This window comes from Cherax quadricarinatus, chromosome 82 (assembly GCF_038502225.1).
Source record: "Cherax quadricarinatus isolate ZL_2023a chromosome 82, ASM3850222v1, whole genome shotgun sequence".
In the NCBI taxonomy this organism is placed as follows: domain Eukaryota; kingdom Metazoa; phylum Arthropoda; class Malacostraca; order Decapoda; family Parastacidae; genus Cherax; species Cherax quadricarinatus.
The window spans coordinates 1858647-1930735 of record NC_091373.1 but is presented as its reverse complement, the minus strand read 5'-3'; the positions used below and the strand labels follow the sequence as shown (position 1 = coordinate 1930735).

Here is a 72089-nt window from a genome sequence, read left to right as displayed (position 1 = left end):
CAGCCTGTACCTCCAGTTAAAATATCAGACTCCAGTGTTACCTTACGTTATTAACTCAAATGGGGGACAGCCTAAGAATATGTAGTCCACCCGTGGTTCTCTGTCCTGGTTGATTCTGTCAGAAAACAAGAAAAAAATTGAGATTCTGAGGCAATACTTGCCATTTCTAAACCTGCATGGTGTATCATAAAGAATTCCCTGTCTTCCAGTGTGCCACTGGAGTGGGATGAGGAGTCAGGTTGAGAGGGAAAGACGAAAAGGAATAAGATGGAGAGAGTCGTCCGTGTGTAGGTAGAAGAGGATGAAAGGGGGGTGTTGGTTCCAGGAAAAGCTCAATAGCAACATCAGCTACAAGGGCTACAGCAACTTTAATAGCAAGAGAAGCAACAACAGTACTACACAACACGAACAGCACCAACACCATCAGACTCACCACTACTATCTTCAACAACAATAACAAACGTTTTTACCATCAACAACAGTAATACTAACACTGTCACTAACATAATAACATTACTAACCATCATCAACATTAACCACCATTAACAGCAACATCATTAACATCATCATCATCAACAAGAACAACAAGAGTAGCATCACAGGCATCATTAACACAGCCACAATCAACACCATCACCAGCACCATCAACAACACCTCCACCACCAACCCCACCATTACAACCAGCAACACTACCACCAGCACCACCAACAACACCTCCACCACCAACCCCACCATCACCATCAGCAACACCACCACCAGCACCATCAACAACACCTCCACCACCAACCTCACCATCACCACCAGCAACACCAACATCAACACCAACAGTATCACAAACACCACCAACCAGCACCAACAATAATAACACTCATCCATAACCAGCACATCAATAACGTTCACCAATTAGTTGCGTTCCGCCCGCTGACCCAGGAACACTGGGAAGGAGGGAACCACCACTGCTGTGTAGGGGAAAGAGAGAGAGAGAGAAAGAGAGAGAGACGAGACGATGAAGTCTGAGGAGAATAGTACAAAGAAAAGGACAAAGAGGAAGGGAGTGTGAGGAGAGGAGACCTGTATATGAACGCAGTATCACCATGTAAGCAAAAACGTAATATTCTGTGAGGCTCAGAGATGACACGATGAAGTGAAACACACACAAGCACAACAAGCTTATAGCGTGCTAAAGTTTTCCACTATGTAGAGCTTTATCAAAGCTTAATGATTAAGACTTGATGAAGCTTCACACACAAGTATTTCCACACTAGCAACGGCAGTCCCATGTTAACAACAGTGTTCCGACGTCAACAGCAGTATTCTCATGCTAATAGCAGTATTCTCTCATTAATAGCGGCATTCTATCACTACAAGCAGTAGTCCCATAGTAACAGCAGTAGTCCCACACTAACAGCAGTAGTCCCACACTAACAGCAGTAGTCCCACACTAACAGCAGTAGTCCCACACTAACAGCAGTATTCCCACACTAACAGCAGTAGTCCCACACTAACAGCAGTAGTCCCACACTAACAGCAATAGTCCCACACTAACAGCAGTAGTCCCACACTAACAGCAGTAGTCCCACACTAACAGCAGTAGTCCCACACTAACAGCAGTAGTCCCACACTAACAGCAGTAGTCCCACACTAACAGCAGTAGTCCCACACTAACAGCAGTAGTCTCACACTAACAGCAGTAGTCCCACACTAACAGCAGTATTCCCACACTAACAGCAGTAGTCCCACACTAACAGCAGTAGTCCGACACTAACAGCAATAGTCCCACACTAACAGCAGTAGTCCCACACTAACAGCAGTAGTCCCACACTAACAGCAGTAGTCTCACACTAACAGCAGTAGTCCCACACTAACAGCAGTATTCCCACACTAACAGCAGTAGTCCGACACTAACAGCAGTAGTCCCACACTAACAGCAATAGTCCCACACTAACAGCAGTAGTCCCACACTAACAGCAGTAGTCCCACACTAACAGCAGTAGTCCCACACTAACAGCAGTAGTCTCACACTAACAGCAGTAGTCCCACACTAACAGCAGTAGTCCCACACTAACAGCAGTAGTCCCACACTAACAGCAGTAGTCCCACACTAACAGCAGTAGTCCCACACTAACAGCAGTAGTCCCACACTAACAGCAGTAGTCTCACACTAACAGCAGTAGTCCCACACTAACAGCAGTATTCCCACACTAACAGCAGTAGTCCCACACTAACAGCAGTAGTCCCACACTAACAGCAATAGTCCCACACTAACAGCAGTAGTCCCACACTAACAGCAGTAGTCCCACACTAACAGCAGTAGTCTCACACTAACAGCAGTAGTCCCACACTAACAGCAGTATTCCCACACTAACAGCAGTAGTCCCACACTAACAGCAATAGTAGTAGTCCCACACTAACAGCAGTAGTCCCACACTAACAGCAGTAGTCCCACACTAACAGCAGTAGTCCCACACTAACAGCAGTAGTCCCACACTAACAGCAGTAGTCCCACACTAACAGCAGTAGTCCCACACTAACAGCAGTAGTCCCACACTAACAGCAGTAGTCCCACACTAACAGCAGTAGTCCCACACTAACAGCAGTAGTCCCACACTAACAGCAGTAGTCCCACACTAACAGCAGTAGTCTCACACTAACAGCAGTAGTCCCACACTAACAGCAGTATTCCCACACTAACAGCAGTAGTCCCACACTAACAGCAATAGTCCCACACTAACAGCAGTAGTCCCACACTAACAGCAGTAGTCCCACACTAACAGCAGTAGTCTCACACTAACAGCAGTAGTCCCACACTAACAGCAGTATTCCCACACTAACAGCAGTAGTCCCACACTAACAGCAGTAGTCCCACACTAACAGCAATAGTCCCACACTAACAGCAGTAGTCCCACACTAACAGCAGTAGTCCCACACTAACAGCAGTAGTCCCACACTAACAGCAGTAGTCCCTCACTAACAGCAGTAGTCCCACACTAACAGCAGTAGTCCCACACTAACAGCAGTAGTCCCACACTAACAGCAGTAGTCCCACACTAACAGCAGTAGTCCCACACTAACAGCAGTAGTCCCACACTAACAGCAGTAGTCCCACACTAACAGCAGTAGTCTCACACTAACAGCAGTAGTCCCACACTAACAGCAGTAGTCCCACACTAACAGCAATAGTCCCACACTAACAGCAGTAGTCCCACACTAACAGCAGTAGTCCCACACTAACAGCAGTAGTCTCACACTAACAGCAGTAGTCCCACACTAACAGCAGTAGTCCCACACTAACAGCAGTAGTCCCACACTAACAGCAGTAGTCCCACACTAACAGCAGTAGTCCCACACTAACAGCAATAGTCCCACACTAACAGCAGTAGTCTCACACTAACAGCAGTAGTCCCACACTAACAGCAGTATTCCCACACTAACAGCAGTAGTCCCACACTAACAGCAGTAGTCCCACACTAACAGCAGTAGTCCCACACTAACAGCAGTAGTCCCACACTAACAGCAGTAGTCCCACACTAACAGCAGTAGTCCTACACTAACAGCAGTAGTCCCACACTAACAGCAATAGTCCCACACTAACAGCAGTAGTCTCACACTAACAGCAGTAGTCCCACACTAACAGCAGTATTCCCACACTAACAGCAGTAGTCTCACACTAACAGCAGTATTCCCACACTAACAGCAGTAGTCCCACATTAACAGCAGTAGTCTCACACTAACAGCAGTAGTCCCACACTAACAGCAGTAGTCTCACACTAACAGCAGTAGTCCCACACTAACAGCAGTATTCCCACACTAACAGCAGTAGTCCCACACTAACAGCAGTAGTCCCACACTAACAGCAGTAGTCCCACACTAACAGCAGTAGTCTCACACTAACAGCAGTAGTCCCACACTAACAGCAGTAGTCCCACACTAACAGCAGTAGTCTCACACTAACAACAATAGTCCCACACTAACAGCAGTAGTCTCACACTAACAGCAGTAGTCCCACACTAACAGCAGTAGTCCCACACTAACAGCAGTATTCCCACACTAACAGCAGTAGTCTCACACTAACAGCAGTAGTCCCACACTAACAGCAGTAGTCCCACACTAACAGCAGTAGTCTCACACTAACAGCAGTAGTCCCACACTAACAGCAGTAGTCTCACACTAACAGCAGTAGTCCCACACTAACAGCAGTATTCCCACACTAACAGCAGTAGTCCCACACTAACAGCAGTAGTCCCACACTAACAGCAGTAGTCCCACACTAACAGCAGTAGTCTCACACTAACAGCAGTAGTCCCACACTAACAGCAGTAGTCCCACACTAACAGCAGTAGTCCCACACTAACAGCAGTAGTCCCACACTAACAGCAGTAGTCTCACACTAACAGCAGTAGTCCCACACTAACAGCAGTAGTCCCACACTAACAGCAGTAGTCTCACACTAACAGCAGTAGTCCCACACTAACAATAAGTTCATTAACAGTATCATTCAATCCGAGATTTAATTCTCCTGAGCGGAGAAAAAGATTCGTGATAAGATATACTTGAAAAATGCTGGAAGACCTGATTCCAAATCTGCACCAATACCTTAGCAACGTACTGGAGTGAGAGATATAATAATAATAATAATAATAATAATAATAATAATAATAATAATAATAATAATAATAATAATAATAATAATTTCAGCATGATACAATGTACAGAGATGATGACATTTAGTTGTGCGTGCAGAAAGCCTATAGTTATGTAGAGCATTTCGGGAGGGAGCATAAAATAAATTCGGTAAAGAGCATGTTTGCAATAAGAAAACACTATAACAACATCCGCAGATGTTAGAGATATTGAGGGAACACATGTAGAAACCTTCAAGAGGAAAGTGGATCACCACCTACTCCTGATGAACCAGGCTAATGAACCTGATGAACCAGGCTGTGAAGCAGAGGGCTGCTAATAGCCTTCACAGCCTGGTTGAACTGACAGTCAACAAGGAAGACTGACCCCAGGCCGGGCTACAAGGGTAGAACACTCCATACTGGTCACAAGTATCACAATTACAACTTCCTAATTGTAATATCAGTATTTACACGGACCAAAACGAATGATAACTCCACTGATATATCAAGTGCTCTTATAGGCGACGGACTGTAAATAACAAGGGTTGCCTAGTACCACAAACGAGCGACGGACAGCACAGACAATGAGGCAAACAAGGAAATAACGCACACACAAAAATTATAATACGAATCCCAGACAAAAAAAAAAAACGAACACAACAACACAGGATAAAAGATTAAAAAAAACACAAACACTGAGCAGCTAAAATAAATTGACACAAACTAAAAAAAACGTAATAAATACATAATAGAGAATTAAAGTACAAAGTGTAAATAACAAACACACACAAGTAAAAAAAAAATAAGAGACTACAAACACAATGAAAAAACACAAAGGAACCATAAACACAAGACAAAAAAAAAAAAACACCAGGAGCAAAAAATTATATGAAATTCCAAAGATGAACATATTAAAATAAAAACACACAAACATGAAAGACAAACACGAGAAGCGCCACAAACTAGAGTGGTGGACGGAGGCCAGAAAAACAGAGTTAAAAACACCGTGGTTTGTTTGGGGCGGCGAGGCGTTAATATTATGGTCAATCATAGTGCTGACGCAAATCCCTCAACCAACAGTTTTAGTAGCCAGGGGATTACTGCATCCAGGATTTTGCTGACAGTTCAGCACTCGAATATTTAGTCCACTGTTTTTAGTGGGAGTGGGGCAGGTGAGAGGAGGGTAGGATGAGAGAGGGGAGGAGAGGGTTAGGGACGGGAAGGATGGGTGATGGTAGGAAAGGGTGAGGGATGGATGGTGGTAGGATGGGCGAGAGGAGGAAAGGGTGAGAGACGGGAAGGATGGGTGATGGTAGGAAAGGGTGAGGGATGGATGGTGGTAGGATGGGCGAGGGGAGGAAAGGGTGAGGGACGGGAAGGATGGGTGATGGTAGGAAAGGGTGAGGGATGGATGGTGGTAGGATGGGCGAGGGGAGGAAAGGGTGAGGGACGGGAAGGATGGGTGATGGTAGGAAAGGGTGAGGGATGGATGGTGGTAGGATGGGCGAGGGGAGGAGAGGGTGAGAGACGGGAAGGATGGATGAAGATAGGAGATTGTGAAGAGAAGGGTAGGAATAGTGTGTGTGTGTACTCACCTAGTTGTACTCACCTAGTTGAGGTTGCAGGGGTCGAGTCCAAGCTCCTGGCCCCGCCTCTTCACTGGTCGCTACTAGGTCACTCTCCCTGAACCATGAGCTTTATCGTACCTCTGCTTAAAGCTATGTATGGATCCTGACTCCACTACATCGCTTCCCAAACTATTCCACTTCCTGACTACTCTGTGGCTGAAGAAATACTTCCTAACATCCCTTTGATTCATCTGTGTCTTCAACTTCCAACTGTGTCCCCTTGTTACTGTGTCCAGTCTCTGGAACATCCTGTCTTTGTCCACCTTGTCAATTCCTCTCAGTATTTTGTATGTCGTTATCATGTCCCCCCTATCTCTCCTGTCCTCCAGTATCGTCAGGTTGATTTCCCTTAACCTCTCCTCATCGGACATACCTCTTAGCTGTGGAACTAGTCTTGTTGCAAACCATTGCACTTTCTCTAGTTTCTTTACGTGCTTGGCTAGGTGGGGGTTCCAAACTGGTGCCGCATACTCCAATATGAGCCTAACGTACACGTTGTACAGGGTCCTGAACGATTCCTTATTAAGATGTCGGAATGCTGTTCTGAGGTTTGCTAGGCGCCCATATGCTGCAGCAGTTATTTGGTTGATGTGTGCTTCAGGAGATGTGCCTGGTGTTATACTCACCCCAAGATCTTTTTCCTTGAGGGAGGTTTGTAGTATCTGGCCCCCTAGACTGTACTCCGTCTGCGGTCTTCTTTGCCCATCCGCAATCTTCATGACTTTGCACTTGGTGGGGTTGAACTCCAGGAGTCAATTGCTGGACCAGGTCTGAAGCCTGTCCAGATCCCTTTGTAGTTCTGCCTGGTCTTCGATCGAATGAATTCTTCTCATCAACTTCACGTCATCTGCAAACAGGGACACTTTGGAGTCTATTCCTTCTGTCATGTCGTTCACAAATACCAGAAACAGCACTGGTCCTAGGACTGACCTCTGTGAGACCCCGCTGGTCACAGGTGCCCACTCTGACACCTCGCCACGTACCATGACTCGCTACTGTCTTCCTGACAAGTATTCCCTGATCCATTGTAGTGCCTTCCTTGTTATCCCTGCTTGGTCCTCCAGTTTTTGCACTAATCTCTTATGTGGAACTGTGTCAAACGCCTTCTTGCAGTCCAAGAAAATGCAATCCACCCACCCCTCTCTCTCTTGTCTTACTGCTGTCACCATGTCATAGAACTCCAGTAGGTTTGTGACACAGGATTTCCCATCCCTGAAACCATGTTGGCTGCCGTTGATGAGATCATTCCTTTCTTGGTGTTCCACCACTCTTCTCCTGATAATCTTCTCCATGACTTTGCATATTATACATGTCAGTGACACTGGTCTGTAGTTTAGTGCTTCATGTCTGTCTCCTGTTTTGAAGATTGGAACTACATTTGCTGTCTTCCATGCCTCGGGCAATCTCCCTGTTTTGATAGATGTATTGAATATTGTTGTTAGGGGTACACATAGCTCCTCTGCTCCCTCTCTCAGGACCCATGGAGAGATGTTATCCGGCCCCATTGCCTTTGAGGTATCTAGCTCATTCAGAAGCCTCTTCACTTCTTCCTTGGTTGTGCGTACTGTGTCCAGCACTTGGTGGTGTGCCCCACCTCTCCGTCTTTCTGGAGCCCCTCTGTCTCCTCTGTGAACACTTCTTTAAATCTCTTGTTGAGTTCCTCACATACTTCACGGTCATTTCTTGTTGTCTCTCCTCCTTCCTTCCTTAGCCTGATTACCTGGTCCTTGACTGTTGTTTTCCTCTTGATGTGGCTGTATAACAGCTTCGGGTCAGATTTGGCTTTCGCTGCTATGTCGTTTTCATATTGTCGTTGGGCCTCCCTTCTTATCTGTGCATATTCATTTCTGGCTCTACGAATGCTCTCCTTATTCTCCTGGGTCCTTTGTCTTCTGTATTTCTTCCATTCCTTAGCACACTTGGTTTTTGCCTCCCTGCACCTTTGGGTGAACCATGGGCTCATCCTGGCTTTTTCATTAGTCCTGTTACCCTTGGGTACAAACCTCTCCTCAGCCTCCTTGCACATTGTTGTTACATATTCCATCATCTCATTAACTGGCTTCCCTGCCAGTTCTCTGTCCCACTGAACCCCATTCAGGAAGTTCCTGATTCCCGTGTAGTTCCCTTGTAGTTTGGCTTCATTCGTCCTGGCCTTCCTGCTTCCCCCTCCACTTGTAGCTCTACTGTATATTCGAAGCTTAAAACTACATGATCGCTGGCCCCAAGGGGTCTTTCATATGTGATGTCCTCAATATCTGCACTACTCAAGGTGAATACTAGGTCCAGTCTTGCTGGTTCATCCTCTCCTCTCTCTCTTGTAGTGTCCCTTACGTGTTGGTGCATGAAATTTTCCAGTACCACCTCCATCATCTTAGCCCTCCATGTTTCTTGGCCCCCATGTGGCTCCAAGTTCTCCCAATCGATCTCCTTGTGGTTAAAATCGCCCAATGATCAGGAGCTTTGCCCTGCATGCATGAGCCCTTCTGGCCACTGCAGACAGCGTGTCAACCATCGCTCTATTGCTCTCGTCATACTCTTGCCTTGGCCTCCTGCTGTTCTGTGGTGGGTTATACATCACTGCAATTACCACCTTGTGTGTGTGTATGTGTGTGTGTGTGTGTGTGTGTGTGTATGCGTGTGTGTGTGTGTGTGCTCAGGTACTTGGGTACTTCGTGGTACTCGGGAAAGTACAACAGAAAACCCTGCTGTCTGTATCGGTACTATCTTCAGAGAAGGACTAAGTACAGTGTAGATAGTCGAGGTGAGGATAGTAAGGCACACTGACACTTCAAAGCCACTAATTATTGGTGAGCCAGTAGATGATAGTGTCCCGGGGTTTGTCACTTACAACGTGCTCTGGATTTTGACTAGCAATCTTACAGAAATTTTATGACCTTGCTCTCAACGATGCTTTCCATTTGTTTACTCACAACTGGTGTCAGGTTAATGGAGAGGTTAATGGAGCAGCACCTGTCTACCTTCTTGTATATTGCAGTAAAATTTTATAGGTAACAAACTTTTGCCAATAAACTTCCTACAGATTTTATAGACGCGGGTGGGGCAGAGACCCCTCCCCAAGTACGGAATCTCCAATGACCAATACAGGATTAGTGCTTTTCCTAAGTGTTAATAATCTAATTGTTGAATATTGCTGTTGGTATGTGCGCAGTTTGTCTGTATTTAGGATTCTGATTGAGCTCTCCAGATGAGCCTGGCCCATGACCGGGCTCAGAGAGTAGAGATACTCTCAAAACTCTTCAAAGGTATATCAAAGGTAGGTGTTGTATTCAACCTCGTAGAACAAGACACGTGTGTAACATTTTGGTACCTTCATGTTAAAAATATTTCTCCTACACAGTAGGTTTCTACAGTCGAATATACACACGATTAAAATTGGAGACAGAAGCACTGAAGAGATAAAGAGGATGTGATCAATCCATCAGCCTTGAAATAGTAGTTTTGAGGTGGTCAGTCCCTCAGGCTTAAGAAGTATCCAGCTCCAGGTTTCAATTTTGAGTTCCTCTAACGAGAGTACGTGGGGAAGGCTGAGAGGTCTTCAGCCAAGCGATCTTTTGAGGACTAATAACAATCTACTTATAAAAGAAAGCCCGCACTTAGAGAAAACTCTGCGACGTTACGGTCCGTCCTGGACCGAAACGTCGTTATAACTCCTAAGGTTATTTGTAAAGTGTTCCATTCGCGATACTGTGACATTTTTACTTCACTCTAGACTATAGTTCTGTTTACATAGTTGAGATTTGGATAGTATAGGCGAAGGTTCCCCAGACAGAGAGAGAGAGAGAGAGAGAGAGAGAGAGAGGGAGATTAGAGTTTGCCTCCGGTACGGCTTGTTTATTGTGCACCCGATATCCATCTTGTGGACGGTAGAGCAAGAACATACGGATACAGAAAAGGCCTAGGAACTAGGCCCCAAAAGGGTTTACAAGAATACATCTGAATTTATACCTACAATTATCTTAGCTGTTGCAAGCAAAGTTAGGAAATTTGCTTAATATGTCTATCTTATTTTCATTAATAAGATACCTTAACATATCACATATTGTTTGTCACTTTAAGTGGGCAATAAAGTACTTAGTGTTCAAGAGAGTGACCATAAAGCTCACCACACAGTTTTCATTGTGTTTGAGCATCTGTGTGTCTGCCAAGCTGCCAGAATTACTTGTAACCATCCCTAAGCCTACTACAGCATGTCAGTCTGTATGCCAGACTGCCACAATTGTTTGTAACCAAGACTGAGCCTGGCTACTACATCAACTAATCTGTATGTTAAACTGTCAGAAGTACTGGTAAGCAAGCCTGGTTACTACAACATAAGTCAATCTGTTCACAGTGCAGGTTGCTCCATAAACGTACTTATCTACGGTCATGTTATCACAGTTGGTGACAGATCTAGAGAGAGAGGGAGAGAGAGAGAGAGAGAGAGAGAGAAATTACAATAAGAGAGTAAAGACTCGGTTGTAAGCGACCCAGTAGGTGTCCAGCTCACAGCTGGTCGTCCGCCCGCCACACGCAACCGACCAAAACCTATTTATCATTTCATTTCCGCGTTTCCCACGGTGGCAGTGACGTCGAGGCAGCGTTCCCATTCCCATTCCTGCTGCCTTCCCTCCTTTCTTCCCTCCCTTGACTGCTGGGGCTGAACGGAGAGAGGAAGAGAGGGAGGGAGGGTGAGTGCGTGGAGGACCAGTCACTGTCAATGGTGTCCATGAGGCAGCGGGCCGGAACTGATGCTTCTACTGGATGAGAGAGGCAGGCGAGGCTCATGTCTCTCCTCTCTTACCCATCCTTCGTCCTTTCTTGTTTCCACTTCCACTGCCTTTTTCCTTCTTGTTTCCTTTTCTACTGCCCATCCTTCTGTCTTTGTTGCCTCTTTCAGTTCTTCACCTACTCAGTGTTTCATCTTGTCTCTCTCACTTCTTTCCCTCTTTACTCTTATTGTTTCTTTCCTAGATACTTCTTTCTCGTTTCCTTCACCCATCCCTCTCGTACATTCGTTCTTTTCCTCTTTTTGTTCCTTTCCTCGATTCCTTTATTTCATTTCCTTCACCTGTCCCTCTCGTTTTTCTCGGCTTGTCCTTTTCTCCCTTGCTCCCTTGGTTGTTCATTTCCCTCTGATCTGTCCTGCTTGTTTCCTTGCTTTGTTCTCACACCCAGCTTAACCATAACTCCTTTATCGTCTCCCTCCTACACTCTGCCTGTCACTCCTGCCTCCTGTTCTCTTCCGTTCGCTTCCTGATAGGCAGATTTTCTTTTCTATAGCCTTCTCTACCAGTCAATCTCGTGCTCTGTCTTTTAGCTTCCCCTCCCCATTCTCTCTCTCTCTCTCTCTCTCTCTCTCTCTCTCTCTCTCTCTCTCTCTCTCTCTCTCTCTCTCCTCCCTTCATAATCAACCATTGGTGCTTTATGTCTGCTGTTATGGTAACTCTCACTCAGGACTGATGGACCTAAAGCTACCACTATCCTTACACCCCTCTCTCCCCACACCCAGCTCTCCCCACACCCCTCTCCTCCAAAACCCAACTCTCCCCCACACCCCGCTCTCCCCACACCCCGCTCTTCTTACATTTTAATCTTGAAACGATTGCTAAGGAAAACATGATATGCAGGACATAGTTCTAACGTTAGCTAGTTAATGAAGATGATAGAGAGAGCGCACGCACACACACACACACACACACACACACACACACACGCCTACACGGAAATTCACAGCTCGCAGGAATCACAGGTGCAGGGAATCACAGCATACATAAATTGAGCATACATCCGTTACATCTACTAAACAAAAAAATAATCTTTTCCTTAGAAGTGTAGGGGAAAGTTAGCGTAGGCCTAGCTGCTGTGTGAATAATAAAACAATGATCCCAGTATAGCGCAGTGAAAAGTGTATTTTGAAAGAATACAGTGTATATCCTTGAGATAAACAGTGTACAGCACTACATAAAAGGAATTTAAATAATAATAATAATAATAATAATAATAATAATAATAATAATAATAGTAATAAAAATAATAGTGAAGTGTGGCAGTGTGGGTAAGTCCTGCCCGGCTCACACCCACCCAACACCCACCGCCCACCCTACACCCACCACCCACCCTACACAACCACCCACCCTACACCCACCACCCACCCTACACCACCACCCACATACTGCAAACTTGGTTCGTATAAATACATCTTGCATATGACTGGCACCAGCAAGAGAAAGGTAAATTGGAAATCAGTTTTCTTCCGTGGCATACAGAGTGTAGTAGGATACAGACAGGATGTCAGCACAGCATATCTGTGGGACATGTAAAAATATCCTTGGAAGGAAATCCAGAATCACATGCAACCTATGCTCTTCCAAACACCATATCTCTTGTACTAGACTAAATACAGCCTCAAAAAATGACCTCGAACTAGCAAGGTGTTTCTGGTTGTGCAATAAAGATGTAGAACTTTGGGCAGGTATCAGAAAGGTACTAAGGAGAGTAATGATAAAAATAATCAAGAAAACAAGGATGACCTCTTGGATAGTCTACCAAAAATATATAAAACATGGGAGCAAGAGATAGTGTATCAAAAAATGCAGAACGTCCATACCACAACAGATGACTAGAAACTATCTAGTCACCCACATGGTGCTAAGGCAGACCCATCCCCCAGTCACAGCACTAATACCCACAGTGCTGGTGCTGGCCCAGGCTCAGCCCCCAGCTCCAGTACTGACTCAGACCCAGCCCCCAGCCTTACTGCCAGCCCAGACTCTACTAGGGACCCTACCACAACCACCACTAAAACCGTAAATATGCAACCATCATTGCACAAGACCGTGGCCCACAGTATAGATGTTGGAGAGGAGTCTCCTCCTTCTTCCTCTACTGAGGAAAGTAGATGGAATCTAGGATGGGGTGGCCCTGGCTTGGATACTGAGGATTATAGTGCAGTCCCAGAACCTGCAGAAATTGACAACACACCTCCCAACAATTCTCAACCAAAGGTGAATTTGTGCAAATATTATGCTTGGGGCATCTGTAAGCATGGAATAACAGGGAAAAAAATGGGACATGCAACTTTGAGCATCCCAAAAAAATGTAGCGACCTCCTGTCTAAAGGAGTGTGTCGTTCTTCTTCCTGTACTTTCTTTCACCCAAAAATGTGCCACTCCTCGGTCCTCCAGAAGCAGTGTTACAACATCGACTGCCCTGCATACCATCTAAAAGGGACCAGGAGGCACAAACCCCACAAGACAAACAATAGTAGCTACGACAACCCAACTCCAGGTGATTTTTTAGCGGCAGGAAACGAAAAAAGAAAATGGAAGTAAATAACAAAAATAGTCCACCACCTTGGAGCCTTGTTGGACTGGAGGCGCAGCCAGTGGCCACCCATGGCCCTCCAGAATTACAACTACTGATGCCAATAACAAAATCCCCCCAACAAACACAGAATACAACCTCGTTCATATTTGCTAATATACAGGGCCTTAAGCCATCCACCAACAGTGGACTTCTAAAGGAGTCTAATGCAATGTTTGCAGCCTTCACAGAGACTCACATAAAAGATCACTTTGACAGTGAAATATGGATAAGTGGTTACAACCTTTTTAGATGCGACAGAAAAAACAGGCAACAAGGGGGGGTTGGCCTGTATGTCAAAGAGTCCCTCATCTGCACGGAGTTGCTGAACACCACAAATGAGGTAGTTGAAGTTCTATCAATAAAGATCGAGAACCAAAACCTAGTCATTGTGGTTGTATACAAGCCACCAGATGCAACCTCACAACAGTTCAAGGAACAGCTACTGAAAATTGATTACTGTTTGGAAAACCTTCCAGCTCCATCCCCAAACATCTTACTGCTTGGTGATTTCAACCTAAGGCATACAAAATGGAAGAGTGTAGCAAATAATGTTATAGCTGAAACAATCCCTGGAGGTAGCGCAGATGAAAGGTCACACACACATGAGCTACTAAGTCTCTGCGAAAAACACACCTTAAGCCAGCAGATAGTGGAGCCAACAACACTAGAAAACACACTTGACCTTATCTTCACAAATAATGAGGACCTGATAAGAGACATAAGAATATCAAAAACATCTAATTCCGATCACAACCTAATCGAAGTCCAGACGTACATGCATAGTGGTCCTGATCAACAGAATGCATGTACCTGTGAAGGTGTCTTCACAAAATACAACTTCAACAACAAGAACATCAACTGGGACCAGGTAAACCATGTCCTAAACGAAACATGTTGGGAAGATGTCTTAAATGACATGGATCCAAACCAGTGCCTTGAAAGAATCAACTTCCTGGCAGCCAAAGCATGTTCTAGGCATATTCCCCTAAGAAAAAAGAAGAGCAGGAGTAAACTGGAGAGAGAAAGACGCTCCCTCTACAGAAGATGACGAAGAGTCACTGAGCTCCTCAGGAGTGCTAGAATATCTGATACACGAAAGGAGGCGCTGACCAAGGAAGTGGAAACTGTCGACCTTAAGTTAAATGACTTACAGGAACCAGGAGAGGCAGGAGGAGCTTAAAGCTATTAGTGAAATTGAAAGAAATTCAAAATATTTCTTTTCATATGCCAAAAACAAGGCAAATACCACATCTAGTATCGGGCCCTTACTCAGACAGGATGGGACTTACACAGATGACAACAAGGAAATGAGTGAAATATTGAAATCCCAGTACGAATCTGTGTTTAGTGAACCACTAATCGGTCTGAGGATCGACGACCCAAATGATTTCTTCATGAATGAGCCTCAAAACTCCATAAATGTATGCCAGATTTCCGACATTACCCTAACTCCGATAGATTTCGAAAAAGCCATTGACAACATGCCTATGCACTCAGCCACGGGCCCAGACCCGTGGAACTCTGTTTTCATTAAGAACTGCAAGAAACCCCTCTCGCGTGCCCTAAGTACACTATGGAGGAGGACATGGGTGAAATTCCAGTCACTTAAAACAACGGATATAGCCCCACTCCATAAAGGTGGCAGCAAAGTATTTGCTAAGAACTATAGACCAATAGCTCTGACGTCCCACATCATAAAAATCTTTGAAAGAGTGCTAAGAAGCAGGATTGCAAATCACCTGGATTCCCAAAATCTGCACAATCCAGGGCAACATGGGTTCAGGGCAGGTCGCTCCTGCCTCTCACAACTACTGGATCACTATGACATGGCCTTGGATGCACTGGAAGAAAATCAGAATGCAGATGTAATATACACAGACTTTGCAAAAGCATTTGACATGGCGTAATAGCCCATAAAATACGTGCTAAAGGAATAACTGGGAAAGTGGGGAGATGGATCTTCAACTTCCTAACAAATCGAACACAAAGAGTAGTGGTCAACAGAGTTAAATCGGAGGCTGCCATAGTGAAGAGCTCTGTTCCACAAGGCACAGTACTCGCCCCCATCTTATTCCTTATCCTCATATCAGACATAGACAGAGATATACACCACAGCACCGTATCATCCTTTGCGGATGATACTAGGATCTGCATGAGGCTGTCATCTGCTGAGGACGCGGTTAACCTCCAAGAAGATATAAACAAATTTTTCCAGTGGGCAACGGTAAACAATATGATGTTCAATGAGGACAAATTCCAACTACTCCGTTATGGAAAACTGGAGGAGATAATAACTAGAACAGAGTATACTACTGACTCCAGCCATACAATAGAGCGGAAAAATAATGTAAGGGACCTGGGAGTAGTAATGTCTGAGGAACTCACTTTTAAGGATCACAACAGTGCCACGATCGCACGTGCAAAGAAAATGATAGGATGGATAATGAGAACTTTCAAAACGAGAGATGCCAAGCCCTTGATGATTCTTTTCAAATCACTTGTTCTCTCTAGGCTGGAATACTGCTGTACATTAACATCTCCATTCAAAGCAGGTGAAATCGCAGATCAAGAGAGTGTACAGAGATCCTTTACTGCACGTATAAGTTCTGTCAAGCACCTTAACTACTGGGAACGCTTGGAAGCACTTGACTTGTACTCATTGGAACGCAGGAGGGAGAGATATATAATCTACACTTGAAAAATCTTGGAAGGAATGGTCCCAAATCTGCACACAGAAATGACTCTCTACGAAAGTAAAAGACTGGGCAGGCGATGCAAAATGCCCCCAATAAAAAGTAGGGGCGCCATTGGTACACTAAGGGAAAACACCGTAAGTGTCCGGGGCCCAAAACTGTTCAACAGCCTCCCATCAAGCATTAGGGGAATTGCCAATAAACCCCTGGCTGCCTTCAAGAGAGAGCTGGACAGATACCTAAAGTCAGTGCCGGATCAGCCGGGCTGTGGCTCGTACGTCGGACTGCGTGCGGCCAGCAGTAACAGCCTAGTTGATCAGGCCCTGATCCATCGGGAGGCCTGGTCATGGACCGGGCCGCGTGGGCGTTGATCCCCGGAATAACCTCCAGGTAACCAGGTATCCAGGACGTGTGAGTCACACAGCTCCTGAGTGTACACAGTAGAACTCACACAACTTCATTAGAAAAGAAAGAACATTTTTAGATCTCAACAGAGAACCTTGAAACACTTCAGGGATTATGGTATCTCCATGAGAACACGAGAACTCAACAGTTATCCCAGAACAAATCATGAGCTCAAAAATAAGTTTATTCCAAAGAAAATTTGTACAGAAGTTTTAAAATAATAAGCCTTTTGAGTATATCAGGTGACAAGTATGGTAAAAATATTATTGAAAGAATTAGGGATAACACAAGGTAGAATTGGAGAGGAACGAAGTGGATTTACGAATAGTAGAAATTGTGTGTACCAAGTGTTTATATTACCTGGAGTTTACCTGGAGAGTTCCGGGGGTCAACGCCCCCGCGGCCCGGTCTGTGACCAGGCCTCCTGGTGGATCAGAGCCTGATCAACCAGGCTGTTACTGCTGGCTGCACGCAAACCAACGTACGAGCCACAGCCCGGCTGGTCAGGAACCGACTTTAGGTGCTTGTCCAGTGCTTGTCCAGTGCCAGCTTGAAGACTGCCAGGGGTCTGTTGGTAATCCCCCTTATGTATGCTGGGAGGCAGTTGAACAGTCTCGGGCCCCTGACACTTATTGTATGGTCTCTTAACGTGCTAGTGACACCCCTGCTTTTCATGGGGGATGTTGCATCGTCTGCCAAGTCTTTTGCTTTCGTAGTGAGTGATTTTCGTGTGCAAGTTCGGTATTGAAGCATATATGTAAACAATACTTAGATAAGAGTAAGGAACTTCGTATCCTTTATGGATTTATAAAAAAGTTAGCAGAGTCGATAAGAGAACAAGGTAGCAGATGTTGCAAATGAATACTACTACTACTAATACTACTACTACTACTACTGCTACTACCACTACTACTACTACTACTACTACTACTACTACTAATAATAATAATAATAATAATAATAATAATAATAATAATAATAATAATAATAATCTTTATTTCTACACGTACATAATACAACTTATATAGACCATAGCTGATATCAGTGGTATACTATATAGAAAGCCCTTGATGAAACCAGTCCATGGACTGGTTACATCTTCATTTCACTACTACACCTGCTTGCTCTATATTTAACTGAAGAAGCCAGCTGTGTAAGCGAAACGTTTTAACAGCAGATATGCCCAACTGTTGCACATGTGTCTTAATCATCAAGTTGTCGGTATTTTATACAAATTTCAACATAACTTAATTACCTGCCTGGTACGATACCCACTCAGTCTGCGTCACATACAAAATTATTAGCAATTAGATTTAAACCCTAGAGATTTTATGTAAAATCTCTAGAATACTTTATCTCTAAATTATCAGTTAAATACCCTTTTTAGTGTATACACACACACACACACACACACACACACACACACACACACACACACACATATATATATATATATATATATATATATATCGTGCCGAATAGGCAGAACTTGCGATCTTGGCTTAAATAGCAACGTTCATCTTGCCATATAGGACAAGTGAAAATTTGTGTATGCAATAATTTCGCCAAAATCATTCTGAGCCTAACGAAAAAAATATATTTCACTGTGTTTGTTTAGTATTAAATTATTGTAAACAAATCTAAAATATATATATATATATATATATATATATATATATATATATATATATATATATATATATATATATATATATATATATATATATATATATATACTGTATTGTGTGAATATATATTCACACAATACAGTGAAATAAATTCCTCTTCTCTGTGTATACCGTCAGAAAAAATAGCTAATTGCGTAACCCATAGTGTGTAGTACTTCTGGGAACAGGCAAGACGGGAGACTTCTCACAGAACAGAGAAGAGTAGACAGTCAGCAGCGAACACAAAGGTCTCCACTAGACAGGAGAGAATAGGTAACACGGAAGGCCTAGGGAGGCTCCCCGGGGCCAGGCCTTCCAGGCTTTAACGGTTATTGGCCTCCTCACCGTTGTTGCACTAATATATTCTTTTACACACTGCCTCGTTACCTTGTGCTCGGGGGGGCGATGATGACTATTGTGGTGGTGGTGGTGACTGGTGGCTTGTGGGATGTGATGGTGGCTGGTGGCTTGTGGGATGTGGTGGTGGCTTGTGGGATGTGGTGGTGGCTGGTGGCTTGTGGGATGTGGTGGTGGCTGGTGGCTTGTGGGATGTGGTGGTGGCTGGTGGCTTGTGGGATGTGGTGGTGACTGGTGGCTTGTGGGATGTGGTGGTGGCTGGTGGCTTGTGGGATGTGGTGGTGACTGGTGGCTTGTGGGATGTGGTGGTGGCTGGTGGCTTGTGGGATGTGGTGGTGACTGGTGGCTTGTGGGATGTGGTGGTGGCTTGTGGGATGTGGTGGTGACTGGTGGCTTGTGGGATGTGGTGGTGGCTGGTGGCTTGTGGGATGTGGTGGTCGCTTGTGGGATGTGGTGATGGCTGGTGGCTTGTGGGATGTGGTGGTGGCTGGTGGCTTGTTGGATGTGGTGGTGGCTGGTGGCTTGTGGGATGTGGTGGTGACTGGTGGATTGTGGGATGTGGTGGTGGCTGGTGGCTTGTGGGATGTGGTGGTGACTGGTGGCTTGTGGGATGTGGTGGTGGCTGGTGGCTTGTGGGATGTGGTGGTGGCTGGTGGACTGTGGGATGCGGTGGTGGCTTGTGGGATGTGGTGGTGGCTGGTGGCTTGTGGGATGTGGTGGTGGCTGGTGGATTGTGGGATGCGGTGGTGGCTGGTGGCTTATGGGATGTGGTGGTGGCTGGTGGCTTGTGGGATGTGGTGGTGGCTGGTAGCTTGTGGGATGTGGTGGTGGCTGGTAGCTTGTGGGATGTGGTGGTGGCTGGTAGCTTGTGGGATGTGGTGGTGGCTTGTGGGATGTGGTGGTGGCTGGTAGCTTGTGGGATGTGGTGGTGGCTGGTAGCTTTTGGGATGTGGTGGTGGCTGGTAGCTTGTGGGATGTGGTGGTGGCTTGTGGGATGTGGTGGTGGCTGGTAGCTTGTGGGATGTGGTGGTGGCTGGTAGCTTGTGGGATGTGGTGGTGGCTGGTAGCTTGTGGGATGTGGTGGTGGCTGGTAGCTTGTGGGATGTGGTGGTGGCTGGTAGCTTGTGGGATGTGGTGGTTGCTGGTAGCTTGTGGGATGTGGTGGTGGCTTGTGGGATGTGGTGGTGGCTGGTGGCTTGTTGGATGTGGTGGTGGCTGGTGTATTGTGAGATGTGGTGGTGGCTGGCGGGATGTGGTGATGGCTGGTGGATTGTGGGATGTGGTGGTGGCTGGTGGGATGTGGTGGTGGCTGGTGGATTGTGGGATGTGGTGGTGGCTGGTGGGATGTGGTGGTGGCTGGTGGGATGTGGTGGTGGCTGGTGGATTGTGGGATGTGGTGGTGGCTGGTGGGATGTGGTGGTGGCTGGTGGGATGGCGGTTGGTTGTGGTGTTTGAAAAGATAGTCATGGTGGGTGGTGAGATGATGATGATAACGGTGGTTGGTGTGGTAGTGATAGTGGTGATCGTGATATTGAACGTTATGCTACTGGTGATAGTGCTTAATCAGACAGCACATCTCTGGACAAGTAGTCTCTTCATACAGGGTTTCCCCGGCTCTATTCTACTGCAGTCTGCGAACATTGTTGTAAAGTTGAAATCTTGAAATATAGCAGAGCCCCTTATAGCTTAAGATGATGTCACATTTCTGACATCACCCCCCAGAGAGCCTCGACCTTATCATCTCTGAGTCACTCAACACATCCATACAGTTCTCCTCACACTTGATTTTATTGTTTACGAATGAGTTTTACTATTTATTGTATTTTTTGAATAGATTAAACTAATGCAGTACTGTTAGTTTGGAGACATGTATTATACATTTGTTATACATGTTTTTAAATGTAATATTTACATGATTGTTGTCATATAAATTAGTTGTTTCTTCTGTTTGCATACATGAATATAAGAGTTACATCTACGAAAATAAATATGGCATAATAAATGCATTGAAAGATAATCTTTTGTCCCTGGCAACAGCACTTGACAGGTACTGGCTCCCCCAACCATTCCCAGGCGTTAATCTGAACAAACTGTTTTTCAAAATCCTTAAAATATTTGCTTCCCCGACGCTGTTTGACAGTTTATTCCACTAACATGTAACTCTGTTATCAAACTAATGCTTTCCTGTGTTCTTTTTCAATATAAATTTTGCCCAATTTGAATTCAGTGCTGTGAGTTCTGCTTTGTTTTGATATATCAAGTGATTAATGTTCACTGCATGACTTATTACGCTCTAGTTCTGTCACCTCTCAGTCAGCGTCTTCTGAAAGAATGTAAGGTTAAGTTAGGTAAGGTTTGTCAGGAAACAAGACAAGTGTTTCCTGACTCGGGTCATGATATCCCACAGCTGAAGCTTTTGGTCATCTGACCGAGGCCTTCCACTGGCTTACAGGTCCATCCCTTTAAAAATTATAGTTGTGATTATATCCACAGGTTGAATTTTTGAGAATGTAAGCTGAATGCACTTTGTATATCTTCACTGGACAGAGTCCCGTTCCATTGTCTATTCTGTAATAAAGAGACCAGTACGGAACCGCTTAATCTAAATAAGGCCTTGATAGATCAGTTGTAGTGCAGCTTTGGTTAGGTAATTTAGGTTATAAAGTCCATCAACTTTCTCAAAAGGAAGTCTGACAGCGCCATTAATGGGAAGCCTATTAACTTCCTTAATAGGCCTATTAACTTCCTCCATAAGAAACGTATCAGCTTCCTCAATAAGAAACCTATAAGGTTCCTCAATAAGAAGCCTATCAATTTCCTTAAATAGAAGCGATCAGGTGCCTCAATAAGAAGCCTATCAGCCTTTCAACTTCCTCGACAATAAGCCAATCAACTTCCTCAGTGGGAATCAACTGTCTATGAATTTATGACACTAAATTATTTTAATGTAGCTTGACTGTATATACACAGAAACACTGTGTGTGAATGTGAGTGTACACAATGTTTCTGTGTTAGTGTAAAGGTACACAGAGGCAGTATAACCCTAGAAATTCTCTCATACTTACTGATATATAAACAAGCAAACTAATCTTAACACGCACTTGTAATGAGCTGTTGCCTTAACACTAAATTGTCTCCTTAGAATTTAGTGTAAATCTTAACTATTATTATTATTATTATTATTATTATTATTATTATTATTATTATTATTATTATTATTATTATTATGTTCAGAGCCTTCCGTGAGTATATCAACAAATCTGATATTTGACCATCTCTAGTTCCTAATTTTGCTATTTTATGACATTTATAAAAGCTCGTTTTTGTGATGTAGGTCACTGTGTAAAAATTAATGCATTAACGATCTACATTCTCCTCAAAGAGTGATAAACTCACTGTTTATATGATGAGGAAATATTAATGTGGTTCCTTTATGCGGCTCATTTATGTAGACCGAGGATTGTCAAAAAACACAAAACCCAACACTGAGTCCTGTGGAACACCACCTACGACCAGTCCTCGTTCTAAATTTTTACGTGAACTCTTCTGTCTGTTAGTAAAGTACATCTCCAGTCAGTACCGTGTATCGCCACTTTTCGTCGTTAATTATGGGGACAATATCAAAGACCTCCATTAAGTCCAAACAAACATTTTAAATGTTTTATTTTTGCTGCCGTGAATGCTAAAGAATTGAATAGGCTATTTTGTATATTGATGATACTAATTTTCCCTTGTAGTACCAGCTATTCCTCGGTTCATGTGAAGTAAGAACCGTCCTTGTAATGAATAAGAAGACAACGAAGCTTTGACTATGGGTGTCATAAATAGCAGATTAGTCATGTGAGCCTCTGTGCTGACAATAGCTTGTACAATAGGTGGTACAATAGCGTCACTCCCGCCCCTCACAACTCCCAGTCACCCGTCCTCATACTCCTCACAATGCTCTCAACAATACACGCACATAAGCACCCTCCCCTGGCGACCTCCCATAGCCGCCCCACAATAACTAGTCATAATAGCTCCTTGGTAATCAGATGCCATACACATACACGCTGATGCACGCTCGCGCACACACATGGTAACGGCCAGGAGCTATAACCTGACCCCTGCAACCATAACTAATTGAATGTGAGTACGTACGTACGTGAGCGCGAACACACAAACACTCAGGGATGTTAGGAAGTATTTCTTTTGTCACAGAGTGGTCAGGAAGTGGAATAGTCTGGAAAGGGAGGTGGTGGAGGCAGGATCCATACATATCTTTAAGAGGTATGATAAAGCACACGGAGCAGGGAGGGAGTGACCTAGTATCGACCAGCGAAGAGGCGGGGCCAGGAGCTATGAATCGACCCCTCCAACCACAATTAGGTGAGTACACACACAGAGGAGCTGTGAATAGACCCCTGCAACCACAATTGAGTACACACACACACACACACACACACATACACACACACACACTCGATCCCTGCAACTACAAATAGGTGAATACAAACGGAGGTGGTAATAGAGAAAGCGAATAGAAGATTAGAAGTAAAGCATGATAAACGCCATAAATGAAGAGGGAAAACCTGCAGTAAAGAGGTAAAAGATTATTATTATTATTATTATTATTATTATTATTATTATTATTATTATTATTATTATTATTCATGGATAATCATGCAGCGTTTGGGGAATGGGAGGTAGTCAGGTTTGATCTGTGTAAGGAAAGATAGCTTCAGTTCCTTGGATGACGAGCCCCTCGCCAGCATCAACATGCTTCCTTGAAAAGGGTGAGGGAGGGAGAAAATTGAGAGGGAAAGAAAGTGAAAGAGGAAAGGCCAGGGAAAGAGAAGAGTGGGAAAACAGAGCGAGAGAAAGAAAGAAAGCAGCATAATGTCATCAATGAAATAAAGTCAGTTGATCAAATGAAATTTATGACCCACAGATGGCTCCAACCTCATTCTGTTCCCTGTTTAGCCGGTAGGAGACTTGGACCTGCCTCGTATGGGCCAGTAGGCCTGTTGCAGTGTTCCTTCTTTCTTATGTTCTTATGTTCTTATTTGTATGTCTCATAGCAATAAAAAGCCTTTCAAATGAGCTGATGTAGGTAACAGCTCTTAGCTTGTAAATAAAGTTAGGAACTTTAACCTAACCTTGTAAACAATGTATAAAGAGAGAGAAAAAGAGAGAGAGAGAGAGAGAGAGAAAGGGAGGCAGGACTCAGGAGTCAGTGACTCCCTCCCTAGCAGTGTGTTGTCTCATTAGCCTCAGATCATTTTATTGGCCAAAATCGGCAAAGGGGAGGGGGGAATGTAAGGGTGGTAAGTGGGAGTGGGGGGTCATGCTCCCCCTCTCCCATCTCCCTCCTCTCTTTCTTCTCCTCTTCCTTCCCTTTCCTTTCCTCCATCACCATCACTCCATGGAGGTGACGGGGGGAAGGGAGTTTTATGAGCGGAGTGTCGTATCACAGCACCCTGGCCAGAGGTCCTAAGGGAGAGTTTTATTATGGAAGTTCTGCATGGGGTGAGAGCTATGTGCGTATGTGTGTATGTGCGTATGTATATGTTGGGGAGGGTTGAGGGGGCAGAGAGAGTTTTACTGTTTTCACTTTAGTGAAGGCAGGGTATACACATAAAACTTTAGTGAACATAGTGTATACCTGGGGTATGAATAACAAAATGGTATACAATACCGACAGGTTGGTAGGTAAGACACATAGGCAACAGTTAGGCAGCTGGTTACCTAACTGTTGCCTGTGTGTCTTACCTACCAACCTGTCGGTATTGTATACCATTTTGATATTCACTCTGTCAGACACTGCAACATAATGGCATCTTGGTACAGAAAGGAAAACACCTTGGACAACTTATTCAAGTGAGAATTGTTTGATCTGAGAGGGACGTGACCTCTCAGTGGCGACATTATCTCTACTGCTACTTTGCACCTCATCTTCCGGTAGTATATAAGTCTCCACACTTTCGCTTGATTTTCAGATTGTTTCAGAGTATGGAACAGAACTCTTCTCCAGGCTGAAGGACTGACATCTTCAAATCTACGACTTTCAGGGTGGTAAACTGATTACATCGTCTTCACATCTCTATTGCTCCTGCCTACCTCCTGTACTCGACTGTGTAGGCGAAACGTTTCGGAATAAAGTTGCCTATCTGTGTCTTACCTACCATACCTGGGGTATACCTGGAGAGGATTTCAGGGATTAACGTCCTCACGACCCAGTCTGTGACCAGGCTTCGTATACACACAAGACTTAAACATACACAAGGTATACTCGCATACGATTTTTATACTTAGTATTTATTTAACTTCATAAATATTAATTACAAAAGAAAATTATACTACATATTTTCATGAAGTTTTTATCAAAGAATTGAACAAGTCAACATGTAAAACTTGTACTAATATGTAAAAGATATTTTTATTATTGGTTTTCGTGAATATCTATTATAAACGTTATACTTTTGATATAACTCTGATGGGTTTCGAGAGCTTTCGTATGCTGTAGCCGACCCCTGGCCCAGGCTTGTCTAGCGTTTGCCTGGTCAACCAGGCTGTTGCTGCTGGCGGCCCGCTGACCCACATATCTATGGCAGACTGGTTGATTTGGCACTTAGTGGAGATACTTATCTAATTTCTTCCTGAAGTCTTCTACACTTGTCTTGGCAGTGTTTCTGATATGTTCTGACAAGATGTTAAAAAGTCTGGGACTACAGATGTTGATATAGTGCTCTCTTATTGTGCCCGCAGTGTAACTGCTTTTCACTACGTTTATTCTACACTTTTCCCCGCGTCTCTCACTCCAGTATGATTTGACACCAAACACCTTCCACGTATATCTCATCGTATATCCCTCTCTTTCTCTCCAGCGAGTATATATTTTGGATTTTGAGGAGTTTCCAGTAATGCTTTATTATCTCTCTGCTGGTTGTACATGATCTTTGTATGTGTTGCAGCTCTGATATCTCTCCTGCCCTGAACGGAACAGTCACTACTGAACAATACTCTAAGAGACAGCAAAAGAAATTTGAATAATGTTATTATTGGCACTATTTCCTTTGTTTAGAAAATTTTCATTATCTATCCCATCATTTTTCCAGCTGTCGTGACATTTGCCTTATTGTGTTCTTTGAACGAAAGGTCAGCTGACATTATTACATCCAGATCATATGCCTGTTCCATCCCTTCTATTTAGTAATCCTCCTGCATTTTGTATACGTTGTCTCTTCTGAGTTCTTCAATTATTCCATATCTTGTCGCCACTGACCTCCCCACGAAGACTTGTCTTATATATTCCTGTGATTTTTCTGTCATCTACCGAAGTGATTTTCATGCTTATTGTGTTATCATCTGCAAATGATGATACTAAACTGTGTTGGTTTTTTTTTCCATGTCCGCCATGAGGATAGGACACTCGTACATGCATATATACAGAAATATACTCGTAGAAATAGCATCTTCTGAAGATGGTCTCTGGCTAAGACGAAATATACGCGTCTCCCATATCTGGGTCTCATTTTCCTGTCCACGTGGTTTCTCACTTATTGGAAAAAATGTTTAACACTTTTATGCAAGCATACAAACTTGTACATATACTGCAGCGACCATATGTAGGTGAGTAAACACACACACACACACACACACACACACAGGCCTAGTGTCTAACCGACATGTGCCTAGGACAAAATGGTAACTAACACACACACACGCAGACACTAAGACACCACCAAGATCCTACACACTTTTACGACTCTTCATAAATTCGTTATCGGAATAATCGCCCACGAAGGAACTCTCACTAATTATCCACCGATTAATAGTTTTATAGCCTAATAATTCATCGATAATTCAGGGCGTGATGACACCAGCGTGATCCAGAGGACGGGAGGGGCTGAATGTGGAGGGGAAGGGGTAGGGGAGGGGCTGAATGGGGAGGGGAAGGGGTAGGGGAGGGGGGAAGAAAGGAAAGAACCATAACTTGCATTTCACGGCATAATTAGTTCATCAAGGTAAAGGTGAGCCTGTGAAGGGAGGAAGAGATAAAGGGAAGAAGAAGGGTGCAAAGAGAAGTACGGAGGGTGAAAAGGGTAATTGTGAGGATGGAAAGGGGGGTACGAAGAAGGCAATAAAGATTGTGGAGGGGGGGAGAGGGTAATGATAGGAGGACTGCGAAGGAGGGGGCAAAGGGTATTTTGGAGGAACATTGTGGAGGAGACAAGGGGGAGCATATAGAGAGAAAGGGAAGGTATGGATAGAACTGAGGGAAGAATGGAGAGGTCCAAGAGACGCGTGGAGGGCAAGAATAGTTAATGTGGAGGTGATGAGGGAAGGAGCGAAGACGGATGTTTCAGGGGAAAACCAAGAAGAATAGGAGAATGTCTGTGCAGTCACTAAGGAGAGCTTGGGAGATATCAGTGCTTGGGAGAGATATCAAGAAAATAACAAGAAAATCACTCTTAGCCGGAGTAATAGCTTTGTTAAAGTTAACACAAAGCTATTGCTTCGGCCTTATAGCTAAATGTGAATATCTTATATCTCCTTGGCACTGGTGAAGCCACGAACTCTACCACCTCAACACCCTTCTGAAGTCTCCCAGCTCAGTCTGATATGTTTCATTACTTTTAGGACGGCAGGAAATACCTACAGGCAGGATTAAAAACACACCTGGAGCATGACAGTCTTTGTAATAATATGTTTTGCTCTTTGTAGAGTTTTATCAACTTGATGAAGCTCTTATGAGTAAAACGTCGTTTCAGTAAAACCTTGCATCAAGAGTCTTTCCAATATTCAATATTTCGGCTGTGAAATCAAGGTTGGAATACAGCCGGGGGAATGTATACAGCATACCTTTGCTCCATCAGTGTAAACTTTACCATTATAATATGGTAATACACTGCTGAGGTGTCCACTTTCGGGGGATATGGACACGAATATATCCACCTACAACACTTTTATTTCATTAAAGTGTCCTAAGTGAATACAATTACCTTCGTTCTTGCTATGCATCCAATTTCCCTATAAAAAATATCATCATTACAGTAAACCAACATTGGGAAATATTTTAGAGAGAATTAATACCATCAACTGACACTCCTTTTATTAATGTATCACAAGAAAGAAGCAATTACCTGTTTATGCCGCAGTTAGTTTTGCAATTATTAATCAGACTTTCATTCCAGCCGGTCATTCGAAATTTATTGTGCCCCTTTCCCCAAAATAGTCACCATAATCACCCAGACTTAATTATAAGTGAAATCAAGTCTCCCTTTGGCCTGGTTTGGTAAATATCAACACTTTGTTTATATTCTGGGGAATATATATCTTTTGTATCTTGATGTATATGCACTGAGAGCAGCATTCTATATATACTTGGAGTATATTTCTCTTGAATTGTATACACTGAGAGTAGAAGTGTAATATACATTTGGAGACCCATGTCAGGAGAGTGTTGGTTACTGACAAGTGAATCATTAAGAGGTGTATATTTTCTGCATGTATAGACACCTAATTTCCTATATTTCCTATATTAGGGACTAAAATATCATTGAGTATTTTTGTACAGGTAACATACATGTACAGCCTTAATAACCTTAGTGTATTAGATATGCAGCCTAAATAACCACTCATATAATAGATATGCAGCTTTAATAACCCTCATTAGTAGATAAATAGCCTTAATAACCTTCATGTATCAGGTGAGCAGCCTTAATAACCCTCGTGTAGTCGATAGGCTTTAAATTTAATAAACCAACCAATAACCTAATATAGACTGCTCAAAAATAGACAGACTTTCAATATAGCTTCATGCATAATAGTGACCAGATTTTCAGGAATTAAAAGCGGGACATTGAATAATTAAATATTTTAGGAGGGAAGGGTACGTTCATGCTACTGAAGGGTTCTTAATCTAAGTAACTGGAGTTATTCTACCCTTCTGGGATCAAACCTGATTTCCTCCCATTCCTTAGGCGCTGTATGTGTGACCTCTGAGGTCATTCATTCATTCGACTTTTAATTTTCGTATTTTTAACTGAATGATATTTTTAGCAACTCATGAATTCTGTCGTTATTATTATTATTAATAATAATAATAATAATAATAATAATAATAATAGTGTAAATTTTCCCTATTTACTAACATGTTTAGTAAACCTGGAGTTGTTAATTCTGAGCAATAACTGGGAAATGCCTAACACCGAAATCGGGATGTCCAGTTATTGTATGAGATGACCAACACCACTACTGCAGGACACCAGTGGAAACAAGTTCCATTTTTACGCTGTATTGGGTTATATTATAAGTCTCATTGTTACACTGTGCTGGGTTATAGTTTACTACATAAAATCACTGTAAAAGTTTAAAATTATATAAAGCTTTAATAAAAGACATATTAAGAAAACTGCTATGACAGTTACCACAAAAAATACGTCTCTACCACAGCATCAAATATCGAACAGTAAAACAATAATTGCACCTTCAAATTAAATTAATTTTTAAGCAATGAGTAAATTTCATGGTAAAACAGAACATAAATACACCTGGTGATTCCACTGTTGAGTTTCCTCCCAGTGTGACTCTTCTTCCAAATTATCTCAACAAAGCCTATTGCCACTCTCTGTTTAATCTGCAATATTGCATTCACCACACACGTGTCTACAACATTTGTACTGAGTTAGTGTCACATTCTGCAGCGTCAATACCACGAAATCACTATGGTAAACACTAAATAAAAGGTGTTAACGGCTGGCCGGTGTCCAGGTCGCCAGTGATACAAACAACTGATCGGAACACCTTAACCACCAGTTGCAAATTGCATCACATTCACTCATTTTCCACACCTTTACAGTATATTTAAATCTGTGTAATTAGTGTTGATATCTTCTAGCATTCTAGGTAGTAGTTTGGTAGACAGCAGCCGCCCAGGGAGGTACTACCGTCCTGCCAAGTGAGTGTTAAACGGAAGCCTGTAAGTGTTTTACATGATGGTAGGATTGCTGGTGTTTTTTTTTTTTTGTCTCATAAACATGTAAGATTTCAGGTACATCTTGCTACTTCTACTTACACTTAGGTCATACTTCACTTGCATGTTACAAGCATATATATTCACACCCGTCTGGGTTTTCTTCTATTTTCTTGCTGGTTTTTGTTCTTATTAATGGCATGAGAAACAGTAGTAGTCGAAGTATTAGTAGTAGTAGTAGTAAACGTAGCAGTAGTAATAGTTTTAGTGTGGGACCGAGCCACGGGGGCAGTGACCCCCGGCATCGTCTACAGGTGATAACGCAGGTGGCTTCATAACAAAGAATGTTAACCTCGGTTTAATGTCTGACGAGAGCCTGGCTGAAATCGCAGTGAGACTCGGCACACATTACCTATCAGCAGAAAATGATAGTTCGTACAATATATGTTTTTATCTGAGTGACTGACCGAGATATTCAAAGATATGAAGTTGAGGAAGACGAGAGGCACTGCTCAAGCACCTACACCAGGCTTAAACTTTTGGCACCCTGGACGATTGCTCCGTCCTGATTGCGCAACAATCATGGGGAAGCTCTAAACCCGTAAGAGTCATGCAGCTTCCGGGGAATAGCAGGGAATACAGAAGCAACAGCTAAAATAACAATCACATGTCTTAAAGACGAACAGTGTTCACGAAGAGTATTATCACATCTAATAATAATAATATATTATAATTATCGCTGTTAACTTGTTAGCTTGTTAGCTTGTTTGCATGCTGGTGTAGTTGCTGCTGCTTCTGCTATAGCTGCTGCTGCTACTGTAGCTGTTATTGTAGGTGTTGCTGTTGCTGTAGTTGTTACTGTAGCGGTTGCTGTAGCTGCTACTGTAGCTATTGCTGTAGCTAATGATGTAGCTGCTACTGTAGCTGCAGTTACTCTAGCTTCTTCAGAGTGCTAAGTATTCATGTTTACAAGCGCTTCACACTATATACTAGCAGATATGATGACGCTTGTGTTCCTCGTAGCTTCAATAGCTATTAAAGGGGTCGTGAAGCAGTGTATTATCGTCACCTGGGTACATAAACCAGCCTTTATCACCCCTAAAACACAAGTTTGAGCCACATCGAGGCGCCGCTTTGTTCCAAGTTTGTGTCTGACCACATATTGAGCCGGCGGTGTTAGTCACTGAATTTAAAGCAACTGAGAAAATTCTATGGATCAGATAATCCCGCCAGGGAGGTACTATTTGATGGCTTTCTTTTCTTTGGATATTTTCCAGTGGGCCCAGTTGGGTTGAGTCTTTTTTCCAGGGTAGGAGACTATGGATCTGGATACTCCAGACTTGGAGATAGTAGATCTACACATCAATACCTGGAGATAGCAAGCCTAGGCATAAAACACCCGGAGAAAATATACCTGGGCATCCAACACCTGCAGAAAGTAGACCTGAACAAAATACCTGCAGATAATAGGTCACTAAGCTCCAGGTCTACTTAATGTTAAGCAAACTAAAGAAATTAATCACAGTTGATTGTGCTCTTCATTCGTTAACATTAGAATGCAAAAACTTATTCCATGTCATCAGGTAATCCATACCATCAAGTAATTCCATTCCATGAAGCAATTCCATTCCATGAAGTAATTCCATTCCATTCCATTCCATGCCACCATTGCAAGATGCATAACTCAGAAATGTTCTTCTTGGAGAGTGAGAAATGACTGACAACTTCCTGGAGAGTGAGAAATGACTGGCAACTTCCTGGAGAGTGAGAAATATCTGACAACTTCCTAGAGAGTGATAAAATGACTGACAACTTCCTGAAGAATGAAAAATGTCTCCCAACTTCCTGGAGACTGAAAAATGACTAGCAACTTCCTAGAGAGTGAGAAACGACTAGTAGCTTCCTTCTGGGACTAGTCTCGTTGTAAACCTTTGCACTTCCTTCAGTTTCTTGACATACTTGATCAAGTGTGGGTTCCACACTGGTGCTGTATACTCCAATATGGGCCTGACCTTTTTAAGTGTCTTGAGTGACTCATTGCTCAGGTTTCTGAAAGCTAACCTCACGTTTGAGAGACTTGAGTTTGCTGTAGTAATTTGTTTGATTGTGTGTGTACTCACCTACATGTACCCACCTGTATGTGCTTACCTATATGTACCCACCTATATGTAATTACCTATATGTACCCACCTATATGTACTCACCTATATGTACCCACCTATATGTACTCACTTATATGTACCCACCTGTATGTCCTCACCCATATGCACCCATCTATATGTGCCCACCTATATGTATCCACCTATATGTACTTACCTATATATAGTTGCAGGGATCGATTCACAGTTCTTGGTCCTGCCTCTTCGCTTCGTATGTGTGTGTGTGTGTGTGTGTGTGTGTGTGTAGATGGTATCACCTAGCTCTCACCTAGGGTCCCCAATAGTCACCTAGGGTTCACCTGCCCCCTTCCCCTCCCTCCTAAGGGCTCTCCTCCCCCAACCATCAGCACCATCAGCCAGGAGGTGGGCGATTACTCTCTACCCATTATTCTTATTTAATTGTCCAGCCTCGTTACCCCTCAACCCCAGGCCCTTATGATCTCTCTCTCTCTCTCTCTCTCTCTCTCTCTCTCTGTCTCTCTCTCTCTCTCTTTCTCTGCCGTTCGTTCATTTACCAGTTTATTCTTCCACCTGCTCGTTTATCTTGTGTTGATAAGTATGTCAGTGTGGTTCTAATGTCTACATTGTGGCTCTTACCTCCCTCTTCTAATTTTTAAAGTTCCTTTCCTTCATTTTTATTTCCTCCCTGCAAACTCCTCCTTTGCCCTTCATTCATCCATTCATTCTTGCCATCATTCATCTTTTCATTCGTTACATCATTCATCCATTTATTCACGTCCTCGTGTTCGTTCCAAGTAGATCACCCTTCAAGGGAAGTCGCTTGATACTTGAGAATGGCTCTTGATCCAAGGAAATGGAGCTGGCCTTTTATTCCACGGCTCAGACGTGGTTACCTCCCTATTATTATGTTCGTGAAAATAACAATAGGGTCTCTGTGTTCCTCTCTCATTCTTCATATGCTTCATTCCACTTCTACTTTCTTCTGATTATCTTTTTTTCTTTTAGCCACTCTCATTACCTCTAATCTTCGTAATCTTGAGTTTATTTTTGTTTTCATTTTGTACCGCAAATCCTTTACCTCTCTTCTTCTCACATAGGTGTTATAGTGTCTGAAATACGTTCGTCAGGAATAACTGGAAAAGTGGGCAGATGGAATTTTAACTTTCTAACAAACAGAACGCAAAGAGTAACGGTAAACAGAGAGGAGCTGCCACTGTGACAAGCTCCGTTCCCCAGGGCACAACACTCGCCCCCATTCTTTTCCTCATCCCACATCCACCAAGACAAGGACATTAATCGCAACACCGTTTTAACCACAAACCAAACTAGAATTTGCATGAAAGTGGCAGTCTCCCAGCGGGTATAAACTAAGTCTTCCATTAGCCATAGAAAACAATATGATGTTCATTGAGGACAAATTTCAGTTACTCCGTTATCGAAAACATGAGGAAAAACTGTAATGGAGTGTATAACTAGTTTTTCCGCTCAGAAGAATGAAAGGCTAACGGAAGAAATTTGTGTGATTATGTGAGGATCTCAATTGCAAGGATCATAACAGTGCCATTATCACAGCCGCAAGGAAAATTATAGCATACACAAATAACCCGTACATAGGAGAGAGGAGCTTACGACGACGTTTCGGTCCGACTTGGACCATTTACAAAGTCACACTGACGAAAAGGAGAGCAGGATGGGTATATATAGGCAGGAGGTGGTAGTAGTAGTAGCAGTGGTAGTGGTGGCAGTAGTGGAGGTGGAAGGTAGTAGTAGGGAGGTAGTAAGAGGAGAAGGAGACAGTCAAATACTAAGAAAGTGGAGCCATTGATGATCCTCTTAAGTCACTTGTTCTATCTGTAGGCGAAACTGCGGATGTGGAGAATGTATAGAAAACCTACACTGCACGCATAAGTTCAGTCAAACACCTACATTACTGGGAAAGTTTGAAACTCCTTGACTTGTACTCCTTGGAACGCAGGCGAGAAAGATGTATCATAATTTACACCTAGAAAATTCTACTGGGATTTGTCCCAAATCTGCACACAAAAGAAAGAGGCTCAGTAGACGATACAAAATACAGGGGTGGGATGAGTACACCAAAAGATAGCACAATAAGTGCAAGTGGGCCAAGACTTTTCAGTAGATTCTGATCATACATACTAAGTGGGATCGCCACCAGACCCTTGGCTGTCTTTAAGAGGGATTTTGATCAGTTCAAGCCAGTCCTAGATCAGTCGCCTGTGGTTCGTTCAATAGACTGTGTGAGGCTAGCAGTAACATCCTAGTTGATCAAGTCTTGATCCACCAGGAGGCCTGGTCTGAGACCAGTGGGAGGTTAACCCTGGAAAACATCCTTTTGGTATGAGAAACAGATACTGTCCACACTCCGGCGAGGTCTAGGGAGCCTGAACCTCGACAGATGGCAGCACAGATCTATGGAGACAGGTATCCTTCAGGTATTTATCTATATCTTCCTCCCTTTCTTAACAGAACCCTCCATAATTCTCCTCCCTCCCTCCCTCCTCTCCTCTCCTTATCTCTCCCTCCCTTCCTAAACACCCCCTCCCTCCCTTTCCCACCACCCATCACTTCACCACTGGGATCCTGAAAGCATCATTATCTGAGGGAAGCACTTGCCTCAATGGGGACCCAACGCCCATTTTCATCATTGGGCCAAGATTTATTCCCTCCCTCCCTCCCTTCCTCCCTCGTTTCCCTCCTAGGCACCCCTCCCTCCTCTTCTTCCCTCCTTGCCCCCATTCCTCCTTCGCCCCGTCTCCCCCTTCTTCTTTTCTCCCCTTCCCCCGCTCCCTTCTTTACACACTTCAGTGATCTTGTAGGATCCAGTTATCTTTAGGTTTTAAGAATTTGCTGAAGGTGGGAAACTGGACTGAGATGAAGACCTCTAATCTCCTTAAATGTTTGTAATAATTTTTTTAATACACTGGCCGTCTCCCCAAAAATTAAACACATTCACCATCACTCAGTTGTCTTGCCGGAAGTGTTTATACATCACTATTCAAATGACCTTGACCTCTCCACCTCCAGGATTCGAGTTCGGCTAACTAGTTTCCCCTCTGAATTCTTTTATAATCGTTACCTTGCTCACACTCTAACAACACATCAAGTCATAAATCAATTGTCATCATTTCAGTCTAACGTTCTCACACAAGCCTGCTGGAGGCTCAGGGTCCTAGCACTCAAAACCTCCTTTACTCCCTACATCCAGCCTTTCTTAAGACGACCCCTACCCCTCCTTCCTTCCACCTCACATTTATAGACCCGTTTGATCATCCTATTTTGATGCAGATCTTTTCAGAATTAGCACCCCAGCAGCTCCCTCCTCAGCTCTCTGAATTAATATACATTTCGTAACTTCGCTCCATCTTCTCATTTCTATGTTATGAATTATTTGCATAGTATTTACAGTACCTACCTACCTGGAGGGTGTTCCGGGGGTCAACGCCCCCGCGGCCCAGCCTTTGACCAGGCCTACTGGGCCTGATCAACCATGTTGTTACTGCTGGCCACACGTAGTCCTGTGTACGAACCACAGCCCGGCTGGTCGAGTACTGACTTTAGGTATCTGTCCAGCTCCCTCTTGAAGGCAGCCAGAGGCCTGTAATTAATTCCCCTTATGCCTGGTGGTAGGCTGTTGAACAAACAGTCTTGGGCCCCGGACAAAACATCGCCCTTGCTACAACATTACACTCACATACTTCACCTTTACATAAAAGTGTTGGTACCAAGATACTCTGGAGCTCTCCTCTTTCTACACTCATAAACCTCTTCCAGAGATGCCTCAACATAACACTTACCTTTACCCCCCTTCCCTCGTGTATTGTGTAATTCACCTCCGTCTTCCATAAACCATCTAGCGACATGTCCACTTTTAGATATTAAAAATATTTACTTCTTCCATACTCCCTCAAACGTAATATGCAAGTTCGCTTTATCTTTCATTTGTCGTTCTCATAACGTTGCTCTTTTCTGTGTTCACATTTATTTTCATTTTTCTACATATCCTCCCAAATCCATTCAACAACCTTAGCAGCTTCCCTTCAGAATCTCCCAAAAGATCTTTGTTACCAATAAAAAGCAACGGTGGTAACTCCCACTTTGTATGAATCATTATTTTTAAACCCCAAATATCGCCCCAACACCCTAACATTCACTATTTTTACAACCCCATATAAATATATGTTATGTATGGTGAAATCACACATCCCTGTCTAAGACCTATATTTAATATATGCAATCCCACCTTTTTCCTACGTATTCTAACCTGAGCCTCACTATCCATATAAAACTCTTTACTGTTCTAGTGACTGCAAGATAAGAAGGAGGAACACTGCGACAAGCCTACTGGCCAAAACTTGGCAAGCCCTGTCAAGCCCAAACCTACTAAAATATTCGCCAAATCCATACATTTGCAACATTACTCCCACAATAAAAATAGTAATAATAATAATATTATTATTAGAATAATTATTACAATTTAATTATATTATTACTGTTTTGCTATGTAAAATAATTAATATGTATGATGTTTGAATATTATCTGTAAAATAATTGATAGTGCGTTTACAGTGGAAATGTTTATGGAGAGAAATAACAAGAGATTAGTTTGCAAATGGGGTTTTAAGCTCGTAATTTTTGTTTTATACGGAAATACATAATCTTGTCGACGAATTTTTTTAAACGATTGTTTTGTTTTAATTACTGATGTTGTATATTTTATTTTATAGCATTATGAAGGAACTGTGTGTTCTACCTCCTCCCAGAGGCAGGTGTGTGTTCTACCTCCTCCCAGAGGCAGGTGTGTGTGTTCTACCTCCTCCCAGAGGCAGGTGTGTGTGTTCTACCTCCTCCCAGAGGCAGGTGTGTGTTCTACTTCCTTCCAGAGGCAGGTGTGTGTGTTCTACCTCCTCCCAGAGGCAGGTGCGTGTGTTCTACCTCCTCCCAGAGGCAGGTGTGTGTGTTCTACCTCCTCCCAGAGGCAGGTGTGTGTGTTCTACCTCCTTCCAGAGGCAGGTGTGTGTGTTCTACCTCCTTCCAGAGGCAAGTGTGTGTGTTCTACCTCCTCCCAGAGGCAGCTATGTGTGTTCTACCTCCTTCCAGAGGCAGGTGTGTGTATTCTACCTCCTTCCAGAGGCAGGTGTGTGTTCTACCTCCTCCCAGAGGCAGGTGTGTGTGTTCTACCTCCTTCCAGAGGCAGGTGTGTGTGTTCTACCTCCTTCCAGAGGCAGGTGTGTGTTCTACCTCCTCCCAGAGGCAGGTGTGTGTTCTACCTCCTCCCAGAGGCAGGTGTGTGTTCTACCTCTTCCCAGAGGCAGGTGTGTGTTCTACCTCCTCCCAGAGGCAGGTGTGTGTTCTACCTCCTCCCAGAGGCAGGTGTGTGTTCTACCTCCTCCCAGAGGCAGGTGTGTGTTCTACCTCCTTCCAGAGGCAGGTGTGTGTTCTACCTCCTCCCAGAGGCAGGTGTGTGTTCTACCTCCTCCCAGAGGCAGGTGTGTGTTCTACCTCCTTCCAGAGGCAGGTGTGTGTTCTACCTCCTCCCAGAGGCAGGTGTGTGTTCTACCTCCTCCCAGAGGCAGGTGTGTGTTCTACCTCATCCCAGAGGCAGGTGTGTGTTCTACCTCTTCTCAGAGGCAGGTGTGTGTTCTACCTCTTCTCAGAGGCAGGTGTGTGTTCTACCTCTTCTCAGAGGCAGGTGTGTGTTCTACCTCCTCCCAGAGGCAGGTGTGTGTTCTACCTCCTCCCAGAGGCAGGTGTGTGTTCTACCTCCTCCCAGAGGCAGGTGTGTGTTCTACCTCTTCTCAGAGGCAGGTGTGTGTACACCTCCTCCCAGAGGCAGGTGTGTGTACTACCTCCTCCCAGAGGCAGGTGTGTGTTCTACCTCCTCCCAGAGGCAGGTGTGTGTGTTCTACCTCCTCCCAGAGGCAGGTGTGTGTGTTCTACCTCCTCCCAGAGGCAGGTGTGTGTTCTACTTCCTTCCAGAGGCAGGTGTGTGTGTTCTACCTCCTCCCAGAGGCAGGTGCGTGTGTTCTACCTCCTCCCAGAGGCAGGTGTGTGTGTTCTACCTCCTCCCAGAGGCAGGTGTGTGTGTTCTACCTCCTTCCAGAGGCAGGTGTGTGTGTTCTACCTCCTTCCAGAGGCAGGTGTGTGTGTTCTACCTCCTCCCAGAGGCAGCTATGTGTGTTCTACCTCCTTCCAGAGGCAGGTGTGTGTATTCTACCTCCTTCCAGAGGCAGGTGTGTGTTCTACCTCCTCCCAGAGGCAGGTGTGTGTGTTCTACCTCCTTCCAGAGGCAGGTGTGTGTGTTCTACCTCCTTCCAGAGGCAGGTGTGTGTTCTACCTCCTCCCAGAGGCAGGTGTGTGTTCTACCTCCTCCCAGAGGCAGGTGTGTGTTCTACCTCTTCCCAGAGGCAGGTGTGTGTTCTACCTCCTCCCAGAGGCAGGTGTGTGTTCTACCTCCTCCCAGAGGCAGGTGTGTGTTCTACCTCCTCCCAGAGGCAGGTGTGTGTTCTACCTCCTTCCAGAGGCAGGTGTGTGTTCTACCTCCTCCCAGAGGCAGGTGTGTGTTCTACCTCCTCCCAGAGGCAGGTGTGTGTTCTACCTCCTTCCAGAGGCAGGTGTGTGTTCTACCTCCTCCCAGAGGCAGGTGTGTGTTCTACCTCCTCCCAGAGGCAGGTGTGTGTTCTACCTCATCCCAGAGGCAGGTGTGTGTTCTACCTCTTCTCAGAGGCAGGTGTGTGTTCTACCTCTTCTCAGAGGCAGGTGTGTGTTCTACCTCTTCTCAGAGGCAGGTGTGTGTTCTACCTCCTCCCAGAGGCAGGTGTGTGTTCTACCTCCTCCCAGAGGCAGGTGTGTGTTCTACCTCCTCCCAGAGGCAGGTGTGTGTTCTACCTCTTCTCAGAGGCAGGTGTGTGTACACCTCCTCCCAGAGGCAGGTGTGTGTACTACCTCCTCCCAGAGGCAGGTGTGTGTTCTAACTCCTCCCAGAGGCAGGTGTGTGTTCTACCTCCTCCCAGAGGCAGGTGTGTGTACACCTCCTCCCAGAGGCAGGTGTGTGTACTACCTCCTCCCAGAGGCAGGTGTGTGTTCTACCTCCTCCCAGAGGCAGGTGTGTGTTCTACCTCCTCCCAGAGGCAGGTGTGTGTTCTACCTCTTCTCAGAGGCAGGTGTGTGTACACCTCCTCCCAGAGGCAGGTGTGTGTACTACCTCCTCCCAGAGGCAGGTGTGTGTTCTACCTCCTCCCAGAGGCAGGTGTGTGTTCTACCTCCTCCCAGAGGCAGGTGTGTGTTCTACCTCTTCTCAGAGGTAGGTGTGTGTACACCTCCTCCCAGAGGCAGGTGTGTGTACTACCTCCTCCCAGAGGCAGGTGTGTGTTCTACCTCCTCCCAGAGGCAGGTGTGTGTTCTACCTCCTCCCAGAGGCAGGTGTGTGTTCTACCTCCTCCCAGAGGCAGGTGTGTGTTCTACCTTCTCCCAGAGGCAGGTGTGTGTTCTACCTCTTCTCAGAGGCAGGTGTGTGTACACCTCCTCCCAGAGGCAGGTGTGTGTACTACCTCCTCCCAGAGGCAGGTGCGTGTTCTTCCTCCTCCCAGAGGCAGGTGTGTGTTCTACCTCCTCCCAGAGGCAGGTGTGTGTTCTACCTCCTCCCAGAGGCAGGTGTGTGTACTACCTCCTCCCAGAGGCAGGTGTGTGTTCTACCTCCTCCCAGAGGCAGGTGTGAGTACTACCTCCTCCCAGAGGCAGGTGTGTGTTCTACCTCCTCCCAGAGGCAGGTGTGTGTTCTACCTCCTCCCAGAGACAGGTGTGTGTTCTACCTCTTCTCAGAGGCAGGTGTGTGTACTACCTCCTCCCAGAGGCAGGTGTGTGTACTACCTTCTCCCAGAGGCAGGTGTGTGTACTACCTCCTCCCAGAGGCAGGTGTGTGTTCTACCTCCTCCCAGAGGCAGGTGTTTGTTCTACCTCTTCTCAGAGGCAGGTGTGTGTACTACCTCCTCCCAGAGGCAGGTGTGTGTACTACCTCCTCCCAGAGGCAGGTGTGTGTACTACCTCCTCTTAGAGGCAGGTGTGTGTACTGCTTCCTCTCAGACGCAGGTGTGTGTACTACCTCTTCTCAGAGACAGGTGTGTGTACTACCTCTTCTCAGAGGCAGGTGTGTGTATTACCTCTTCTCAGAGACAGGTGTGTGTATTACATGTTCTCAGAGGCAGGTGTGTGTACCACCTCTTCTCAGAGGCAGGTGTTTGTTCTACCTCTTAACAGAGGCAGGTGTGTTTTCTACCTCCTCCCAGAGGCAGGCGTTTGTTCTACCTCTTGCCAATGGCAGGTGTGTGTACTACCTCCTCTCAGAGGCAAGTGTGTGTACTACCTTCTCCCAGAGGCAGGTGTATGCACTACTTCGTCTCAGAGGCAGGTGTGTATAGTACCTCCTCCCAGAGACAGATGTGTGTACTACCTCCTCCTAGAGGCAAGTGTGTGTACTACCTTCTCCCAGAGGCAGGTTTGTGTACTACTTCCTCGGAGAGGCAGGTGTGTAATACCTCGTCTCAGATGCAGGTGTGTGTTCTACCTCCTCCCGGAAATTAAGATTATTATTATTATTATTATTATTATTATTATTATTATTATTATTATTATTATTATTATTATTATTATTATTCCCCGTTTATGTATAAAGGCGTGAATAAAATTTACTTCCCCTGTTTAGTGCAACTGTATATATTATTACCATTCCACTTGTCTAATATTATATTTAGAGATATATGGGTTAATCCACCAGCTTTCTTCTAGTACATCTAACAATATTAACTAACTAACTTAACTAACAATATTAACTCTCCTACTATACATCATTCCTGGTATATTCCTTTTTTAATATATTTCTTCATACTGTATGAACCTTCTAGTATATCCCTATTATTATATCCCCCTCCAAGTATATCCCCTTGTATATTTTTTCCTAGTTTGTCCCCTCTTAGTATATTCTTTCCTAGTTTACCCCCTCCTAGTATATTCTTTCCTAGTTTATCCTCTCCGAGTATATTCTTTCCTAGTTTATTCTCTACTAGTATATCCCCTAGAATAACCCTTCCAAGTATATCCCCTCCTAGTATATCCTCTTATATCCTTTTAGTACATCCCCTCCTAGTTTATCCCCTCCTAGTATATCCTCTTATATCCTTTTAGTACATCCCCTCCTAGTTTATCCCCTCCTAGTATATCCCCTCCTAGTATATCCCCTCCTATTATATCCCCTCCTAGAATATCCCCTCCTGGATTATGCCCTCCTAGTACATCATTTAATAGTTTACCCCCTCCTAGTATATAGAGACATAGCCAGGGATAAAGTTAACCTCCTTGACTCCCTTTATGGAAAAAGTAGTTTGGAACTGATCAGAGAGAACCGATTGCTAAGAGTTGTGTAATGGAGGAACTTTGTTGGTAGCCGCGTACTGCAGATTGGCTTCAGCTGAGCGTGTGTGGAGAGGCTGCAATGTCCGAGTGTATCAGCCTAGTAGCTGCGCTATTGACTTCATCCACCAGCAACTAGGAAAACTCATACACTCATACGCTTTATCTAATACCACACAGTTGTTGATAAATTAGTCAGAGAAAGTACTTTGAATATAGCTTTGGTTTACATGTATGCGAAGCAACTGATATATATATATATATATATATATATATATATATATATATATATATATATATATATATATATATATATATATATATATATATATATATATATAATGTAAACAGATTGACTGATGTTGTATTAGTCAGGCTTAGGCTTGGTTATAAGTATGTTTGTCTGGCAGTTTGGTACACACACACGATGATCTAAGCAAATACAGAGTATGTGGTCAGTCTTATAATCACTTGAGCGCAATGTGTTTGATTCCTCACTTACTAATGAATATAGACATAGTACAATAGTATATACTGACACTATAACAGAATACAGAGATTGACGGTACCTATGTGATATGTCAAGGTATCGTTTTAATGAAAATAAGATAAAGATAATTTAAGAAAATATCCCAAATTTGCTTGTAAGAGATGAAATATAAATTGTAGATATAAATCTGGATGCTAACGATTTTGGGGGCCTAGTTCCTGGGTCTCTAGTATATCCATACATTCTTGCGTTATCGTCCAAATAGCGTTTCGGGAATAAAAGGTAATCAGGTTTAATCCAAGGCAGGGAAGGGTAGCCCCAGTATCTTGAATCAAGAGCTCTTTATCAGCATGAAGGCATTCCCGTTGCAGGGTGGACAAGCTAGAAAAAGAACAAATATGTGATGAATTAGACGTTTCGCCAGCCAGTGGCTTTATCAATACAATGCAAAGACATAAACGGAAGACTGTGGAGGAGGATGTCATCAGTTCCTCAGCCTGGCAGAACTTTATACAGAAGACAGTAGCGGTAATCAGTCGCTCAGCCTAGCATCATGTGTTGAGCACCGTAGTTTTGATAAATCTCAATCATCATTCAACTTATCGGTATTGTATAATATTGACAGAATAGAAAGGTACTCAGTGAATGATAAGAAGGATAGCGAAGACATGAAATGATAACTAGATATAAGATCGTGAAAAGATATGAAAGAACAGATAAAGATTTCTTACTATGACTAAGAGAAGAGGCCACCGTTGTAAATTTATGAAAAAAAGATGGCCAAAAGACAAAAGAACGTCCCTCACGGTGACTAAACAAAAATTAATGGGACACAAAAGCAGAGAGTAAGTGCTACAACTGGTGTTTTTTTTATTATATAGATTATATAGTCAAAGCTAACACCATCTGCAAAGCTCTGCTCCTGTAGCTATACCCACGAGGTCATGACATATAAGTAACCACACACTTTAAATACAGGCGTATAAGTACACAATTTAAATCTTTCCTTTCTCTTCGTTATTCCCTATCCTTTGTATCCTTTCTTATCTTTCACATTATTCTGCGCCTCATTTATCCCACTGCTATCTGGTTGTTGCTGCCATTTCCCCGCCCCTGGCAAGGAGGTCAGTGGTCATCCTGAGAGCATGTGAGAAGCAGTAATCAGCGTGTTCCCAGGTGGTGGTCAGGTTGCACCAGTAATAGGTCGCCGGGAGGGTTGGTCAGCCATTATCTGAAGGTAAACAATGGAGCAGCAACCTGATACTAGGTCGAGTTGGGCCCCGCTGGGACCCGATACCCAAGGCCCGGCGGGTCCCTGTTGGGGCTTACGTTCTGCGATGGCCGACCAGCTACCCGAGACCCAGCGGGTCCTTGCTGGGGCTTACGGTCACCGATGGCCGCCCACTACAAATGGATTTCTCTGTTGCATTGTCTGGTGTGGACGTGAAGGGGAGGGGGAGGTGGGGGATGGGAAATGAACGACGGAGAGAGAAGGGGAGGGAGGGAGGGGTTATTACGGAAGGTGCAGAGGTGTTGCCAGGGGGAAGGGGAAATTGTGGTGTGCTGCTTGGTGCGTTTTGGTCAGTGGGCATGGGTGTTGAGGTGGAGGGTGGAAGTGAAGGAAAGTGGGTGTGGGTGTTGAGGTTGTGGGTGGAAGTGAAGGAAAGTGGGTGTGGGTGTTGAGGTGGTAGGCGGGAGTGAGGGGTAACTGGGTGTGGGTGTAGAGGTGGTGGGTGGAGGTGAGAATAAGTGGGTGTTGAGTTGGTAGGTGGAGGTGAGGATAAGTGGGCGTGGGTGTTGAGCTGGTGGGTGGAAATGAAGGAAAGTGGGTGTGGGTGTTGAGGTGGTGGGCGGGAGTGAGGGGTAAGTGGGCGTGGGTGTTGAGGTGGTGGGTGGGGGTGAGAATAAGTGGGCGTGGGTGTTGAGGTGGTGGGTGGAGGTGAGGATAAGTGGGCGTGGGTGTTGAGGTGGTGGGTGGAGGTGAGGATAAGTGGGCGTGGGTGTTGAGCTGGTGGGTGGAAGTGAAGGAAAGTGGGTGTGGGTGTTGAGGTGGTGGGCGGGAGTGAGGGGTAAGTGGGCGTGGGTGTTGAGGTGGTGGGTGGAGGCGAGGATAAGTGGGCGTGGGTGTTGAGGTGGTGGGTGGAGGTGAGAATAAGCGGGCGTGGGTGTTGAGGTGGTGGGTGGAGGCGAGGATAAGTGGGCGTGGGTGTTGAGGTGGTGGGTGGAGGTGAGGATAAGTGGGCGTGGGTGAAGGTGTTTAGGAATTCGGTGTCTTTATGTATAGTCTACCTACCTGGAGTCTACCTGGAGGTTATTCCGGGGATCAACGCCCCCGCGACCCGGTCCACCACCAAGCCGTGGGAGATGAAACAGGAAAATTAAAGGTTGCTGAACGTGCATGTGATTGGTGATTGAAAGTGGAAGATGATTTACGTAGTTACATAGGCGCGGGTGCTCGCACTCACATAGACATACGTGTATGTATATATATGTTTTTTTTTTCAACAAGTCGGCCGTCTCCCACTGAGGCAGGGTGACCCAAAGAGAAAGAAAATCGCCAAAAAGAAAATACTTTCATCATCATTCAACACTTTCACCTCACTCACACATAATCACTGTTTTTGCAGAGATGCCCAGAATACAACAGTTTAGAAGTATATACGTATAAAAATACACAATATATCCCTCCAAACTGCCAAGATCCCAAACCTCTCCTTTAGAGTGCAGGCATTGTACTTCCCATATATATATATATATATATATATATATATATATATATATATATATATATATATATATATATATATATATATATTTATTTATTTATTTACATATATAATCGAAAACTTCGTGCACTCGCCTAGATGAGCTCCAGCTCTTGAGTCGTGTCTCTTGGCCATCGATTGAATTGTGTGATTACTCTCTATACCATATGGCTTTGTCGTACCTGTGCTTCAAGCCATATGTAGCGTTAGCTTCCACTACCTTTCCTAATGTGTAATGTGTTAATTACCAGGTTACCAACACCACTTGCCGATAGACATTTCTGTGTATATTACCAGTGTGTGTGTGTGTGTGTGTGTGTGTGTGTGTGTGTGTGTGTGTGTGTGTGTGTGTGTGTGGTGTGTGTGTGTATGTGTTTTCCAAGTCCGTGAACACTGCTTCTACACTCCGTCCGCCAACTTGGTCGTCCTTAATGTCACTGTGGTAATCAGATAAGCAGAGGCTAAATAACATCCTCCCAACTGACTGTAAACAACACTTACACTCCACAACACTTATGCTACACTAAAGTTATATAAGTGCACATTTACAATAAACTTGAAGAATGAAACACATATGGAACATTTGTGAATCTTTAAAGATTCGCAAATGTCGCACAAGTGTCTCATTCTTCAACCTGTCGGTTTTCAAAACCATCTCCCCTCAAGGAAGGTTCCTTGATGTTGGTGAGGGGCTCTTGATTTAGGGAATTGGATCTGTGCTCCAGTTCCCCGAATTAAGCCTGAATACCTTCCACATCCCCCCCCCAGGCGCTGTATAATCCTCCGGGTTTAGCGCTTCCCCCTTGATTATAATAATAATAATAATTCAAAACCATCTTCATCACAATAAACTTGTGCTAAATAACTGGTTTTCTTAAGAATATGTAATGCAGTGTTCCTAACACTGAAACCCACTTGTAACCAAACCATACCCCCGGCCGGGATTGAACCCGCGGTCATAGAGTCTCAAAACTCCAGCCCGTCGCGTTAGCTAACGCGACGGGCTGGAGTTTTGAGACTCTATGACCGCGGGTTCAATCCCGGCCGGGGGTATGGTTTATTTGCAGTCGTGTCATTACGATTTCTTGAGTCACTTGTAACCATATAATATCGTAAAACCATACAGTGCAACCTTGATGTATGCTAGCTCAATTAACATCTTTATGCTCAATAATTGATCTATATATTACGATCCTAGAAGGGGATCGAAATATATAGATCAATTAATCCTCCGAGTTTGTCTCCATGTGGATTATTATTGAGCACCGACAAGTGTTTATTACACTTTAGTTATCCAAACATCCAAACACACAGATACTTAAAGTCGGTGCCGGATCAGCCGAACTGTGGTTCGTACGTGGGACTACGTGCAAGCTAGGAGTAACAGTCTTGTTGATCAGGCCTTGATCCACCGGGAGGCCTGGTCGCGGACCGGGCCTTGGGAGCGTTGATCCCCGGAATACCCTCCAGGTAGACGCCAGGTAAGATAATGACGAAAAGATATGTAATAACAACATATAAAGTGATCTGAGAATTGGACAGAGCAGACAACAGACAGGGCCCAGGGAGACTAAAAACACAGGGAGTCAGACTGTTGTTAAGAAATATTCCTTCAGTCTCAATGTGGTAAGTAAATGGATGAACTAAATGAGGTGGTGTTGGAGGCAAATTTCATAATCATTTTCAGAAGCTGCCACGAGAATCAAGAGGCCAGGAACTAGTAAATGCCGGTCAATTTAGAGAAGAGACAGGGCCAGAAGCTTAGATCCCGCATACATAACTTGGGGAGTACAACACGGGAGTACAACACACTTGACATACACCACAACACCCATAAATGCCGTCCGTAAATACAACAGACAAAACAGCAAGAGAGCGTGTGGGTACAATGACCTCCTGCTGCAGTGCATAACAACGCTGGATATACACCAATGCCCCAAACATTAATCACGGCATAAATTGGTCAGCCTGTGGCCTTAACTGTTCCGTGGGCCATTCATAATACAGGCCTGCCAACCCACTCCAGAACAAATGGTCTCTCTCTCGCCATCGGCTAAGTCCAAGCCAACCATTCCATTGTTTTTCCCCGACTTTCGTTGTTGACTGTTTGCACCTTTGTGCATGTTTGTAATATTCTGAAGAATGTCATGCTGCAGCGAGACAAAGAGGTAAGTGTAGCGACAGAGAGGTGATGGAGAGATAAAGAGATGACGTAGATGAGAAAATGAGAAATAAAGGAAATGAAACAGAGATGCGTAGGTAACAGTAGAAGAAAGAGATTTCGGAGAGGAACGGATTACTAGCCAAGTAACAAGTTTATGAGGTATTGGTTGAAACTTTAAGCTGACAGTTAGGTGAGTCCAGTTAAGTGTTTACCGGACGGAGGATCGAGCCTCCAACCACTCTTTGTGCTGAATGACCCACACGGATTTATCTTTCCATATAGAAATAACCAGTAAACTGAAAATTTCGATTTCTCTCCCCCTGCCACTTTCCCAGTGGGTGCTTGTAGGGGTAATGGTATTATTATGAAAAGCCGCTAAACCCGTCAAGGCTATGCAGTGTTTAGGGAATGGGCGGTAATAAGGTTTGTTCCCGGGAACTAGAAGATGGTTTCAATTCCCAGGATTAATTGTTTTTCAACATCAAAGGCACTGTTAAAGGTTGGGGTGGGCGGGTATAATCTATACTCAGTAAAGAAGGAAAGGAAGGAGGGTGGAGATTTTCTTGTAATTATTAATCTGTTAGCAACACAGGATAACGTAGTGAAGCCTCTGTGTCTGTGTTTCCATTTATGTTGCACAATACCGTGACTGAAACAATACACAAATAATCCGCACATAAGAAGAAGAAACTTAGGACGACGTTTCAAGCCGGCTGAGACCATTAACTAGACACAGACACATGAAGGTACGAGAACCAGTATATATACGAGAAGAGGACAGGGACAGGACAAAGAAAGGAAGTGGAGAAGTAGCGATAGAGGTAATGTTGGTAGTGGAAGCAGCAGTAGAATGGAAGTAGTAGCAGGTAGCAGGAGAATTGGTAGTGGTACAAAAAGACAGAAAGGGGAGTGAAACGGGTCAATAATACCAGTAGTATATAATAATAATAATAATAATAATAATAATAATCTTTAGGCACCACACGTGTATTATTATTATTAATCATCAGCAGCAACAAGAACAATAATATCAGCTAAATCAACTGGCTTATACCGGGAGAGGGTTTCGGAGATCAACGCCCCCGCGGCCCGGTCTGAGACCACCTCAACATAGGCTAACTAGTTCCAATCTGTGAGAGATAATCATCATTTTAGTGTCACCAACATTATAGATGCTAGTATTAAGTAGTGTCTCCTTAACTACACCAAGCCTAGCAGTAATGGCTAACTACATGAAGATTATCAATAGTGGTCTTACACCAGGTCTAGCATTGGTGGTCCTAGTTACACCATGTCTAGATATGGTCTTAATTACACCAAGCCTAGCAGTAGATCTTACACAGATAACCCACACATAGGAGAATGGGACCTGTGACGACGTTTCGGTCCGACATGGACCATTAACTAATCACACTACACTTAGTCTTGACTACACCAGGCCTAGCAGTGGTGGTAGTCACTACAAGCCTAACAGTGATGGTCTTCACTATAAACCCAATAGTGATGGTCTTCACTACAAGCCTAACAGTGATGGTCGTCATTACAAGCCTACCAGTGGTGGTCTTCACTACAAGCCTAGCAGTGATGGTCGTCACTACAAGCCAAACAGTGATGGTCGTCATTACAAGCCTAGCAGTGGTGGTCTTCACTACAAGCCTAACAGTGATGGTCGTCACTACAAACCTAGCAGTGGTGGTCTTCACTATAAGCCTAGCAGTGGTGGTCGTCACTACAAATCTAGCAGTGGTGGTCGTCACTACAAACCTAGCTGTGGTGGTCGTCACTACAAGCCTAGCAGTGGTGGTCGTCACTACAAATCTAGCTGTGGTGGTCGTCACTACAAGCCTAGCAGTGGTGGTCGTCACTACAAACCTAGCAGTGGTGGTCGTCACTACAAACCTAGCTGTGGTGGTCGTCACTACAAACCTAGCTGTGGTGGTCGTCACTACAAACCTAGCAGTGGTGGTCGTCACTACAAACCTAGCAGTGGTGGTCGTCACTACAAACCTAGCAGTGGTGGTCGTCACTACAAACCTAGCAGTGGTGGTCGTCACTACAAACCTAGCTGTGGTGGTCGTCACTACAAACCTAGCAGTAGTGGTCGTCACTACAAACCTAGCTGTGGTGGTCGTCACTACAAACCTAGCAGTGGTGGTCGTCACTACAAACCTAGCAGTGGTGGTCGTCACTACAAACCTAGCAGTGGTGGTCGTCACTACAAACCTAGTTGTGGTGGTCGTCACTACAAACCTAGCTGTGGTGGTCGTCACTACAAACTTAGCAGTGGTGGTCGTCACTACAAACCTAGCTGTGGTGGTCGTCACTACAAACCTAGCAGTGGTGGTCGTCACTACAAACCTAGCTGTGGTGGTCGTCACTACAAACCTAGCAGTGGTGGTCGTCACTACAAACCTAGCAGTGGTGGTCGTCACTACAAACCTAGCTGTGGTGGTCGTCACTACAAACCTAGCTGTGGTGGTCGTCACTACAAACCTAGCAGTGGTGGTCGTCACTACAAACCTAGCTGTGGTGGTCGTCACTACAAACCTAGCTGTGGTGGTCGTCACTACAAACCTAGCAGTGGTGGTCGTCACTACAAACCTAGCAGTGGTGGTCGTCACTACAAACCTAGCAGTGGTGGTCGTCACTACAAACCTAGCAGTGGTGGTCGTCACTACAAACCTAGCTGTGGTGGTCGTCACTACAAACCTAGCTGTGGTGGTCGTCACTACAAGCCTAGCAGTGGTGGTCGTCACTACAAACCTAGCAGTGGTGGTCGTCACTACAAACCTAGCAGTGGTGGTCGTCACTACAAACCTAGCAGTGGTGGTCGTCACTACAAACCTAGCAGTGGTGGTCGTCACTACAAACCTAGCTGTGGTGGTCGTCACTACAAACCTAGCAGTGGTGGTCGTCACTACAAACCTAGCTGTGGTGGTCGTCACTACAAACCTAGCAGTGGTGGTCGTCACTACAAACCTAGCAGTGGTGGTCGTCACTACAAACCTAGCTGTGGTGGTCGTCACTACAAACCTAGCAGTGGTGGTCGTCACTACAAACCTAGCTGTGGTGGTCGTCACTACAAACCTAGCAGTGGTGGCCGTCACTACAAACCTAGCAGTGGTGGTCGTCACTACAAACCTAGCAGTGGTGGTCGTCACTACAAACCTAGCAGTGGTGGTCGTCACTACAAACCTAGCTGTGGTGGTCGTCACTACAAACCTAGCAGTGGTGGTCGTCACTACAAACCTAGCAGTGGTGGTCGTCACTACAAACCTAGCAGTGGTGGCCCACTTTAATGACCTCGTAATTATGCACGCTCAGGACCCCCTAATTTAACCTCCTCCGCGTTTAACCAACCAAAAATAACTTCCATCCTCATTTGAAGCCACTTAAGTGGAATTATCTCCTCCTTGCTGCTGCTAAGTTGACTCAAACTTCACTCTCCTTCGCGATTATTAAATTACCCAGACTTAATTTGCAGTGTGATACAGGTGTAATCCCTTCAAGGGTAAGGGGGAGCGGGATCCTTGATACTGGCGAAGAGCTCTTGTTCCAAGGAATTGGGGATACTCCACTTGAATTAAACCTAATTACTTATCATTTTTCATGAGCTGTATGGCCCCAGTGGTTTAGCGCTTTCAGACAATAACAATACAAAACAATAATAATACAAAAATAACAGTACAAAACAAATAATAATAATAATAATAATAATAATAATAATAATAATAATAATAATAATAACGATATTACAGCGTTTGAGTGGTGCTTGATTCACGACGGTATGTTTTTTTTTCACCGGTCGAAAGCTTAGTGAGTAGAGGTTAATGCTGTTTAAGTGTGTACAGAAGCTGGCTTGATCTAGGTGCATCTAGATATGTACAGAGGCTCGTTCTATAGTATCATGTTGAGTCATATTTAACATCACCTAAAGTTTTACTTCATCTGAAAAATACAAGAATTTTACACACACACACACACACACACACACACATATATATGCACACACACACACACACACACCCATATATATATATACACACATACACACACATACACACACACACACACACACACACACACACACACACACACACAAAAAAAAAAACTGGAGGACCAAGCAGGGATAACAGGGAAGGCACTACAATGGATCAGGGAATACTTGTCAGGAAGACAGCAGCGAGTCATGGTACGTGGCGAGGTGTCAGAGTGGGCACCTGTGACCAGCGGGGTCCCGCAGGGGTCAGTCCTAGGACCAGTGCTGTTTCTGGTATTTGTGAACGACATGACGGAAGGAATAGACTCTGAGGTGTCCCTGTTTGCAGATGACGTGAAGTTGATGAGAAGAATACACTCGATCGAAGACCAGGCAGAACTACAAAGGGATCTGGACAGGCTGCAGAACTGGTCCAGCAATTGGCTCCTGGAGTTCAATCCCACCAAGTGCAAAGTCATGAAGATTGGGGAAGGGCAAAGAAGGCCGCAGACGGAGTACAGTCTAGGGGGTCAGAGACTACAAACCTCACTCAAGGAAAAAGATCTTGGGGTGAGTATAACACCAGGCACATCTCCTGAAGCGCACATCAACCAAATAACTGCTGCAGCATATGGGCGCCTAGCAAACCTCAGAACAGCATTCCGACATCTTAATAAGGAATCGTTCAGGACCCTGTACACCGTATACGTTAGGCCCATATTGGAGTATGCGGCACCAGTTTGGAACCCACACCTAGCCAAGCACGTAAAGAAACTAGAGAAAGTGCAAAGGTTTGCAACAAGACTAGTCCCAGAGCTAAGAGGTATGTCCTACGAGGAGAGGTTAAGGGAAATCAACCTGACGACACTGGAGGACAGGAGAGATAGGGGGGACATGATAACAACATACAAAATACTGAGAGGAATTGACAAGGTGGACAAAGACAGGATGTTCCAGAGATTGGACACAGTAACAAGGGGACACAGTTGGAAGCTAAAGACACAGATGAATCACAGGGATGTTAGGAAGTATTTCTTCAGCCACAGAGTAGTCAGTAAGTGGAATAGTTTGGGAAGCGATGTAGTGGAGGCAGGATCCATACATAGCTTTAAGCAGAGGTATGATAAAGCTCACGGCTCAGGGAGAGTGACCTAGTAGCGATCAGTGAAGAGGCGGGGCCAGGAGCTCGGACTCGACCCCCGCAACCTCAACTAGGTGAGTACAACTAGGTGAGTACACACACACACACACACACACACAAACACACTTATACAACAGGCCTAGTGTCTAACCGACATGGACAAAATGGTAACTAACACACACACACGCATATATATATATATATATATATATATATATATATATATATATATATATATATATATATATATATATATATATATATATATATATATTCTTCAAGCTTGGAATATGTAAAGTCGTGCAGCGGCCTGAAAAATAAGAGGCAATTAGGTTTGATCCAAGGAATTAGAGGGTAGGTCCAGTTCCTTGGATAAAGAGCACCAACTATCACTATACGATTTTCACCCTTATTTTATCCAAGACATTGAAACTACTCTTCTTTTCCTCGAATCAAACCTATTACCTTCCATTTCCCTAGGCGCTGTATGACTTTTGGTTAGCGTATGACTCCTGCTGAAACAGCGCTTACAAATGATTATATTTTAATTTTCACTGCCTACTAATGCTTGAGTGGTACTCAAGAATACAACTGAGACAGTCGTCAGTGAGCTTCAGCTGTCCCTTGAGTAGCAAGTAAGAATACCCTGAGTTAAGTTGGGAGTTTAGCTGTGCTGGGAACTGCCAGGTATGATTAGTTGGGCTGAGGTAATCCCTAGCTGCTGGCCCTCGTAGATAGTGCCACGGTGTGGACCTGAGGTGCCAGGAGTACCTGGGTGCCTGCCTCCCCTCTGATTATCATAGTCCTGGCAATGTTGATGTGATGGCTCAGTTTATTAGTTTATTATATATATATATATATATATATATATATATATATCCAGCTCTGAGGAGCTGGATGAGATTTTCGCCTTATAATCGGTGATACACACGTAACAACATGTACCTTATATGCCACCTTTATATCAACAATGTATCTCTTAAATCTTCTGTACCATATTATGTAATAAAATATTCCTATTGGTAATATATATATATATATATATATATATATATATATATATATATATATATATATATATATATATATATATATATATATATGGGGTGGTAGGGGAAGTGGAATATTCAAACGGCTTCAGGAAGAAACCCAAATATTCTTCCTTAAAGCCTTTATATATATATATATATATATATATATATATATATATATATATATATATATATATATATATATATATATATATATATATATGCGTATGTGTGTGTGTATTTTCCTGTGTCAACTGAATTATTGTATTAAGTGTTCGAGGCATAGTGTCTTGATCAAACCTCTTAAGTCACATCGACTTTCTGAAATGATTTCTTGATGTCCGTCTGTCAGTATGGTTGTTCGTGAATTCTTAATCGCCAAAAACATATTTTCTAAAGTAAAAAGTCATAATCATCATCATTCCGTCGTGATGCCGCCGCCGCCTCCAAGACAGCCTAGTATTAAGGAGTTTCGATAACCTTTAATGATTATTTATAATGAGTAAGAAACAAACCCATGAATCTGAGGACGAACTGAATGTATTATTTGGATTTATGTTTTGTAACTGGGTCAAAAATAATTGCGTTATAAGTATTAAATACAGGAGTAAAATGTAAATGTAAGGGAGGTAAAGAAATGTTAAATTATTTGCAGCTAAGACACTAAAAAAAAAAGATATCCATTCTATATATTCAACGACAATAAATCACTAAATTATATATTATATGATTTAATGATATCTACCTCAGGAATGAGATAGAACATACCGCCATCTTAGTTTAACATTACCGCATTTTGAAAGGTAGACTGTGTTTCTCTAACTCTTTCTCACTTTCCCATGATAACTGCCCTTTCAATTTAAGACGAAATTTACGAGCATTAACTAAGTAATCAAAACTAATTTAGCCCACTGCTGCTGCTGTGTGTCTAGGAGTGAACAGGTAAATCGAACGTTGCCGCCTACACCTACTTCTCTTTTAAACTCTAAAGCCACTATAGTGTCTAATCCAGCGAACATTTTATCAATCCTTTGCTAACTCCTAAATATTGCACGAAGTGATGCTAGGTGATACCATTACTAATTACACAAGTGTGAATATAAATGCGTGGAAAATGAATGAATGTAACGCAATTTGCAACTGGTGGTTAAGGTGTTCCGATCAGTTGTTTGTATCAGTGGCGACCTCGACGCCGGTCAGCCAGGCAGTAACCACGTTAACACCTTTTATTTTGTGTTTACCATAGTGATTTCGTGGTATTGACGCTGTAGAATGTGACACTAACTCAGTGCAAATGTTGTAGACACGTGTGTGGTGAATGCAATATTGCAGATTAAACAGAGAGTGGCAATAGGCTTTGTTGAGATAATTTTGGGGAGAGTCACACTGGGAGGAAACTCAATAGTGGAATTTCTAGGTATGTTTGTGTTCTTTGTTTTCCTTTACTTAAATATATTTGTTTCCAAGAACAGAGTTTAATTTGAAAGCGGAGTTATTTTTTTATTCATTGGTGTAGACTTTTATTTTTGCTGGAAATAGTGTTTTTTCTTTTACTTAGGATGCTCTTCAAGGGTGGGGTGGGGGACGTTGATGTTCGTGAAGGGCTTTTGATCCAAAGAATCCATTGAAGGGGTGCTGGTGAATGGTTCTTGATCCCATGAATTGGTGCTGTTGAATGACACTTGATACAGTGAATTGATGCTGGTGAATGGCTCTTGATAGTGATGCTGGTGAATGGCTTGATACAGTGATGCTGGTGAATGGCTCTTGATAGTGATGCTGGTGAATGGCTCTTGATACAGTGATGCTGGTGAATGGCTTTATACAGTGATGCTGGTGAATGGCTCTTGATACAGTGATGCTGGTGAATGGCTCTTGATACAGTGATGCTGGTGAATGGCTCTTGATACAGTGATGCTGGTGAATGGCTTGATACAGTGATGCTGGTGAATGGCTCTTGATACAGTGATGCTGGTGAATGGCTCTTGATAGTGATGCTGATGAATGGCTCTTGATACAGTAATGCTGGTGAATGGCTCTTGATACAGTGATACTGGTGAATGGCTCTTGATACAGTGATGCTGGTGAATGGCTCTTGATACAGTGATGCTGGTGAATGGCTTGATACAGTGATGCTGGTGAATGGCTTGATACAGTGATGATGGTGAATGGCTTGATACAGTGATGCTGGTGAATGGCTTGATACAGTGATGCTGGTGAATGGCTCTTGATACAGTGGTGCTGGTGAATGGCTCTTGATACAGTGATGCTGGTGAATGGCTCTTGATACAGTGATGCTGGTGAATGGCTCTTGATACAGTGATGCTGGTGAATGGCTCTTGATAGTGATGCTGGTGAATGGCTCTTGATACAGTGGTGCTGGTGAATGGCTCTTGATACAGTGATGCTGGTGAATGGCTCTTGATAGTGATGCTGGTGAATGGCTCTTGATACAGTGGTGCTGGCGAATGGCTCTTGATACAGTGATGCTGAAGAATGGCTCTTGATCCAGTGAGTTGACGCTGATGAATGGTTCTTGCTCCAGTGAATTCCTCCAAAATGTGTGCCTTGATGTTGATAAATGGCTCTTGATCCAGTGAATTCCTTTAAGAGGAGATGTGCCATGATGCTGAATCGTTCTCGATCAGGTGAATTCCTTCAGTGATGGTGGTGGGAGGGGGGGGGTGTGCTTTTATGCTGGTAAAAAGGTCTCATGATAAAATAATTGAAGTAACCCTACCACACTATGATCAAACCTAATTTTCCCCTACGCCTCTTGAGTTTAGCACTTCCCTATGAAGGTAATAATAATCTGTCTAGTCTACCAACCGCATTTCCACAGTATATTCAGTATGACCCTTGTGGTTTTAGCGCTTACTTTTGGCTATAATAGTAATAATAATAATTTGAATTTCTGCGCAATTCAGTTACTGTAGCTTAATTGTGTGTGTTATTGACAGTATAGGCGAACATTGCTAACATCAAGACAGGTGCTGCTGAGAGTGATGGGATAGTAACGCCAGGTTCATTACCCTCAGACTGTCACATTAAACTTGGATTTGGTTTTAAGTCTACATTAAGGCTTACCTACCGCTATCTCATTTGTCGGAAAATATTTATGGCTGCAATAAATGTTGCTTTTGGCCCCTTTTAACTCTACGTTATTTGTCATGAGTGGAGTGTTGGAAGTGTGATTTTGCTGACTTAAGTTGGTGGAGATTTGCACTTACTGTTGAACTGCCTTTGATTTTCCAATTCATTGTTTCCTTTTAAGCTGCGCGTTTGTATATCAATGCTATTATATACCGACGAGTATACTAATAAGGCAATATGTGGTTTGTGGCATTATACTGAAACCATTGCGTCCATTATTTAAGTCCATGGTAGACAAAACAATAAAATGCCTTAATTAAATTGCATATTGTCTTAATAATATGTTGAGCGTCTTCTAGACCTGTTATGTCTGGTATAAATGTTGCTTCTCTTGTAAACCTAGTGATTGAGGGTCTTGTACTTAAATTAGAGCTATCCTCCGCTTCCACATATCAAACCTGCTGGATTTCTATTTCTCAGGCGCTGAAGACACTTAAAGAATTAGCGATGTACTTATGACATAAGGAGAATGAGAAAGATACGGATCACAGTTTGATAGCAAAATCTGCAGTCATAACACGGCCAGCGTTACCTAACCCCAAATATGCAGCAGACCTCTTTTTATAAAGAGTGCGATTTTATAGTGAAAGAAAACTTGGAAAATGAACTGAGAATTAAGCTGTAAGCTCTCCTCTCAGTGACGAAATATGTAAATACCCATATCTAGGTTAGTGTTATCTTAATGGAGTATAGATCTACTCTGGCTTCCAACTGCATTTCTAAAGCATTCAAAATCATTATATAACGCAATGTTTCTATTTCAGCTACGAGAGTTCTAAAAAGGGATAAAAAGTATCCAGAGAAAAAAAAATATATAACATTCATGTTCACAGTATATACTATTTAGTAAATATTACTAAATAGTAAATAGTAATTGAATAAGTCTTGTAACTATTGGTCGAAATCTAGGTCGGGGTTTATAAAGGGTGAAGCATTAGTTATTAATTTTCAGTTCATCCTGCAGCCCAGTAAAGCAGAAAAAAAAGAGAATTAATACCGCACAAAATGTTATTTCCACAAAGCTAGTCAACTCACTGCTGTTCCAGAGTTTTAAAATAATTGCAACCAAATAAATATATAAATAATTATGTAACAGGTCATACCCGATACTTAATTTAATTGTTAAAATTCAGTATGATTTACCATGAGCATCTCAAGATATATTTAAGATAAAATACTTGTATATATGTCGTGCCGAAGAGGTAAAGCTTGCGATTTTGGATTAAATTGGCTTAGCGCTTCTTTTTTATTTTAATAATAATAATTTGGATTAAATAGCAACGCTCCTCTTGCCGAATAAGGCATGCGATAATTTGTGTATGCAATTATTTCGCCAAAATTATTCTGAACCTAACCAAAAAAATCAATTTCATTGTGTTTATTATTAAATTATTGTAAACTTATCTAAAATGTATTTAATTGGATTAGGTTAAATTAAATTGCGTTTGTTGTGAGGTTAGCTAAGTTTTCTAACGTTATTTTGGTACAAAATTATTAATTTTTACATCAACATAAATGAAAAAATATGTCTTTAAATGTATAAGAAAATTTTAGAAAGGACTTATTTTAAATGAGATCTTGCTACTTGACCAATTTTACCTATTCGACACGATATATATATATATATATATATATATATATATATATATATATATATATATATATATATATATATATATATATATATATATATATATATATATATATATATATATGATTGGAATGATAGACAACAAATGGGGTAAAATAAAGACACTAGAGTAAAATTGCATTGCACAACTGAGAACTTATTAAATCTTACATCCTTCTGAAGGGGTGTCTTGATGCTGGTGAATGACACCAGATCCAAGGAATTAAAGCTACCTTCCTCTTCCTTGGATCAGACTTGGTTATCTCCCTTTTCCCAGGTTCTATGACTCCTACGGGTTTTGGTGCTGCGTGAAGATAATTATAATAGTTATTTCTACAAGAACATGTACAAGGTATACAGGCCTAGCAAACATCAATAACATGCTACTACATAGAAAGCCGCTTGTTATATAGAGCATTTCGGGCAAATTAGGTCAGTTGTGTCCCAGGATGCGACCCACGCCAGTCGACTAACACTAGGTACCCATTTTACTGATGGGGGACATAGACAACCAGTGTAAAGAAACACGCCAATTGTTTCTACCCTCGTTGGGAATCGAACCTAGACCCTCGCCGTGTGAAGCAAGAGCTTTAGCCACCAGGCCACGGGGCACAATTCTTCGCAAATTTCAGCATAATTCAAACCTGCCTAGCTGAGCACGCGTCTACAGCACATAACTCGATATAAATTTAAACAAGATTTGCTATCTTGGAAGTAGTCCAAAACTCGTACAGTATAACAGTTTATTAGCATCGAACTTCAGTCGTCGACATTGGATTTCGTTTCACTTATAAATTTTAGTTTGTCCATGTAGTTTTTCTGAAGCAGGACATTTAGTTTTGAGTGCAGAGAGGTAAATCTGTTCATACAAACTGTTGGTGGCGAGAGAATGTCCATAAAAACATTTGACTTCGCAGTCAGGGATGCCTGCGTAGCATTCTTGTAGCTGACAGCCTGGTGGACAGTGTCCCGAGCAAGTGTTTTCTATATGGCAAGTGAGAAGCACGTCCATCCCTCCTTAAAAAAAAATGTACATAGATATGTCCTTGGGAAGTGGTGGGTGTGGTGGTCCCAACAGACAAGCAAGTTTTAGTCGTCAGAACGTGATAGGTCTGTGTCAGTTTGATACTTGTGGAATATCGGTAGATATTAAAACGAGTCAAATTAAAAATAATGTTTGACAAATCGATGATAGGAACAGGCTCCAAGTGTATTTTGGAGATTGATATACAGTAAAATGCTGTTAGTTAGAGAACTATATTACGTAATTTCCCTGGTCTCTCTTATAGTAGAAAATTCTGTAATCAGTTCTGAGGGATAATGTAACTAATAAATGAATATGTAGTTGTTTGGTTAATGTTTTTTACCAAAAGTTTTATATTGGTGAAGTTAATTAACAATTTCAGTGGTAATTATAAAAAAATATGAATTAAATATCAAAGAATTGAATAAAATTGTAAAAAAATAATGTACCTAATGGTAGTAGAGTTTAGAAGAGATTGATGTAGATTGCCAAAGTGCACTCTCAATACGAGTGAGAGAAGCGAAGCAATTCAAACGGATGACCCCATCTGTTTTGTCATTATTTTACCAGAACCACAATTGTGCTGATTTGGCTAACTAGCGTGTCATGTACAGTAGGTGTTTATAGATGTGTATATTATAATACTGTAACTGTGGTTATTGTGTATATATTGTTGAATACCTGTAGCCTCGTATTAGGTATTGAGATGTAGCCGCGTACTCTAAAGTTTAGTATAGTGTTGGAGGCAAGCAGTATATATTTACTTTGAATTGTATAGGTGTGTCGACGGGAGACCATCTCTATCCCTTTACTGTAATTGTTGGAAAGCGGTGGTGGCGAGTTCCGATAGGATGGATGTTCGTATGTGTATTTTTCTGTTGCCAAGAGTGCTGAGTGCAGGTCAAAGCACTCTCCAAATCACAGAACTCGTTCTTTTCCCCTTCATTGTCATACTAAAGCACTTAAAAGAGAAATGTGGCAGCCATTGGGGGAATCTTGTACAGTGCTTTCGATGAGCTTGGAACCTGGTTCTTTCAGGAAAATTGTGAAAAACGAGGTAAACTTGTTCCTTAATTACCTAACGTAATGCGTATGTACTTTTGTTTAATATGCTGTTGTTAAAAAAAGTAATTAGAATTATATTTGAATCTTAGTAGCTCAGAATTCTAGTCTAAAAATAAAAGCAACTGTATGCAGAAAATAAAAGTGTATACTTTTTACATAAAGAAGATACGTAAAATACTGTAAACTTGGCCCGTGCTGGAGGAGGGCTTGATTAAACCAGACCAAAGTTATGGTTAGCTCATCAAAACAAGAGTATTTCAAACATCGTGAATTTAAAAGTAAAAAGCCATAAACAGCGGCGCCAACAACTTATTCTGTTGTTAGTGGTTTTTAAGTGTTAGGGTGGAACTGGGCGTAAAACACTTGGGTAGCTTAATCGGCTTTCTCGAGTTTGGAGAGAGTGGCCCACCCAAGGAAATGGGAATGCCATGCTCTCTGTTGGAGGAGAATTTGGCTTAAACTCTCAGCACCCGGAAGCAATTTTCGGTTGTTGTCGGAAACGGTTCTACAAGGTTAGGTTTAGGGTTCCTAACTTAATTTTCAAGCCAAAAGCTGTAACTTGAAAAAATACACAAAATGTAGATACCTTAATTTGTTAATGCTTAGTCAACTTAGAAATTAAAGGCGTTTGAAAATGAGAAAAATGAGAGTACAGTTTTTCTGTCTCACAACCGAAAACACTGAAGTAGTTCACACATTTGTTAACTTATATTTATTCCAACTTTATGTAGCAAATTTTATTTACTCGCGTTATTTAGCAAATTTTATTTTCTTTAGTAAATTTTATTTACTTTATTTAGCAAATTTTATTTAATGCGATCCTTTGACAATGTTTCGATCCCAAAGTGGGTGTTATCAAGCGAAACAGATGTTCGATCTATTTGTCGCTTCATAAAGCCTGCTGTATGGGCGAAATGTTGCTAATAAATGATCATAATATTCTGCATTTGTATATCTCTTTCCATTGTGTTGATATATACATTTTCTCAGCATCTGATTATAGCTCTAAATGACGCATATGGGTTTAGCACTTTTTTTCTAAATTGACTATTAATCTTCTAGCTCTCATTAATTCTTGAGCAAGGAGACTAATCAGTGTTGCACCTTCAGTGTTACTTGTGCAGTTTTGCGAGTTTCTTAATTCTGCATAGCCACTACCTAGCCAGACCTCTCAACGAAGCTTTTGATGCAAGTGGGGCGCTTTTGCTTCAAGGAATTAGCTTTGTTTTCACCTTAGATCGAAACAGATTGCCTCTCATTCCAAAAACACTATAATTCCTGCGGGTTTAGCACTTCACACTAATACTATTACCACTGATACTATGATTTATGTTTACATAACCCAACCTAAACTAAAATAAGGAAGAGTATTTCAAAGTTTACTGGGAGCGTTTAGAAATTGACGTTCAGATTCTCGTAAGAAAATTATTGAAATGAGGATAGGCTGCACATACTCGCCTTGCAATTAATGTCTCGACTCACGGCTGTCAAACAACTTGTGTAGTATACACCCTTATAATTTATAGTACAGTTTACTACCAACCAGGTTTTCCTGCATATCAGTTTGCGCTACACATTGCCAATAGACACTCAGACACACTTCAGCCATATCATGCCTTTGCATATTGCACAAGACGACTTTCGTAACAATAGTGTATTTGCGGATGCAGGGGCATATTGCTGACAATATTAAAAACAAGACACAGGTGCTGAGAAATTTTTTCTATTGTGAACTGCAATAAAGCTGTTTCTGCACCTTTTTTCCTTAGTGTGGAAGCATCGTGTTGCAGTAATGAGTCGAATTTGCTCATCATGTAGTTTCCGCATTATCAGTGCAGATTCAATTTAGCTTTCTTTTAATCTGATTTTATAATTTTTATGTTATTTAGTTTGACTAGACTTCACATACTTGAGCTTTTGGACTGGTATACTCCGCGTTAACCAGGAGCCGTCACTACCGACGAGCCCTAATAGCGTTGGTATATTGCAACTTTTTAGAATGTGTGTGTGTGTGTGCGTGTGTGTGTGAGGTGTGTAATCAAGACCCTAAAAAAAATATTGGGGTATCCCAGCAGTGGTGTAGCCACAACTTCATGTGTATTACTTTTATAATAAAATAATGTGAATTATATTCGTATTAACCTTTTTTTTTTTTCTTTTTTCAGTGGAAGAAAATAAAGGCCACCAGACCGCAGCTACCCTCAACAACGAAATCACGCGTTTTAGTGAGAGCAGTGTCCACAACGAAGATCCTGGGAGACATGGTGTCTCCGTTGGAAAAAATCATCATCTGTCCAACGAGAACAACGAATCCTCGAGCCACGACATCTTTCTCGCCAGTGACGGCGAGTGGGGGAAAAGCAGCGATTGTACCTTGGAGCTGAAGACCATTGTCGTAAGTGTTGGTGATCGCGAATTCCTTCGTAGTAATAGTGATAATGTTAGCCACCGCCGTAGCAAGGAAACTGGAAGCAAGTGCATCGTTATTGAGGGCGAACAAAGTTTTCTTGTGACTGAAAACATTCAGCTGACAAAAAGTGGAAGGGCCAGTAAGAGTCAACACTCAGTGATGAGTCGATCGTTGAATGGTGCTACTAGTCTGTTGAACTCCAGTAGGAAGGGGGTCTCTCTTCCACGAACCATAAAGATAAGCGTGTCTAAAGGGAAAAATGAAATGAAATGCTGTCACAAGTCGCACGAGAGCGAACTAAAAATCATAAATCAAAGGGGGCATAGAACATTTAAAGTGTACACATGCAAGAAGAAGGCGGAGCAGGCGAATTATGACTGGAATAAAAGACGGATTGTCATCTCTACGAAGAAACCCTCAAAAGCAAGTGGCAAGAGGAATGGGAGAGTAACCTACGACAGTTTGGAAACCTGCAGAATGCCAGACTGCAGACTCGAAAGCCCCCAAATTGCAGCAAGAGACGGTGTAACACGACACGTTAAAGGATACGAAGTAACACAGAGGAAATTGAGTGGAAGATCGGCTGTAGGACTACAGTCATACGACAGCAGGAAACAGATAAGTACAACAAATAAGGAAGAATTTGTCATAAGAAGCCTAAGCAACGGCAGAAGAATTGGAAAGACATTCAGAACATACGAGAGATGGGGAAATACTGGAATAAAGCAGTATAAAGGAAAAAAAGACCAAGGCAGTTTAGTAAATGAAATTATGAAAGAAGGTATTAAACTAAGAAAAGAATTCGATAGAGCGAAAAGAAGAAAAGAGACAAAAATGAAAGAAAAAAAACATTTTACAGAAAAGAGAATGGAAAAGCCAAACCATGATAGACTAGTTATGCAGGAAGTGAGGCAGAACAGAGGAACGGATCATTCGTCTGAAGAAGCCTACGAAAAACTAATCGGACAAGTAATAAAGCATAAAAGACGAACGCAGCATTCCCCAAAAACAGCCCTCGATAGACATGAGATTAAAGGAATGAAACAGCCTCACAGAGAACCAGAAGGATTTTTTATGGCAAACATGAAGCGCAGCAGTGAAATCAAAAGGATGCAGAGTCTGACAAACGAAAGAACAGGTATACAACGTGTAAAATATCGTAGAGGAAGTAAAAATACAGGGAAAATAGAGGGGAAATTGGAATTAAAGGGAACTCAACAGGAAAGAGGAAGGAGGGATACGGAAAGGAAAAGCAAAGAGCGAAGAGTGACACAAGGAATAAAACTATGCAAAGGAATTCAAACCACACCAGCTCAAATTAACGAGAGAGAGGTGAGACTATGTATCACAAGTAACAAACCAGTCAGGATGACGCGCACAGTTAGAAACGAAAGAGTTTTAGTCCGAGATGATGATAACGCTGATGGAATAATACCGCTAAAAGTGGAAGGAAGTGGGAACGAAATAGCGATGAAAGGAAGTACAAACAAAACAAGGGTGAATAATAGAAGTAAGTGTAGTGCAAACAATGGGCTAGTGTTGAAAGACAAAGAAACTGAGTGTGAAAGAATAATGAGAAACGAAGACAGCGCTAACGATAGACCAGTAGTGAGAGGCGAGGCTAGTGGGAACAAGACGATTATTGTGAAAGAACTAGACCAAAGTCAGGTCGCCAATAAGAACTGGCCGATCATTATCCCTGGCAAGTGTGAGCAGGGCGTAGTGAGCGGGACTGCCCCCGATGGCACGCCTTACTCCATAAAGCTCAACCTAGCAGGACTTGTCAACGTCAGACCGACCATCGTCATCATCAGCACAGGTAAAGGTAAGTGACATAGCTTTCTTTTCCTTCTCTTGCCATTTTGGGACAGCGATTTGTGTTACAAAGCAGCAGGTTGCTTTATTAAGGCCTGTGAAACATTGAAATACTCATCTCGTATTGAAACTTATGAATTACATTCATTATAGTTACAATAGTTAAACAGAGTACAGGACGACGTCTCGGTCCTCTTGGGACTCATAAAGAGCTTTTCATCCAAGGAACTGGAGTTACTCTTTAAGCTGAAATCTGATTACCCTCCCTACTCTTTCCCATACCTCAGTCACTTTGCGATCCTTACGTTTTTAGCGCTTCCTCACGAATACAGTTACTGTTACCATCTCTCAACCAGAGAGGTGTTATCCCCAAACAGGTTCTCCAATTTTAGCGTGCAGTGTCCTCCGGTTTGCCGTTCGTGCATATGTCTGTCGGTCTCACGTCCGACCAAAATTTAATGTTTTTTTTTCGGTTAGGTTTTTTCGCCGTTTATTTACCTGCATTTATTTATAATAAAACCATAATGATGAAGTAAAAAAGGTAGGCTTCTCTCGAACGGAATTAAAAGGTTGAGGATGGGTTGCGGCCCAGGTATCCTAGCCATGCCCCCCCCTCCCACCCTGGGAGTACTTCTAGTTAGTCCTTATCTGACAAACACATTACATTGGTAAATAAGTTTTACATCCGAACTCCTGCCAAAACGTCAACCAAAATTTGCCGGGCCAGTAACCATGTGGATAAATATCTTGGGCATGCATAGTTGCCCAAGAGCGTGTGATTGCGCGCCAAATCTGATGCCTTCAGCTGACGCATGTGAACTTTTTTGGGTGGGAAGGAGGGTGATGGCGCGGAATGGATATAATTGATAGTGACTAAGCGCGTCGATGGCTGACTTTCCAAGCGAATCTTGTTTGTGTTATTAATTATAAAGTCAACAGTCTAGCCTCAAGGGTAAATATGGAGCGAGGTGCATAAAGCGACAGGGACGGCTGTGATAGTGTTGGCTGTGTAGCCTATCATGAGAGCACATGGGTACGGACCTTGTCTATTTAACGGCATTTTGGAGGAAGCTTTTAACCTGATGGCATTCTGCAATAGGAAAAATGAATTTCTCTTGGATTTCAAATATATTTAATAGTAAAAATATTTTTTGTTAATTAACTGGAGGACTGGATGCTCTTATTGATTATTTTTTTGCTTTCAAAATAATTGTATGGCCATTAAGTCGAATGAGTGATAAGTTGGAAACAAAACACTTTAGCTCACTATCAGCCTGACTTATAATATTAATGCTAGGTACAAGACATAGCTAACTGCTTCTATAACATTGACAAATACCTTTGGAAGTATATTTTCTTGACAGTTCTTGAGACAGTTGTGGGGTTGTGGCTTTGTGTTACAGACTGGCAAATTTGTTCATAAATCTACAATAAGAGCATATTTATAAAGGAAAGATTCATCTGCCATTAAATATTACCTCGTACAAAAGTCTGTACCAAGCTCACATGTGCTCATGTACCAAGTTCACTTGTGTTTATGTAACAAGTGTACTTGTGTGAGTGAGTCGCAAAACTACAGACCGACGCGTTTGCCACTGGGCCACCTGGCCCAGTGGCTAACGCGTCGGTCTGGTGTTCTACGACTCACTTGCCGCGAGTTCAATTCCCACCCGTACCGTGGTTTCACTTATGTGAACTTGGTACTCACATGTGTGTGGACACCTAGCTCACGTGTGTGTACACCTAGCTCACGTGTGTGTACACCTAGCTCACCTGTGTGTACACCTAGCTCAACCGGGTGTGTACACCTAGCTCACCTGTGTGTGCACGCTTGGTTCACCTGTGTGTGTACACCTAGCTCACCTGTGTGTATACACCTAGCTTACCTGTGTATGTACACCTAGCTCACCTGTGTGTGTACACCTAGCTCACCTGTGTGTGTACCTAATACACCTGTGTGTGTGTGTGCGCCAATCTCGTGTGCTTGTAACAAGGTTGTCTAGCCTTTTAGATTTTGTAGATACCTTTGTTTCTCAGTTTAAAGTGATTCATGTCTATTAAAGCTCTCAAAAGCGAAGCCTATATAAATTCGGATAAACTTAGCTGGCCGTATATACTTAGTTTATGTATTCAGTCTGAGAGTGATATAAAAAATTAAATAGTAAAATATTGGAAAAAGGTGAGAATGGCACAGATTATCGTCAGTGGTGAATATTTTGAATTACTCTACTTTTTTTTTTAATGTGTCAGACACATAAGCACATATACGTACACGCACGTAAATACACACACATACATACACAGCTCGATAGGCTTATGGTCAGTTACATTCGATGGAATATAACGAGGATAATTTAATAATAATTCATATTAGGCGCTAAACCCATGTGGGTCATTCAGCACAAGACGTGGTGGAGGCTTGGTCCTCCGTCTTGTGAGCGCGAGACAGACGTTCTTCCTATTTCCACTCACCTAGATGTCTAATATAACGAGGAAAGAAAGCTAACTTTTATTCCCACATTGTAACTCGTGCAAAAAATAGTCCCGCATTGCGTGTTTTTCCACCAAATAACTATCATTGAATAGGAAAACTTCATACTGTGGGCGTACACATCATGTATCTTACATAGAAGAGAGTAGCCGCACTCTGCTGGTGTTCCTAGCATATTCTCATATTGAGTAGGGCAGCCCCCACACTGCCGGTGTCCTCACCTTGTAACTCGTTTACAATTAGGGTAGCCGTATACTGCGAGTGTTTCCACCATGAAACTCGTATAGAATAGGGTAGCTGCACACTACGGGTGTTCCCATCATCTTACTTGTATAGAATAGGTAAGCAGCACATTGCATTTTACGAAATCGTTACATATACCCAAACTTTAATTCGATTGAGATGGCTATCCGAAGGTCATTGACACGTAGATGAATGAAGAAGAGACATACGTAACACTTGATATTGTAAGTATTGTATACACATTAATATGAAGATACATGTCGTTGACATGTAGTTGGTTGTGGGGATCTCTGCAATCTTTGCAACATGGTCTCGAGGATCTGTAGCGTATATGGGTAAAGAGTCTTACTAAGAATTATCTGGGGTAAATGTAAACGATACTTATAAGGTATGAAAGCCTAAAATGTTGTACTTTAGCTGTAAATAAATTTTTAGTCGCAATTCTTTTATTTCATAATTTGGTCCTTCTCCTGCCGTTGTAGTTGTCGCTGTTCCTCTCCTGTTCTTACGCCTCTTGCTGCTACTTCTTTTCCTGCACCTTTTGTTTCTCCAGCTCTTTCTCTTCCTCCTGTTGCTCTTCGTGTTCTTCCTCCTCCCTCCTACCTTCTCAACCACCCCTTGCAGGCTTCCCCTTCAACTATACCCACAGGCGGCCGTATTCGTATTCCCTGCTTGTCTGGGAGTAAAGTCATTTATCTTATAGGTTGGCTCGTTCAGCCTTCACACAACCTCATACACTCCACCCGATTCTGTCTAAGATTCCTTAAAAAATGCCTAAGTGTTTTTGTTTTAGTGTCTAAATCCCTCTTCTCTCGTCCTCCCTCCTTTTTCTCCCTTTCTCTAATATATATATATATATATATATATATATATATATATATATATATATATATATATATATATATATATATATATATATTTTATATTATATTTATATTATATTGTGTGTGTGTGTGTGTATCACCAATACCGCCAAAAACCATCACTGCCACTGCTACCAGGAAACCATCACTAGCGCCACCTCCATCACAACCACTACCTCATCTCCCTCCCTCCCTGTCTCTTCGTTACTCTTAAGATGTGGTGTGCATCTGGTGCGTGTGTCTGAAGCTGCTCTCCCCTTGCTAGTGCTCCAGTGATCATCGAGGCTCCAGTCCAGTGAGCGGGGGGCCACTGTTCCCAAAATCTCATCGCCCGCCAAATACCTGTGTCCGCTCATGCATAAAAATGAATATCAAAACGGCGGCCAGGATGGTGACGGAGGCGGTAGGCGATGTGAGAGGGAAGGAGGGGTGAGGTGCTATAGGAGAGGAGGGTGAGAAGGGCATTGGGGGGGGTGGAGGGTAAAAAAAAGGGATAGGAGAATGGAATGGTGAGATTGTCGGAAGGAAGGAGGCGAAGGAAAGTGATTCAAAAGAATAGCATGGGAGAGTGAGGGAATAAGTGAACGGAATAACATGGGAGAGTGAGAGAATGAGTCAGTGGAATAGCATTTGAGAGTGAAGGAATGAGTCATTGGAATGGCATGGGAAAGTGAGGGAATCAGTAAGCGAAATAGCATGGGGAAATGAGGGAGGGAATGAGTGGAAATAATAAGGGAGCGAGAGTCAAAAGAAGAGCATGAGGGAGGGAATATGGTACGGCAGAGAGGTATGTAGGGTGTGAAAGGAGGGTGTTTGGAAGCCATATTATTATTCTTACAGAAGTGTTGACTTACTCTCGCTCAGATGTTGGGTTCTGTGTTATCTTACTGCTGTGCTATGTTGCTGCTTCTGTGCTGTGTTACTGCTGCTGTGCCAAGTTATCTTGCTGATGCTGTGCTATCTTGCTGCTGTGCTATGTTATCTTGCTGCTGTGCTGTGTTATCTTGCTGTGCTATGTTATCTTACTGCTGCTGTACTATGTTATCTTGCTGCTGTGTTGTTATCTTGCTGCTGTGTCATGTTATCTTGCTGTTGTGCTATGTTATCTTGCTGCTGTTGTGCTATGTTATCTTGCTGCTGTTGTGCTATACTATTTTGCTGCTGTGCTGTGTTATTTTGCTGCAGATGTGCAATGTTATCTTGCTGCTGCTGCTGTGCTTTTTTATCTTGCTGATTTCCTATGTTATCTTGCTGCTGCCTTCCTGTTATTGCTTCTTTCTCCAGTTCTGTTCAGGTTTCTTCTGTCTTGTATTTCGAGGTCCAGCTTTTCCTCACTGCTACTTGGGTTTCTTTTTTTTCTCTGTTTTGTTTACCTCCTTTATTTGCTCTCCTCTAGTGCTATCACCAGCTTTCTCTTGCTTTCCTCTGTTTTGTTCGTGATAAAGTAATATTTGTGTGATAGTTTTTACCTCGGGTGTTCTTATAAGGAAATTTCCTAAATTTACTTGGTAATAGAAAAGTGAACTGTAGATATAAATGTAGATGTACTCCTGTTAAACCCCTTTTGGGGCCTAGTTCCTAGGCTTTTTGTGTATCCATATGCTCCTTCACTACCCTCCACAGGATGGATATGGTGTGCACAATAAACTAGCCACTTCGGTGGCAAAATTTAATCTAAAATATTGTGGGTGGTGTGTTTATTTTCTTATTGCAAAGAGGACCGTGTGTTCTACTAGGTCAAAGAGCTCCTAAGTAAATAATATATCTTTATTTACTACAAGTACATGTACATGTTATGCAGGCCTATACAGCAATCCCTTCCATTGGTCTTCTCTACCGGCAGTGCTAGCTGGTATCTGCCCAATTTTTGGTTCAGGTGGTTATTGGTCCGGTCTCAGACTATGCTTCCTGGTTGAAATCCTGATTATCATGGTGTTTGTGCTTGCAGCACGCATTCCGATGTGGGTACCTCGTGTCATTTGGTAAGAAATAATTTGCATTACCTAATCAAATTAACTTTTGAAGTTAATTTTTAGCTCTGTTAAGTAACTTTTCTTGTAGTTGAAGGGAAGTTGAATGCAAAGGCAAGACGTCGACAAGATGGGGACATGTACAGATGAAGCTTCTGTTGTGACAGCGTTTCGTTTCGTGTGAAGCTTTATCAAGTGATAATGAAGGGAAGCTGTTGAAAAGTTGGCACCCTTCTTATTTAACCGTTATTCTTAAGAGTACCTGCGTAGATAATAGAGTGGTAACGTAGATAACAGGTTAGAAGACCAACTACCCAGGGAGGTACTAACGTTATTTTCCATGAGTGCGAAATGGAAGCTTGTTAATGTTTTTCAGACAGACGAGTTTTAGAAATTTGCACTTACATTCATTATTATACACTTATTTTTCATGTGTCCTTCATAGTTTTTAAACCTGTAATATTTCCTTTCCCATTTAGAAAGTCTAGTCTAAGACGGCCGCGTGGGCCCAGTCTTAGACAAGGAAAAAGATTGCCGTACCTCACCCTCTCATAAGGAATTATTTTTGTGTACAGTCTTGGTACGAGTATCTCCAGTCTTTTATGTGTGAATGATAATGTATCTTACTCGCCTGCGGTCCAGGGAGAACAATAAATGGATTTTTAAGTATTTGAATAGATGCGTTCAGTGAAAGTTATTTGCACATTATCCAGTCCTAAAACCGGCTGTTAGTGTACAGCAGTATTATACTCTGAAGACTATAAGTGTCATAAAGAGTATCATTATTAGCATGGCATCTCTTGATTTTCAGATCTTGGTTATTCAGTCATCTCTGCAGTTTTAGATAGAAGGTTTCATGAAAGTGCAGATCCTCCAACATGGTTACCCCCCACACCTATCCCCTCTTTAGTGTGGTTTGAGTTCGTTTTCCACTTTCAATTAACATTTTTTAATTTTTCCATAGTGAAAAAGATGAAAATAATCCTCATTAAATATACTTTTGTTTGGTCCCTGGAAGCTTTTATTTGCATCCTGTTGGTTGGCTGTGGTTTCTTCAATAATAATAATAATAATAATAATAATAACTATAGTCTTTATTTCTATAAGTACAGACGGACACCTTTCTCACATAGATTCTAGTATAGTCTGCAGAAGATGGCACAAAACTGCAAGTCTCTTTAGGCCATAAATAAGAATAAGAAGAGAATGGAGTGAATACTGGTTATTGAGGACTCTTTGAGTCCAACTATGAAATTGAAAACCCATCCGCTCATTTATCAGATATTTATATTAAGCGTTTTTCATGTTTATTCCCTTTAAAGGCTGCTGCCACCACAAATTCACCCTTCTGTTGTTGGACTGCGTGTGGAGAGTAGTAACAGACTGGTTGATCTGACCTTGATCAACCAGGAGGCCTGGTCTGGGATCGGTCTGTGGGGGGCGTTGACCTCCCGAAAATATCCTTCAGGTATCATTCAGGTTGCCTTTAGGGTTTCCAAGCATTTACCTCTCCCGGATGGATAAAGTAGTCCCCTCCCGTGCAATAGCAACAAGAGCAGCAGCAAGTCAGGAAGGCGAGCCACAGTTTGACATCACCTGGTGGCTAGTGGCGGAGATTGCCAGCTGTGTGCCTTACAATCGACTGTGGTGGCACCGGCAAGACGGGAGGGAGAGCCCTGTCTAGACAGATAGAGAAAAGGTAAGGGGGGAGGGGCGCAGAGACAGACAGGAGCTGAGACTCGACCCCTGTAGCTACATATAGGGTGTGTGTAAGAGTTGTGTGTTCAGATAAAGATCAAGAAAGCAAGAGTGTGAATGTGTACTGGGAGTATTGGTAGTGCAGCATTAGTACGGTATGTACAGCCTGCTTGGTCATTCGGAAGGAAGGCTCAAAACCTTCCCTCATTGCTTTATTGTCCGTTGGAAGATGAAACTCTGACTCCCAGACTCAACCCTGGCTCGCACCTCAAGGCGATTTGCTTCCCTGGCAGCAAGGAACATAGAGGCGAATTTGCCCTGCTGTTCATATCGATGGTTGTGTCCGTTTTCGCCGCTCCCAAGACCAGTATATTGTAATAGGGAACAGTAACTTATCGTAGCATTGGTGCATATCATGTTGGCATTCAGGGCCAGGGTTAGCAGGAACCAGGAGTCTTTAAAATGCAAATATGGCACTCCTGCGCTGAATCCAGATAGTTTGCTGCTAAATGAGGCACCAACGCACCTCCGATTCCTCTGCATGTTCCAATATCAGGCCGAGCTTCGTGGAGGAGAAAGGAGGAGGAGGTGAAATAAGGAAAGGAATCTTGAGCTGGCTGTATTCTCATTCAGCGAGGCTATTGATCTACAGAACGGTGGTTGCCTTTATGATAAAAGTGGAGAGATAACCCAGAGTTCAAGACAGAAAATAAAAAAAAAAATACATAGGCTGTGCGGAATTTTGTTGAATAAAATGAGAGAGCCAGCACACCTTGCCTAGTCACCCATGGAAAGCATCTAACGCAACAGAAAACAGTGTCTTGTAAACAAACCCTGGAGCGCCCTACCAATAACCGCCCAACAAAACGTCCTGGCGTCTCCGGCCCAGACCAATCGCAGGCCAGAATTCTAATCACCGT

At 43.0% G+C, this 72089-nt stretch overlaps 2 protein-coding genes across 2 annotated transcripts; one reads left to right on the top strand and one right to left on the bottom strand.

Moving 5' to 3' along the window:
• Positions 1 to 26099: 26099 nt before the first annotated feature.
• Positions 26100 to 53602, bottom strand: LOC138855144 (chondroitin proteoglycan 1-like). Its single transcript, XM_070102638.1, has 3 exons — positions 53598 to 53602; positions 48826 to 49932; positions 26100 to 26274 (listed from the first exon to the last, which is right to left on the bottom strand). Exons 1-3 carry the CDS (start codon positions 53600 to 53602, stop codon positions 26100 to 26102), a joined length of 1287 nt encoding a protein of 428 aa, XP_069958739.1.
• Positions 53603 to 53997: 395 nt separating this feature from the next.
• LOC128702933 (uncharacterized) lies at positions 53998 to 63937 on the top strand. Its single transcript, XM_070102516.1, has 2 exons — positions 53998 to 54224; positions 61845 to 63937. The coding sequence occupies exon 2, from the start codon at positions 62249 to 62251 to the stop codon at positions 63920 to 63922; it is 1674 nt and encodes a 557-aa protein (XP_069958617.1). The 5' UTR covers positions 53998 to 54224; positions 61845 to 62248; the 3' UTR covers positions 63923 to 63937.
• Positions 63938 to 72089: the final 8152 nt, after the last annotated feature.

What these genes read in the sequence shown, in the direction of transcription:
- LOC128702933 (XM_070102516.1), top strand. Translation starts at nt 62,249, where the DNA reads ATGAGTCGATCGTTGAATGGTGCTACTAGTCTGTTGAACTCCAGTAGG.
- LOC138855144 (XM_070102638.1), bottom strand. An exon ending in GTGACGACCACCACTGCTAG is followed by an intron (nt 26,275 to 48,825) that starts GTTTGTAGTGAC and finishes TTTTCCAATAAG; the next exon opens with TGAGAAACCACGTGGACAGG.